At 51.3% G+C, this 68,334-nt stretch overlaps 2 protein-coding genes and 1 pseudogene across 2 annotated transcripts; all 3 read left to right on the top strand.

Moving 5' to 3' along the window:
• Positions 1–29,992: 29,992 nt before the first annotated feature.
• Positions 29,993–33,319, top strand: LOC141992493 (interferon-induced protein with tetratricopeptide repeats 5-like). The gene is made up of 2 exons (XM_074961714.1): positions 29,993–29,997; positions 31,223–33,319. Exons 1-2 carry the CDS (start codon positions 29,993–29,995, stop codon positions 32,628–32,630), a joined length of 1,413 nt encoding a protein of 470 aa, XP_074817815.1. The 3' UTR covers positions 32,631–33,319.
• Positions 33,320–41,431: 8,112 nt separating this feature from the next.
• On the top strand, positions 41,432–44,291 carry LOC141992439 (interferon-induced protein with tetratricopeptide repeats 2-like; annotated as a pseudogene).
• A 10,422-nt stretch (positions 44,292–54,713) lies between these two features.
• Positions 54,714–58,038, top strand: LOC141992392 (interferon-induced protein with tetratricopeptide repeats 5-like). The gene is made up of 2 exons (XM_074961448.1): positions 54,714–54,718; positions 55,942–58,038. Exons 1-2 carry the CDS (start codon positions 54,714–54,716, stop codon positions 57,347–57,349), a joined length of 1,413 nt encoding a protein of 470 aa, XP_074817549.1. The 3' UTR covers positions 57,350–58,038.
• The last annotated feature ends 10,296 nt before the right edge of the window (positions 58,039–68,334 follow it).

The following is a 68,334-nucleotide window of genomic DNA, read 5'->3' as shown; positions in this document are numbered from 1 at the left end:
GTTCCACCCTTGTGACAGCAAAGCATTGAGAACTACTCCTTGAGTAGGGTCTTTCAACCAGTTGTGCACCCACCTTATAAAGCCATTTCATCTGGATCACAGTTCCACACTTTGCTTATGAGAACATCATGTGGAACTGTCAAAAGCATTAATAAAATCAAGAGATAGCAAGTCTTTAGCTTCTCCCAATTCACTGGGCCAGTAACCCTGTTAAAGAAAGAAATTAGGTTGGCTTGGCATGGCTTGATCTTGACAAATCCATGGTTGCTTTTACTTATAACCCAATTATCCTTTAGACCAGCGGTTCTCAAACTGTGGGTCGGGACCCCAAAGTGGATTGCGACCCAATTTTAATGGGGTTGCCAGGACCAGCATTAGACTTGCTGGGACCCAGGGCTGAAGCTGAAGCCTGAGCTTCATCCCCACCTGGGGCAATGGGGCTCGGGCTGCAGCCCCCTCTCCCCCACCTAGGGCAGCAGGACTTGGCCTGCGGCCTCCTTTCCCCCCACCCAGGGTGGCAGGGCTCACGCTCGGGCTCCAACCCCCGCCCCAGGGGTCATGTAGGAACTTTATTATCAGAAGGCGCGTCACGGTGCAATGAAGTTTGAGAAATCTTGCTCTAGATGCCTATAAATTGACTGTTTCATAATTTGTTCCAGTCTCTTTCCCTGTACCGAAATTAGGCTACCGGTCTATAATTTCACAGATCTTCTTTGTTCCCCTTCTAAAAGACAGGTACTCTGACGTTGCACTCCAGATGATTTTATTAAAATATGCTAATGAGTGTGAACATAATGTAACTGGAATATGCTTCATGCAAAAGGTCTCTTGTAAGGTATCATTACAAAGTTTATAGTCTACTGAGTGTGTTCATCCTATTTGTATGAATGTCTCATTCTTGTATCTGAAACTATAAATATGAAATATAACTCGGAGGTCCTATTGTAATTATGCAAAGTGTGGGCCATTAATGGTGGTTTGGAATCTTGATGGCTCCCATTAACCAGGACAATTGGTTGTAAATGGCTCAGTTTACTTGCAAGCCTTCCTGTATACGTGGGTGCCAGTAAGTGGGTAATGAAGTCTTACAGTGACATGTGATCATGTCACCTGAACTGGAATCCATCTTTAACCTAGTGCTTTTCCATTTAGAAGGAGGGGTGGGAACCCAGAGAGAGACCAAGGATTCCTGCCTTGTGCCAAAGCTATTAAAGGGGCTGGAACAGAACAAAGGGTCTCAGTCATGTGACTCCCCTGCTTTTCATCTGAGATGCCTGCTGGAACTAGCAAGGTCTGTACCAGGGGAAAGGTTTGGGCCCAGACTAGAAAGGAGTCTAGTCTGTGAAAGAAGCTTATTTAAACATCTCTGAAGGTGAGATTTCATCTGAAATCAGTTTCTTAATGTATTAGGCTTAGACTTGCGTGTTTTTGTTTTATTTTGCTTGGTAACTTACTTGGTTCTGTCTGTTATTACTTGAAACCACTTAAATCCTACCTTTTGTACTTAATAAAATCACTTTTGTTTATTAATTAACCCAGAGTAAGTGATTAAAACCTGGGGAAGCAAACAGCTGTGCATATCTCTCTATCAGTGTTATAGAGGGTGGACAATTTAGGAGTTTACCCTGTATAAGCTTCATACAGAGTAAAACGGATTTGTTTGGGATTTGGATCCCATTGGGAGCTGTATGTCTGGGTGCTGGAGACAGGAGCACTTGCTGAGTGGTTTTCAGTTAAGTCTGCAGCTCTGGAGGCATGGTTCAGACCCTGGGTCTGTGTTGCAGCAGATTAGCCTATCTGGCTCAATAAGACAGGGTACTGAAGTCCTAAGCTGGCAGAGAAAATGGGCTCAGAGCTAGTCTCAGCACATCAGGTGACAATCTCAGCACAAGAGGGTGTCTGTGACCAAACCCGTCACAAGTACTATGTTTGCCCTTCTCCAGTCCTCTGGGACCTCACCCATTCTCCATGAGTTCTCAAAGATAATTGCTAATGGTTCCAAGATTGCTTTAGCTAGTTCCTTATGTATTTTAGGATGAATTTCATCGGGCTCTGCTTCTGGGAAACATACAAATTATCTAAACATTCTTTAACCTGTTCTTACCCTATTTTGGCTTGCATTCCTTCCTTCTGATTGATAATATTAATTATGTTAAGTATCTGGTCACAATTTACCTCTTTACTGAAGATTGAAGCAAAATAGGCATTAAACACATTCTCCTTCTTCATGCCGTCCGTTATTAGTTCTCATTCCTAGCTAAGCTGTACACTTGCCTTCATCTTTCCCTTGGCTCCTAATGTATATATAGAAACTCTTCTTATTGCCTTTTAGACTTTGTGCTAGGTGTCATCATTTTGTGCCTTTGTGTCTTTCTGATTTTCTTTGTACATGTTTATGCTATTCTTTTGTCCCCCTCCCTTGCAATTTGTCCATGTTTTCACTTTCTGTAGGATTCGTTTCTGATTTTCAGGTAATTGAAGAGCTCCTGATGGCCTCTCACTGGCCTCTTATTCTTCCTACCTTTCCTTTGCATCAGACTAATGTGCTGTTGTACCTTTAATATTGTTTTTGAGACACTGCCAGATTTGCTGATCTCCTTTTTCCCTTCGATTTTCTTCTGATGGGACCTTACTGACCAGTTCTCTGAGTTTGTTAAAGACAGCTTTTTTGAAGTCCATTGTGTTTATTCTGTTGCTGTAATTCCTACTCTTCCTTAGAATCATGAAATCTTTCATTGCATGGTCACTTTCACCCAATTATCTTCAAACTTCAGATTCACAGCCAAATCCTCCCTGTTGGTCAGAATTAAGTCTAATGTGGCTTTTCCCCTTCTTATTTCTCCACTTTTGGAAATAAGAAGTTATTCCCAATACATTCTAAGAATGTTTTAAAATGTTATGTTTTGCCATATTACTTTTCTAGTAAATATCTGGGAAGTTGAAGTCCCCCCATTAGTACCAGGTCTTGTCTTTTGGATATTTCCGTTATTTGTTCTAGAAATACCCCATCCTCCTCCTGATGTGGAGGAGACCCCTACCATGACATCACCTCTCTTTTTTCCCCTTTTTTTACTGTCCCATCGCCGTTCCCCGCTGCCAGCTCACGCAGTGTGCTGTGCCTTCCCCCTGCACCCCGCATCCCGTCTCCACTCCACTCTGACCAAGTTTTCTAGCCACTTTTTCCAGCTCAAGACTTGAGCCTCTGCTCCCCCTTGACCTCTGCGCTGTCCCCGACACTGCTGGTCGCTCCCTCAGCTTGGGGATCCCGTCCTCGCCTGGTTCTTTGTAGGAGAGCCCCCAGCTCCTTAGGGCAGGGACAAGAAGGAGGAGCAGTCACAGGCTGGGAAGGAGGCCCGAGAGGGGGAAGGAGCCGTTATGAACATAGGACTGGAAAGAGCCTCCGGGGTCACTGAGTCCAGCCCGTGCTATGGCCGGCAACCCCATCACACCACCCCCTTCGTAAACTTATCAAGCTCCATCTGAAACGTTGTCTCCATCTGTTTCCTTTCCCTCCCCTCTGCTAGGGAGGCGCTGGGGTCAGGAAGCTCCCCAAACAGCACGCACAGACTCATGCCCTGGATCCCCCGACCTGAGACTAGACTGGACCCAGAGTAAGAGAAGTGAGAGGCTCTGTATCCCATTCTCTAGTCTCCTCAGCCATCCAGCTCCCCCTGGCCTGGCAATGGATTGCAACTAGTTCTCTGACCCCCAAAGCCAGCTAGTCCCCCCATGAGCTGAGGCCAGGCCAGAGCCAGCACCCCTAGAGGTGAAAGGCCCCGTGTCCCATTCCCTGATTCTACTGCATTAGCCAGTCCTGCTAACTTGGGGTCAGACTGGTGCTGGTGCTGAGTCCCATTCCCTGATCCATCCAGCATCTCCATCACAAATGCCCTTTTATTTTGCTTAAGCAGGACCTTAAACCACCAGTGCCCCCCGGCGGGCCTTGCCTATTTGTTCTTTAGGGACTTGAAGACACTCCAGAGTGACTCTGCTCCATCGCGAGATAATTAGTTAATTCAGGCTTGTAAGGTAGAAGGTGAGGTTTATGTGCTAAGTGTTAATATCAGCGTCTCCAGGGCCCCTCCCCCTGAGCTGGCCTCTCCCCACTGACTGCCCCACGGCCATTCCCCGACTTCTCCCACTGCCTGAATAGGGCATTTCTGTGTTGGGTTTAGGTGTTTCTATGGTGCCTTGTCACCAAAGTCTCTTCTCCTCTGTCTCTGCAGAACAGACGCTGGAGGTGGACAGATCGCTCCCCGTATTGCTACAATGCTTGGGAAGCCAAGGAACCAAACAATGATAATGGTGGCGAGTACTGTGTCGAGCTGCTGAGCTTCAGGGGTAAGCAGTCGGTTCAAACACACATGCACCAACAAAGAAGCCAAGACACACACCCTGGCCACACACTCCAGCTCTCTCTGCGGAGATGGCCTCCTGTCCTGTCACCCCGCCTCTCTCCCTCAGCTCACACTGCCACTCTCTCTCCCCTCATCTCACCTGGTAACTCCTCCTGCAAGCATCCCACTTTGAGGCTCAGCTCCAGTCCAAGGCAGGCCATACAGTACATTTGGCGCCAGACGATCAGTTGAAGGGAAAGACCAGAGCAGAGCTATTGCCCACTAGTTGATACGTAGGGAGGACATGGGTTCTTCGATTGGTGCCTCTGTGGCTTTTGCCACCCTGATTCTGGGGTCAGCCAGGGGGCTATTTTGGCCCCAGGACAATTTAGAGCAGCCTCAGAGCTGCTCTGACAGTGGCAGTAGGAACCTGTACAGCCAGAGCACAGAGGCTTCAGCCACACCCCAGCCTGTCCCCTGTGCTGGGGAGGCCAGGACTGGGCAGGGCAGCTCCCTCTGCTGGGCTCCCCTACACAAGAGGAACCCCCAGCTGGCCATTAAGCCAGCTTCCTGCTGTCCGTGTTGCTGGAGTGGTGTAGGGGGGAAGAACGGGCTGAAGGCCTTGTCCCCGTGGCTGGCAATAGGACAGAGAGCTGGCTGAACAGGGAAAGCTCACTCGCTAATTCATGAGCGACTCTATCAAGGCTAATTCCCCACTCTGGCACTTTGAGTGCAGAAGGTGGGGGTCCGCAAGGACTCTAAAATTAATACTTGCCACTCCAGGCTTGTATTATTTCCAAGGTTACAACTTTGCTCTGCCCTTGGATTGGTAGAGGCTGCTACCACCCAAGTGCAGACCCCCTTTGAGAACCCAGGAAGGCGCACGTGGGAATTCCTTCCTGTGGGGTACCCTAAAGCCCTTTCGCACACCCCCTCCAGGGGATAGCTGAGAAAGAAAAAGAAGGAAATCAGCTGTTGCCACCAGCTAATTAAACAACATGTGCACAAACCTCTTAAGACACAGAAATCCTATTCTGTTCTTAAAAAGGTAAATTTTATTAAGAAAGAAAGAATCTGGAAACTCAGGCTATTGCTAGATTTGGAAAGAGTAACTACAAGGATTAAGCACCAAGAATAGCTTTCTTGAGGTCCCGCTTAAAGGTTACAAGCAAAACAAAAGCACTGGGGATAGCACAGAGGAGTCCACAAGGCATAAAGAAATCAAAGGGATAAACCTAATTGCATCTTCCTAGACAATTCCTGATTTGCATACATATCTGGGGTTCAAATGAGCAGTTTCTAGGTATGATACTGAGGATTTTTCATACCTGGCCCCAAGCTTCTTATAGCATCGCTCTGCTCTGTCCGCCTCTCTCCAGGAGAACAATAACAAACAGACAAAAGGGGAGTTTTTTCTCCATTTTAAAAAGTTCTAGCCTTCCCATTGGCTCTTTTGGCCAGCTGCCCACTCCCTTCCTTTTACCTATGCATCGCAGTGAGACTTTTTAACCCTTTACAGGTAAAGCAAGTAGAGAACAACTACTAAGAGAAATTTTATAGTTAACTGGCTGGCTGGGTGTCCATAAAAGGGAGCTACCCCCACCCTTTCGTTTATCACAGACTCATTCTTCAGGGCCCATGTTAGTCACACAGACTCACCCACCCATCCGATGCTCATGGGTCTGAGTGTTCAGCAGCGTTGGTACGAATGCTCCTTCCCCCACAAACTCACACTGGGCAGGATTTTTTTCCCCCATTGTCTCCTACTTTAAAGTGTCACTCATCCAATCATGGAGCAGGAATGATGCCATGTGACCTGCATGACCAATCACACACAGAGCTAAAAGTTGATGTGCAAACTTCTTCAAAACAGTTGTGGGAGCCGTTTCTGAATAACGCTCCTGGGGCTGTGTGGCTCTGCGAACAGGAATGAGGGTGAAATTCACAGCAATTCATCAACCTGAATCCTTAGTGCTGTCCCGTGGGGAGAGATGATACCTCTGGGCCACATACAAACCCAGAGGTGTAGGAGATGGAGGTTGGGCCGGCTCGTTCAGCACAGAGCGAGCCGGCTTCCCTCTTCCTGAGCTTGTCTCCCAGCTGGAAGCTGGCCAGGGCTCTGTGTTCTCCTTTCTGTCTTTTTGTTGGGGGCCGGGGGGTAATGGGAGGTAACAGCAGTTGCAGGTGGAGGAGCAGTGTGGCCTAGTGGACATGTACGGACTGTGACTCAGGAGACCTGGCTTCTATTCCCAGCCCTGCCACTGCTCTGCTGGGTGACCTTGGTCAACTCACTTCCCCACTCTGGGCCTTAGTTTCCCCTTCCACCTCTTGTCTATTTAGACTGTGCACTCTCGAGGGCAGGGATTATCTGCCTAGACACAGCACCTAGCACCAAGAGGCCCTGTCGTGCTCTCATCAGACACACTCCAACACAATAGAAGAGGGTCTTCCACTCTTACGCTGACACGCGTCCCTCAGGGAACGAAGGAGCCTGTCCCTGTCTGATGTTACGAATTACACCTGGTAGGACACGCACACAACTGCTGCGAATTACACCTCATAGGACACGCACACAAGTGCTACGAATTACACCTTGTAGGACACGCACACAAGTGCTACGAATTACACCTGATAGGTCACGCACAGTTCGAATCTAGGCTGAGGCACAAAAATAAAGTCCACAACTGCAGAGTTCCCAAAAGACACTAAGTTTATTACGCTCGAGCGTGGTGCCCCCCCTGCTAGCCAGGAGGGGACCCTGAATGCAGATTATACAAAGGTTATATACCTTTTAGCAAAGCATGTTGCCCTCGTGCATCGGAAACCTTAGCCAATAAACAAACCCTTGTCTTATCTACCACCTATCCCTGCTTGGTGCATTCCTCGTGCTATACCAGTATGTTAATTACACAGCATGGTCCTAAAGCCATGCATCAGTAACCTTTACTATCAGGATGGGAGGCCTCACATCAAGGCCAAGAGACAGGGAGTTAGAGACTGACAAAAACCAGATACTGGGAGTCAAGGCAGGCTGGAGACAAGGAGGAGGATTTTCACAGGGATTCAGTATCTAAGGATTACTCCTCCTGGTGTATGATGTGCAGGCATTTAGACAATGGTGGGCCCCAAACCAAAATGGAGTCACATGTGCTAACTTTTCCTTAACACTGAGGCACATGGGGCTTCACCTCCAGCCTCTTTGTCAGGGGCGGCACGATGCGCTGGCACCTGGGGAGGCTGATGCAAGCTTCAGAAGCTTCCCCAGTGCCCGGACCATGAACCCCCCACCCAAGGCCTGCCCACACTCGGCCTCCTCCCCAAGGCCCCACCCATGCCCCGTCCACACTCCATCCCAAGCCCCGCCCCAAGCCCCAGTCCCGCTCAGCCCCCTTCCTGCTCGGCCCCGCCTGCCCACCTCTCAGCGTCACCACTTGCTCCTTTCCTCTCCTCCTCCTTGGGTTGGAGGAGAAGAACGACACGGCGAGGAAGGGAAGGGATGGAGTGGGGACAGGAAAAGGTGGAGCAAGGGCAGGCCTCGGGGGAGAAGAGGAGGAGCGGCGGCAGAAAGGGGCAGAGCAAGGCTGGGCCCACAGGGGAAGAGCCGGAGAGGGGCCTCGGGGGGGAGTGCAGGTGGGGCCAAGGCCCAGACTCCTAAAGGCAGCGGGTTGACGGCTGGTTGCGGAGTCTTATCCTCCTCTGGCCTATTATACCGGCCGCCCATGCTCCTCCTCCTCGCAGCCTCCTGCACGGGAGCTGGGTTCTTCTCTCAGCAGTGTGCAATGAGGGGGGGTCACTGTAAGGGCAGGAATGGCCCCACTCACCCTTCCCCTGCCCTGGTGATTTCTGTTTTGCCTTCTAGGTTTTAAGAAATGGAACGATATTGCCTGTAATAAGCAAACCAATTACGTTTGCAAGTATGAACTCTACTGAGGGGAGTCGCCCGCCTGCGCCTGAAGGGGGAGCTCAGCACCTGGGATGCAAAAGAACTGGGCTCCTTGGGCACGATCAGGCAATGTCCCAGACTTTCCGATGCCTTTGCTGCATCGAGAGCCTGTCCTCTCCCTCCCTGAGACACCAGATCTCACTTCTCCAGCTGCCAACTCTCTTCCCCCAAGCGTCTCTGGTCTAGTTACGCTCCTGCCCCTTCCCTCTCTTCCCCTCAGTGGCTGCAGCCCACCACAAGAATAAACTTTCCTGAGCATGCAGTTCTGTGTGTGTGTCAAGGTTCCCTCCCCACTCTGAACTCTGGGGTACAGAAGTGGGGACCCACATGAAAGACCCCCTAAGCTTATATTCCACCAGTTTAGGTTAAAAACTTCCCCAAGGCACAAATTCCTTTCCTTGTCCTTGGACGGTATTGCTGCCACCACCAAGTGATTTAAACAAACATTCAAGGAGGGGCCACTTGGAGCCCTATCCCTCCCCTCAGCCGCTTTCCTGGGGAGGCTTAAGAATAATATACCAACCAATAGGTTAACAAGGTGAGCACAGACCAGACCCTTGGATTTTTAGGACACTGAAAACCAATCAAGTTCTTAAAAGAACTTTATTAGAAAGAAAAAAGTAAAAGAAGCACCTCTGTAAAATCAGGATGGAAGATCATTTTACAGGGTAATGAAAAGATTTAAAACACAGAGGAGTCCCCTCTCGGCTCAACTTCAAAGTTATAAAACAGGAATAAACCTCCCTCTTAGCATAGGGAAAATTCACAAGCTAAAACAAAAGATAATCTAATGCATTTCCTTGCTTTACTTATAATTTTTGTAATCTTAGATGCTTATTTCAGGGAGGGTTTTAGGAGATGTTTTTTCCTGCCTGGTCCCTCTCTCTGTCCCAGGGGGCACACACAAAGAGAGCACAAACAAAACCTCCTCCCCCGCGCCCCCCCCCCCCCAGATTTGAAAGTATCTTCTTTCCCCATTGGTCCTTCTGGTCAGGTGGGATTTTATATCACTGCATACATAAAGGTTGTTACCCTTCCCTTTATATTTATGACAGTGTGTCTACTCTGTCCCATTCCTGGCCCCCGCATGGATGCATCCATCCAGCACCCTCTGACTGTGTCCTGAGCAGCCCAGATTCCACTAGAGGAAAGGAAGGGGACCCCCAGAGGGAGGCAGCATGGGCCTGACCTTTTGGATAAGGAACAGGACTTGATCTCCCTCCAGATATCTGCAATACCCAGAGTTTCCTCTCTCTTCTCCATGTCCTCCTGGTCCCATCTCCACTCAGACACTGAGCTCCTCCAAGCAGGGACGTGTCTAGCTGTTCTGTAAACAACAGGCCCCGCCAGAGCTGGAAGCGTGACCCTGCACAGCTGCAGCTAAAGGACTCAGAGCCCGTGGCTGAGAGCTGTAGCAGACTCCTGGGATCAGGCACTGAGAGGGACACACAGCACACACTTCGCACTGGGTACACGGGTTCCATGCACATCTCTGGTGCTATAGAAATCAAACCCCATTAATAACAACAAAAGACTGAGCCAGGGCTCCTGGGTTCCATTCCTGGCTTGGCCACCATCGGTTTCCTGTGTGAACATGCCTGGGGAAAGCTCCTCCCCATCTCAGTCTGTGCAGGGGGGCTAATGACACCAACCTGCCGCTCAGGGAGGGGGAGAGAGTAACGCCAGGAGTGTCTGTGACGCACTTGGGGATCCTTCTATGGATGGTTCTCTGGGGAACGTTGTTAGAGTGGCCCCAGCTCTGCACCTCGAGGGGAGGGCGGGGTCACAACATCCAGCCTCTGGAGCTCACCAGTTGGAGGGGGCTCTAGCCAGCTGTGCCCTCGGGGGGTGGGGGAATGGGCCTCAGCTGAACACTGGCAATATCGAGCTGGAGCCAGTCTGGTCACCCGTGTATTACTATGCTTCCCCTGGGGATTAGCATTAAGACTCTGTGAAATGCTTGTAAATTGCTTCCTGCATTAATCTCACTTATCATCTCTGCATTGCATGTCATAAGGTAACGAAGTGTTTGCTCTGTAACCGCGAATCACGAGACAGGAGAGAGGCATTAATGAGTGTGAGATGGGAGAAGGGAAGAAGGGAAGACAGAGCGAATTAGCCCAAACATAAACACCTCCTGATATAACTCAAGGGCAGTGTTAAGATGCAGCCTGGTAAAGAAGATGTGGAACTGGAAATCAATGAACCAAAACTGATGTGTTTGAAATCAGGCCTAACGGTGGACAGGATAATGGGGGATGGGCTGTTCCATCCGCCACTTCCTTCTGGGGGCCTTAAAGAAGAGACTGGGGGGTAAAGGGCGGGGGGAGAATTACCTACTGGAGCAAGCATCTCATGGCTGCCACCCCCACCGTCTCCTGGGACCCCAGGCCTTCATTATCCTGATCCTGAGAGATGTTCAGGCCATCAAAGATAACAGTGATTTTCTTGTCTTCAAGCTTCAGTTTCAAAGTTTTCCTTTTCTTCGAGGTACACTCCGGGTGGTCTTATGCACGCCGTCTCCAAGACTCAACTCCCTCTCCGGGGATCCCCACTGTGCTCCTGCTGCTTGCTTTGCTGGGTCTTTCCTCCTCTGCTCCCCACTTGGCTCCCTCCTTGCTTGGCCCCTCACCCCGTCCAGTCCCCACTCCCTGCTCGGCACCCTCCTGCTCCTTGCATGGGCTTCCTCCTCACCTCCTCCCCCTTCTTGCTTTTGGCCTCACCCCCCCTCTCTCTGCTCAGCCTCCCCACTGCTTGCTCCATGTGGGGTTTCCTCATTGTCCCTCCCCCGCTTGCATCCCCAGTCCAGCTGCTGCTCCCCGGGTCCTCCTCTCCACTCCTCCCCCTCCCCACATGCTCGCTGCAGTGTCCCTCGCCCATCTCCCCGCTCAGCCTCCCCTCCCCCATGCTTTCTGCGTGGGTTTCCTCCTCTCCCCCCGCCCGAGCTTCAGCTCCCTGGGTTCCTCCTCTCCTCTCCCCAGCTCACGTTTGGCCCCCGCTGCCGCTCACTGCAGTCCCCCTCTCCCCACTCACTCAGCCCGCCTCTCCCCCGCCCCCCGCGCACTGCATGGGTTTCCGCCTCGCCTGCCCCCACCCCGCTTGTCCCCCCGACCACTGTGGGACTCCTCTTGCTGCCGTGCTGATGCTGGAGCAACTCAGCCAAGGAGCCTGGGGCTGCCGGGGGGGGGGGGGGGGGCACATTGCCGCTTTTAACAGAGGGCGGGAGGGTGGAAAGCCTGCCTCTCTCACCACCAGAAGTTGGTCCAATAAAAGACAATATTGCCTCACCCACCTTCACGGGCAGCGCCAGGGTATAATAGTCCGGGGGGGGGGCAGCACCTTGTCTCTCTAAGAGGCCACACATCATGTAGAACTCATCACACGTCCTTCCTGTGCGAGACAAGGAATCACACTGAAATCACAGCTGGCGGGTTCCTCTGTGCACTGTACTGCGCCGCACGTCCAACTATCCTCATGCACAGCCTCCTGCACTCATGCAAGAGTCCCTCCAAAGAGACTCGTTTGTTTTCCGGATAAGGGAAAAGGAAAGTACAATGTAAGGGAGGAAGCATGGCTTGGTGTTGAAAGCAGAGCTAGAAATGTGAGGATCTGGGGTTTTATTAATGGCCCCTCTATCGCAGACTTCCAGTGTGACATTGGACCCACCGTTTAGGGCTTGATCTCAAGGGGAGTCTTTCCATTCATTTAAAAAGGCAGCGGATAGGGGACTTAATTAGCCCGTGCCTCAGTTTCTCCATCCGTAAAACAGGGATAATAATACTTGCCTGCCTCACAGGAGTTTGTTTAAATTCATTGTTTTGGTTTGGTGCTTTGAGGTCATCCGATGGAAAGCGCTTAAAAGTGCAATTTTGCAAAGTGTTTTTTGCCATTCCAAAACCTTTATGCTTCATTCATGCAGTAGGCACTCCTCCTGGGTCACAGGAGGTTGGGACTTTATGGGACGACGCCTCCTCCCACTGTGTGATGCTGGAGCAACTTGCTAGAAGGGGGGGAGGGGCGAGCAGGGAGGGGAAGGGAAGAGAGGAGGGAGACAGTGGGGATGGGATGGGGTCTGGGCGGAGTAGGGGGCGGGGCCTGGGGCACAGCAGAGGTGGAGTGTGGGCGGGGCCATGGGCGCAAGAGGTGGGCCAGGGAGCTAGCCTCCCAAAGCGGAAACTTACTTGGGCCAAACAGATTCTACCTATTTTAATGAAATGCAAAGTCACCTGTATTGATTTCTATTTTCAGTTCAGCTTGTTGTATGTGTATTTAGATAGACAATACTGTACATAGAAATACTGAACTATTCCAGAACAAATCAGTGCTTAAAACTTGTATCAGAATAATAAAAAACAGGGGGGGAAACCCACTAAAGAACACATGCCTCTCTCCCTAATCACAAATAACGAGTTCACTTCCTGAGTTAGTGGGAAGTCTGACGTTGTTTCTCAGCATCCAGTTTGCTGAACTTTCAGACATGGGCGGCTGGAAAGCAGAGGCTGCTGGCCAGGCGCCCATCTCTGAAGGCAGCACCACCAACAGCAGGAGCCAAGGAGTAAGTGTGGCAACAGTCTTGCAATCCCCTTTTGGGTTAGGACCCCCAGTTTGAGAAATGCTGTGTTCGTGTATTGTGTTGAAGCAGTCCATGGGCCTTACGAAATGCTCTGGTGGGCTCTGTATAGCCCACGGGCCTTAGGTTGGGCACCTCTAACTTCAGGACTTCAATCTATTTTGCTTAAAGAGAAGGTTAAGGGGTGACTTGATCAAAGTCTATAAACCCTACAGTGGTTCAGAAATTGCATAATAGAGGGCTCTTCCGCCTAGTAGACAAACATATAACTCGTGGATAACACTAAGCTGGGGGGAGAGGTAGATATACTGGAGGGTAGGGATAGGGTCCAGAGTGACCTAGACAATTTGGAGGATTGGGCCAAAAGAAATCTGATGAGGTTCAACAAGAACAAGTGCAGAGTCCTGCACTTAGGACGGAAGAATCCCATGCACCACTAGAGGCTGGGGACCGACTGGCTAAGCAGCAGTTCTGCAGAAAAGGACCTGGGGATTACAGCTGATGAGAAGCTGGATATGAGTCAGCAGTGTGCCCTTGTTTTCAAGAAAGCTAACGGCATATTGGGCTGCATTAGTAGGAGCATTGCCAGCAGATCGAAGGAAGTAATTATTCCCCTCTATTCATCACTGCTGAGTCCACATCTGGAGTATTGCGTCCACTTTTGGGCCCCCCACTACAGAAAGGAGGTGGACAAATTGGAGAGAGTCCAGCAGAGGGCAACAAAAATTATTAGGGGGCTGGGGCACATGACTTACGAGGAGAGCTGAGGGAACTGGGCTTGTTTAGTCTGCGGAAGAGAAGAGTGAGGGGGGATTTGTTAGCAGCCTTCAACTGCTACCTGCAACCTGAAGGGGGGTTTCAAAGACGATGGAGCTCAGCTGTTCTCAGTGGTGGCAGATGACAGAACAAGGAGCAATGGTCTCAAGTTGCAGTGGGGGAGGTCTAGGTTGGATATTAGGAAACACTATTTCACGAGGAGGGTGGTGAAGCACTGGAATGGGTTCCCTAGAGAGGTGGTGAAATCTCTGTGCTTAGAGGTTTCTAAGGCCTGGCTTGACAAAGCCCTGGCTGGGATGATTTAGTTGGGGATTGGTCCTGCCTTGAACAGGGGGCTGGGCTAGATGACCTCCTGAGGTCTCCTCCGACCCTAATCTTCTATGATTCTATGATAACTAGATTCAATAGCTGGAAGTCAAGCTCCATGAATTCAGACTAGAATTAAGGTGTAAGCTGCAGGGTTTTTTAACAGGGAGGGCATTTAACCATTGGCACAATTTACCTTTTAGAAAAACATCCCATCTTGATTTTAAAATTGCCAGATCTGCTCCAGTTGGAGGAGAAGCTAGTTCAGGGAAGTCCTCTCGCCTGTGTTACACAGATCAAATGACCGCAGAGGTCCCTGCTGGCCTTATAAATAGGGCCCTACCAAATTCACAGCCATGAAAAATGCATCACGAACCATGAAATCTGGTCTCCCACTGTGAAATCTGGTCTTTTACCCTATACTATTTCACAGGGGAGACCAGCGTTTCTCAAACTGGGGGGCCTGACCCAAAAGCGGTTGCGGGGGGGCGGGGGGGGGTTGCAAGATTATTGTAGGAGGGCTGTGGTGTTGCCACCCTTACTTCTGCGCTGCCTTCAGAGATGGGCGGCTGGAGAGTGGTGGCTGCTGGATGAGGGCCCAACTCTGCAGGCAGCAGCCCAGAAGTAAGGGTAGAAATACTGCACCAGGCCGTCCTTCCTTCTGCGCTGCTGCTGGTGGTGGCCGCTCTGCCCCCAGAGCTGGGCTCCCGGCCCGCAGCTGCTGCTCTCTGGCTGCCCACCTCTGAAGGCAGCACCAGCACCAGAAGCAGTGCAGAAGGAAGGGTGGCAATACCCTGACCCCCGCACAATAACCTTGAACCCCTCCCCCACCCACCACCCACTTTTGGGTCAGGACCCCTACAGTTACACCACCATGAAATTTCAGATTTAAATAGCTGAAATCATGATGACATTTATGATTTTTTAAATCCTATGACCGTGAAATTGACCAAAATGCAAAGTGAACTTGGTAGGGCCCTACTTACAACCCACCAATGTCCGACTCCAACTCTTTCCCTGCAAACACCTACCCTGTTGAGCCATGCGGATCACCAGAATCAGCAAGATAAGGCAGATGGGCCCAAGGACGATGGCATAGAGCCGCCATGCAGATACCTTGGGAGGCACTGACAGGAAGGAAAGGGAGAACGTGAAGACATGAAAAAGCCTCTGTCCTGAGATTCTGGGGTTTATTATGGCAGCCCCAAGCTCCCAGAAGCCAAATCGCCCCAACAGGACTGGACAGCCCACTCAAAAATAGCTGCCACTGATTGGGGGCTCACTATCTCTGGCAACCAGTGGGAGGGCCGGCAGCAAGCATCTCCCATTGGCAGCAAGGGGGCTGACTCCCTGAGCAGGGAGAGGCTGAGGGTCTTATGCTCATCCCTGTCTGAATGTGTTGAGACCCCTGGCCCCCTATGGACACTAACCCACTCTGCCTGCGGACACACAGAGATCACAACTTGGCCCTTCCCTGGAAGCACTTCACACCAGCTCCTCCCAGCTGTGAGTTCATCACATCCTGGCCGGCCCACCCCTCCTTCCCCAGGTAATGAATATGAGTGCAGAGCACCCCCCCCCCACCCCCGCTACCCCTGGTTTGTCTCATCCCCCTGTTACAGCTGGTCTGTTTGGACTGCCGGCTCTTTGGGGCTGACACTGTTACAGGCTCTGCGCAGCACCGTGCACCATGGGGCCTGGTGTGATAACGGGGCCTACACCTTTACCCTCATTGTCAGCTCATCTGTGAAAAGTGAGTGTGAGCTCATAAGGTGTCACAATAACCTCTGACAACAACTCTCAGTGGAAACAGAAGCACAGAATTTCATGGTTAATTTTCAAGCAGGCAAAAAGTTATAGGCAAAGTTGTGGATATGGATGTAAGCAGTGTCAGGATGAGCTCCACCCTGACATCTGGTGGTGAGGTGTGGCAAGTTGTGGAAAAGAACTTCAGGGGCTGATCTCATTTGCATAGGCACACCCACCCCGCCTAGAATGAGGCCATAGCTGCCCAAATGGTCACTTTGGCTGCTGTGGGATCCCCAGTGTCTCTGTTATTGGGGCAGGAAGAATAAATTGTTATTACCCTGATTATGGGAACTGTGCTTGGAACTGTACTTGGCCTTTTGTTATGATGGAGGGACTCACCATCAACTAAGTAGCACTCGCTAGGCAAGGGTCATGGGTTCTAAAACTCTGTGAATGGAGAGAGGCTGGGGATAAGTATTAATACTTGGTGGTATGGGTCCCTTGGTGAGGGCCTTACATGCTAATTGTACTTTCTTCTCTCTCCACTGTGGACTATTAGAGCTAATTTTGGTTCTATTAGGAGTCTAGTTACAGGCTGCTGAGCTCACTTTGGGTTAATGGTGCACTGGCACTGAGGCTCCCCTACTACAAGCTGAATTCACCAAAGAGCTGAAATCACTGAGCGTTGTGTTAAGTAGTGGGGGAGCCTGAAGATATATTGTGGAGCAGTTTGCGGGACGGCTGGAGTGCCTTGTGGACAGGCTGGTGGAGCAGTTTGTGGGACGGCGGGAGCTGCTTGTGGGCCGCAGAGTGGAGCTGAGCAAAGCAGTTTGTGGAGCGAAGGCTTATGGAGCTGTGGGGCGGTCGGCTTCAGATCATGTAAGGTGCCCCTTACCTCTCTTCCCCTCCTCTCCCCACCCCATCTCCACCCAGGTTGGGAGGTAAAGCTCTGCAGATAAACTTTCGAACTCTGGGGCTGCCCTGACCAGGGACAGAGACTTTTGGGTCATTGGACTTTTGGGACTTTGGGTGATTTGGGGTTGCTGGACTCAAGAACCAAAGGGAAAGGGCATGCCCCAAATTTGCTTGGGGTGGGTTTTTGCTCATGGGTTGTGTTATGAATCCTCTTGGTGGTGTTTCCCCAACATAATGCCACATTGTTTCTCTCTGTTATTAAAAGGCTTTTTGCTACACTCAGACTATGTGCTTGCAAGAGGGGAAGTATTGCCTCTTGGAGGTACCCAGCGGGGGTAGTATATATTTGTCCCAGGTCACTGGGTGGGGGCTCGAGCCAGTTTGCATTGTGTTATTGGAACAGATCCCCTAGATATTGAACCCAGCCCTTGTTGCTGCCAACTCTGACGGGCAGAAGGGTTACATGGGGAAAACAGTGGATATGATATATCTTGACTGTAGCAAAGCTTTTGATACAGTCTCCCACAGTACTCTTGCCAGCAAGTTAAAGTATGGATTGGATTAATGGACTATAAGGTGAATAGAAAGCTGGCTAGATTGTCGGGCTCAACGGGTAGTGATCAATGGCTCTAAGTTGGCTCTAGATGTCTAGTTGGCAGCCGGTATCAAGTGGGTCAGTCCTGGGGCCTGTTTTCTTCAACATCTTCATTAATGATCTGGATGATTGGACGAATTGCACCCTCAGCAAGTTCGCACATGACACTTGGCTGGGGGGAGAGGTAGATATGCTGGAGGGTAGGGATAGGGTCCAGAGTGACCTAGACGAATTGGAGGATTGGGCCAAAAGAAATCTGATGAGGTTCAACAAGGAGAAGTACAGAGTTCTGCACTTAGGAAGGAAGAATCCCATGCACCGCTACAGGCTGGGGACCGACTGGCTAAGCAGCAGTTCTGCAGAAAAGGACCTGGGGATTACAGTGAACGAGAAGCTGGACATGAGTCAGCAGTGTGCCCTTGTTGCCAAGAAGGCCAACGGCATATTGGGCTGTATTAGTAGGAGCACTGCCAGATTGAGGGAAGTGATTATTCCCCTCTATTCGACACTGGTGAGGCCACATCTGGAGTATTGCGTCCAGTTTTGGTCCCCCTCACTACAGAAGGGATGTGGACAAAGTGGAGAGAGTCCAGTGGAGGGGAATGAAAATGATCAGGGGCCTGGGGCACATGACTTACGAGGAGAGGCTGAGGGCACTTGGCTTGTTGAGTCTGCAGAAGAAAAGAGTGAGGGGGGAATTGATAGCAGCCTTCAGCTGCCTGAGGCAGGGTTCCAAAGAGGATGGAGCTTGGCTGTTCTTAGTGGTGGCAAATGACAGAACAAGGAGCAATGGTCTCAAGTTGCAGTGGGGGAGGTCTAGGTTGGATATTAGGAAACACTATTTCACTAGGAGGGTGGTGAAACACTGGAATGGGTTACCTAGGGAGGTGGTGGAATCGCCTTCCTTAGAGGTTTGTAAGGCCTGGCTTGACAAAGCCCTGGCTGGGATGATTTAGTTGGCAGTACCGGATTTACCATGGCGCCAATGGCTCTGTAGCGCCCCGGGCCCAAGCTCAGAAGGGGGCCCATAACACTCACTCCGCCCCCCCCCCCCCCCACAGCACTGCACAAGAGGAGGCTCTGAGCCTCAGAGCAGCAGGGATCCAGCCTGGGAGCTGAGAACCCAAGGGGCCCTGGGAGCTGTAGTTCCTTGGCCAGCTCCCTGCCTAGAGAGCCGGCCCTGGAGCAGGAAAGGAACTACATTTCCCTGCTTTCCCTTGGCCGCTATCAACAGGAAAAGGAGTGGGGAAGCTGAGACCCCATGCGCTGCAGCTTGCTGTGAATGGGGAGCTGGCTGCTAGAAGGGGGTGGCACTGGGAATGGGGAACAAGTATGCCAAGGAGTAAAAGACTTTGGCCCCAATATCACCCTCAGAAGACTTCCCCAGGCTGGATTAGGGATGCTGGTGTGACCTCGCCTGGCAGCTCCCAAAGAAGGAACTGGGTGGGATGAATGGACAGTGCCCCTCTCTATCTGAAGCCTAGCAGGGTAGGTTTGTGGATCCCACCAGAAGTTAAAATGATAAGTAAGGGAGGAGAGGCTTTACTAGAGGACATGGGCAGCTTTAGATACAGTACCAGGCACGCAGGAGGATTTCCACGTCTGAGCCATGGAAGCAGAAATTGGCTTTTCCTTTCCAGATTTATCTAATGTTCAGAAAGGGAATCGAGCACCTGCCTTCCAGATTTGAACACTCTCAAAATTCAGGAGTGCTCATGCTCAGTTTAGGCTGCGGTTACTTCATTTCTCCCAAATCAAATATGCTTATCCACTGTAACTTGCTGTAGAAAAAGTAGGGTAAAATTGAGGAACAAATGCTGGGGCCTTCCCAGTGCTAACTAGGGCTGGAATTGCTATTTTCAACAGCCATTACCATTTGTTTTAGTTTTGTTTGTTTAAAAGGAAGACAGTACTATTGCACTGGCAAATTCCCCATGGAAACGAAGTGTGGAACAAAATAACAAAGGCATCTCAACTTGTCCTCATTTATGTAGGACAGTCTTATAATATGGATCCAGATATCCTCCAGTCACACAAGCTGAACATTGTTCCACTTTACCGCAGTTCTGTAACCATGCAGGGACCAGTCCTGTCTGTGTTCTGTGCACATCCAGAATTCCTACTGAATTCAGAAGGGCCTTGCTTTTGTGGCCACGCGGCCTGATATTTTCAGCCCTTGGAAGCGAAGCAGGTTTGCATTTAGTAATTGGGCAGGAGGCCTCTCAGAAAAAGTTAGGTATTGTAGGAGGTGTTGCTTATTCACTAGGTCATGTGAGATCTTCCTATTACCACAGTAAACCAGTGCAGCATAGAATCCACTTTGCTCCTAGAGTCTAGAATGGGGTCCTTTGCTTCTATACACAGCCCATTAGAGACAATGAAAAGACTCCCACTCACTTCAACAGGCTTTAGACAGAACTGGTTATACACGGGGTAACTCCGCTGTCTTCACAGGGTCCTGGTCCCACAGTGGAGGGGGGCCATGTGAGCTTGTTGCAGAGCTTCTGCCCAGGGATGGGAACCTCCTGGCACCCCAGCCTCCAAAATCATTCAGGATGCACTTTCTGCACGACTATGTGCTAGCTGAGGGGTGCGTGGGAATTGGTGGCCTCTGCTGCAGGTGATGGGCATCTCAGGTACTTGAAGACATGGTGAAGAAGAGGGAAGCACTTAACTGCAGAGTCTGCAGCTGCCTAGGGCCAGGCCCTGGTCTCCCGCATCAAACCAACCTTAGACCTGCACCTGCCTCTCCAACTACTGCCCCGTCTCTCTAACACCCTCCCAGCTCATGCAATGTGCCGTGCCCTCCCCCTGCACCCCACATCCCGTCTCCACTCCACTCTCAACAAGCTTTCTAGCCACTTTTTCCTGGCCAAGACTTGAGCCTCTGCTCCCCAGCGACCTATGCACTGCCCCTGACACTGCTGGTTGCTCCCTCAGCTTGGGGATCCCGTCCTCACCTGGTTCTTTGTAGGAGAGCCCCCAGCTCCTTAGGGCAGGGACACCAAGGGGGAGCAGTCACAGGCTAGGAAGGAGGCCCCAGAGGGGGATGGAGCCGTTATGAACATAGGACTAGAAAGAGCCTCCAGGGTTACCGAGTCCAGCCCGTGCTATGGCCGGCAACCCCGTCACGCCATCCCCTTCGTAAACTTACCAAGCTCCACCTGAAGCATTGTCTCCAGGCGTTTTCTTTCCCTCCCCACCGCTAGGGAGGCGCTGGGGTCCGGAGGCTCCCCGAACAGCATGCACAGACTCAGGCCCTGGATCCCCCGTCCCAGACTGGAGGCTGGGCTGGACTCAGAACAGGAGGAGTGAGAGACTGTGTCCCGTTCTCTAGTCTCCTCAGGCATCCAGCTCCCCACAACCTGGCAATGGATTGGAACTAGCTCTCTGACCCCCAAAGCCAGCTAGTCCCCCCATGAGCTGAGGCCAGGCCAGAGGCAGCACCCCTAGAGGTGAAAGGCCCCGTGTCCCCTTCTCTGATTCTACTGAGCTAGCCAGTCCTGCTAACTTGGGGTCAGACTGGTGCTGAGCCCACTAGAGGGGAAGAGGCCCCGTGTCCCTTCCCTGATCCATCCAGCATCTCCATCACAGACTCACTTTTATTTTGCTTAAAACCACCAGTGCCCCATGGCGGGCCTTGCCCATTAGGGACTAGAACACACTCCAGAGTGACTGCTTCATGGTGTGGAGATTTGTTAATTCAAGCGAAGAGCTTGGAAGGCAGAAGGTGAAGTTCATGTGCTGTGTTACTATTAGATCAGCGTCTCCAGGTCCTGTCCCCCTGAGCTGGTCTCTCCCCACCCACTGCCCCATGGCCCTTTGCCCCACTCAGGCAGTGGGAGAGAGTCGGGGCTTCTCTATTGGGTTTAGGTGTTTCTATGGTGCCTTATCACCGAGATCTCTTCTTTCGGGGACCCAAAGGCTTTTCTCCTCTGTCTCTGCAGTACAGACGCTGGAGGTGGACAGATCGCTCCCTGTATTACTTCAAAGCTTGGAACACTGGGGAACCAAACAACGACCATGGTGTCGAGTACTGTACTGAGCTGCTGAATTACAGGGGTAAGCAGACGGGTCAAACACACGCACCAACAAAGCAGCCAAGACAGGACCCTGGCCACACCCTCCAGCTCTCTCTGTGGGGATGGCCCCCTGTCCCGTCAGCCTGCCTGTCTCCCTCAGCTCACACTGCCACTCCCTCTCCTCTCAACTCACCTGGTAACTCCTCCCCCACGCATCCCAGTGTGAGGTTCAGCTCCAGTCAAAGGCAGGCCATACAGTACATTTGGCCCCAGACAATCAGTTAAACGGAAAGACCCAAGCAGAGCTATTGTCCACTAGATGATGTGCAGGCAGGGTATGGGTTCTTCAGTTGGTGCCTTTGGCACCCTGATTCTGGAGGCAGCCAAGGGGCTATTTTGGCCCCGGGGCAATTTAGAGCAGCCTCAGGACTGCTTTGACAGCGGCAGTAACAACCTGGACGGCCAGAGCACAGGAGCTTCCGCCACATCCCAGCCTGTCCCCTATGCTGGGGAGGCCAGGGTTGGACAAAGGCAGATGTCTCTCTTCTGGGTTCCCCTATGCAAGAGGAATCCGCAGCTGGCCATTTAAGCCAGCTTTCTGCTGTCCATGTTGCTGGAGTGGCGTGGGGGGTGGAGCGGGGCTGAAGGTCTCATCCCATTCACTGACAATAGGACAGAGAGCTGGGTGAACAGGGAAAGCTCACTCGCTAATTCATGAATGACTCATTCTTCATGGGGCTCTGCTAGTCACACAGACTCGCCCAGCCTCAGATGCTCACGAGTCTGAGTGTTCTATTCCCAGCCCTGCCACTGATCTCCTGGGTGACCTTGGGCAAGTCACTTCCCCACTATGGGCCTCAGTTTCCCCTGCCACCTCTTGTCTCCTTAGACTGTGCACTCTCTGGAGCAGGGATTGTCTGTTGGTATGTGCATGCATAGCACCTAGCACCAAGAGGCCCCATCGTGCTCTCATCAGACATATTCCAACACAATAGAAGAGGGTTGTGACGGGTTGGATCACAGAAAACCCCTTGGGGCTGCCAACTGATGTGCCAAGACTACTTCTGCCCCTGTTTTCCCTGGCAGCTTGGGACTTCAATGCCCTGCTTGGTTTGAGCCAGACATGCTTACCTGCTGCAAACAGAGCCCCAGGTCTGAACCATGTCCCCCAACAGCTGCAGGCTTAACTGAAAACAGCTTAAGAAGTGTTCCTGTCTCTAACACTCAGATGCCCAGCTCCCAGTGGGGTCCAAACCCCAAATAAATCTGTTTTACCCTGTATAAAGCTTATACAGGATAAACTCAGAGATTGTTCGCCCTCTATAACACTGTTAGAGAGAGATGCACAGCTGTTTCCCCCACTCCCCCTTCCCCAACCAGGTATTAATACATAATCTGGGTTAATTAATAAGTAAAAAGGTAGACTTCTTATGTGGATTGGAGTCTTCCAAGATCCATTGTCTATTAAGTGTTTCTTGATTGGGCACTTAACTTGCAAAGTCCTTTCTAAGGAAGCTGATCAAATGCCTTACTAAAGCTACTTAAAATCAAACAAGTACACAGCCAATATTCATAACTTTGAGTACAAAAATGATACATGCATACAGATATATTCAGTAGACCATAACCTTTGCAGAGATATGTTACATGGCCTATCTAGCATAAAATATATTCCAGTTATGTCCTATTTACTTTCATAAGCAGATTTCCATAAAGCATTATGGGGTGCAATGTCACAAGGGTCTTCCACTGTCACTCTGACACAGCGTCCCTCATGGAACGATGGAGCCTGTCCCTGTCTGAGGCACATGGGCCTTCATCTCCAGCCTCCTCATCCTTGCAGCCTCATGCACAGGAGCTGGGGTCTTCTCTCAGCAGTGTGCAATAAAAAGGGACATCACTGTAAGGGCAGGAATGGCCCCACTCGCCCTTCCATTGCCCCACTGATTGGTTTTGCCGTCTAGATTTTAAGACCTGGAATGATAAAGACTGTCATACGAAAAATGGCTACGTTTGCAAGTATCGACCCTAGCGAGGAGAGTCGCTCGCCTGCGCCTGAAGGGGGAGCTCAGTGCCTGGGATGCAAAAGAACTGGGCTCCTTGGGCATGATCATCAAGGTCCCAGACTTTCCGATGCCTTTGCTGCATCAAGGGACAGTCCTCGCCCTCCCTGAGAGACCAGATCTCACTTCCCCAGCTGCAAACTCTCTTCCCCGAAGTGTGTCTGTTCTAGTTACACTCCTGCCCCTTCCCCTCAGTGGCTGCAGCCCACAACAAGAATAAACTCTCCTGAGCATGCAGTTCTGTGTGTGTCTCCTCTGTCCCAATCCTGGCCCTGCATAGAGGCGTCCATCCAGCCCCCTCTGACTGTGTCCTGAACTGCCCAGATCTCAGTGGAGGAGAGGAAGGGGACCCTCAGAGGGAGGCAGGATGGGCCTGGCCTTTTGGATAAGGGACAGGACTTCGTCTCCCTCTAGATATCTGCAATAACCAGAGTTTCTTCTCTCTTCTGGCCCACCCATCTCCTCCTGGTCTTATCTCCACTCAGACACACAAAGCAGGGACGTTTCTAGCAGTTGTGTAAACATCAGGCCCCACCAGAGCTGGAAGCATTTGCCACAGTACTCAGCAGGCTGAGGTCCGTGAATACCACCCCTTGGACCTTTTTCCAGCTGGTCAGTGTTGGACAGTGACTGGGTTATGTTACTATTCCTGGGGGAATTCTGCACCACTGTGTGTGCAGAACTGGCTCGAGCCCCCCCACCGCAGTAATCTGGGAAAACTTAACACCGCCCCGGGCGCCTCCAAGAGACAATACGTCCCCACTCACAGGCACTGAGTCTGTGATTTACAAAAGAGAACTGCTATTAAAAGGGAAAGGGAACCCAGCATTAGTTTGGGAAAACATCACAACCACATTCAAACACATGTGATCATAAGCCAAGCCAACCCCACAGCACACTTTTGTTAGGTGGGTTCATTTTCGTATGTTTTGTGACTACAGGAATCCATGTTGGTTTCAAAATGGAATTTTATGCCCACGTGAGCTATAGGTCCATTTTCCCGCTCTTTTATTTCTCCTGGAGTTGTAAACAACTTCCAGTCAGAACTGGTTTTCCTAAGGGGTTTCCCAGAAGGGGCTTCCCGCCTTTTCTAAGGGGTTTCCCGGGCAAGTGTATAAAAAGCTGCCCCGAACATGGCCTCAGGGCTGTCCAACTGAGTGGCAGCCAGGGACGGTCATGGGTCTTACCTGCAGACATCTATCCATCCTAGGGATTTTCCTCCTACAGCTTCCTCACCTCTAAAGAGAAGAGAGGAGAGGAAACACCACTTACCTTTCTCATCGTCCATCGCTGTGCTCCTGAGCGTACCATTTCTTCTGTTTTCCTGGGGCCCCGAAGGAACATCAAGGGACTCCTTGGAGCTCCTCTCCAAAGCCTTGCCGTTAGCCAGAGGATTGAGGTCCCAAGCACCTGCTGTCGCTTTGATCTGCCAAGACGGATTTTATATCTGTTTTGTAGGGTTGAGTTTGGGGGTAATCACTGTATTGCGCAGTTTTGCTCTTTATTCCCCTTCTTATTTGTCCCACTCTTTGTTATAAACCCTTCGATACACTTTATTTGATTTTACCTTTACTGATTGACTCCTCATTATTTAGGGTGGGAGGGGTCCTCTTTGCAGGAGAAGGGATCCTACCAGATGACAGATGCTGGACAGGGAGGCCGAACCTAGGGAGACTGAAATCACACACACACACTCCTCCTTTGCCTTTCAGTCCTTTCCCCCTTTAACACAGGGCAGTGTCTTTTGCCTCAGTTTCCCAGCTGCTGGTGGGAAAGTCTGAGGAATGAATGTCCCATTAGCACATCGCTCCCTTCTCCCTCCACTGCACCCCACACACAGTTGGCCGTCTTTGGTCAGCAAAGACCCAGAGCTCAGAGGGGCCTTCATGTGGGTTCCCTCCCACCCCCACCCAGGACGTGCATTGAGCACAACGGACCCTGCTGCCACCCTTCCCTCTGCCACCATCGGTCACCCCGGCGCTGCTGCTGCTTCTCTGCCGCCACCCGCCGCTCTCTGCGATGCCACGTTCTCAGGTCCCACCACTGAACCCAGCGCTCGGTGAGTAGCGGGAAACCTCACTGCTCGGGCGCTCTCTTTCCCTGCACCACCGTCCCGCACCAGGTCGATGGCTCGGCCGCTAGAGCTCATCACCAACTCTTGCTGGTGGCCGCTCTGACAATTTTTCCTAAAAGACTTAATTAACTTTAGGAAAAACAAACAAATATGCACATGGACACGTCCACGCCATTGTAATTTATCTAAATGTAGGATTTGTATTTTGCAGACTCAAGAATAAAAACAATGTACAGGTGTCTCTATTGTTTACTAGACCCAAATGCAATAGAAACACAAATAAGCTGCTTTGAACGTTCTTATCTTTTTTGTTGTTTCTTTGGCTTTTTTGGTAAAAGGTGGATGTCTGTACGACAATTTGACCCGGACGTTGCTCCTAGTCTTGTGCTCTGCGCAGGAGCGACTCACCGTGCCAGGGAGCTGCCAAACCCTGTAGTTACAGCAACTGTAAACAGCGAGTGCGGCCCTTCAGCAAAGCCCACCCTGGGGAAGGTGGGTTGGGAACTCCCCTGTGGCTGTGGAGTCCCAGGCTCCCCGTGCCCCGGCCAGGCAGGAGTGGGAGAGCTGCCCAGGGGAATGCCCTGGGGACCCAATGCCTCAGCTGCCTGCACTGACAAGAGCTGGCTCCAGCACCACGGGTCTCCAGAGACGCTGCCTACACCCTGCTTCACGAGAGCGCTTCACTGGAGGGTGGTGGCCTGCATCAGGACAGGCTCAGCCCACTTCTGCTGCCCTTTACTCATACAACAAGGTAACAACCTGTCATTCCCCTGCATTCAATAGTAAACTGATTTGTAACCCACCAGCAGCCAACACTGCTCCCTTTGGCACGGCAGCTCTGTCTGCTGGATATCGAGGCAGAGAAGGTGAGTTCATAGAATCGTAGAACTGGAAGGGACCTCGAGAGGTCATCTAGCCCAGTCCCCTGCACTCAAGGCAGGGCTAGGTATGATCTAGAGTCTAGACCATCCCTGGCAGGCGTTTAACCGGCTCTTAAAAATCCCCAATGATGGAGAGTCCACAACCTCCCTAGCCAATTTATTCCAGTGCTTAACCACCCTGACAGCTAGGAAGTTTATGTCCAACCTAAACCTCCCTGGCTGCAATTTAAGCCCACTGCTTCTTCTCCTGTCCTCAGAGGTTAAGAAAAACAATTTTTCTCCCGCCTCCTTGTAACAACCTTTTATGTACTCATGTAAATACAGAAGTCGTTTTCCCCCAGCCCATCACTAGATGTTAAAGGAGATCTCAGTCATTCCCTGCTCACATAGCCACTGGGAGCTGACAACAGGAAGGGATTCAGAGGGTTAACAGCCCATGGGGAACGCGGCTCCCTCCCACCAGCTGGGCACCCCAGTCACTCAACCCTGCACAGAGACCAGGCATGAGGGGCAGTCGCAGCCCTGCTTCTATGCCACCCAACCCCTGCAACCCTCTGCAGGGCCCCACAGAGCCAGGATCAGCCCCAGCACAGCAGTGGGTGGCTGTGTGTGTGGGTGTGGGGGAGGGCGGGAATATGTTCACAGGGGCATGCATGTGAGTCGTGCAAGTGTTCGCAGGAGGAGGGTGTGGGGAGGGGGATGTTCAGGGGGGAAGGGTGGGTGACGTCTCTCCTGCTGTCCCCGCTCCCCGTCCTGGGCACCTGCCAGCTCTTTGCACAGAGATCAGGAAGCTGAAACCCAGAGAAATGAAACCTAAAGGGAGCGTGAGGAATCAGAAAGAGCTGGGCCGGGAAACACAGCAGGCTATGGTGAGGCCCCACCCCCGGCCAGCCTGCCTCACTCTGGGGAGAATGCATTCGGCTGGCAAGGCCTCAGGCTGCTCTGAGAGCCTCGGATGACCGGGGCTGGGGAGCACACGGGACATGATGGGATTTGTGCCTTTAAGGAGCCCTTTATGCATCTCCAGCAAGGGGCTCTCAGCTGGGAGCTGGTCAGGGCCCGTTAACCCTCGCAAGCCCAGGCCTCAGGCACCGACACCCCCCAACAAAAAGCAACCGCGGCTTTGCATCCCCTTTAAATAAATTGCTCTAGATGTGGCCCTAGGGTGCTGGCTGTTCCCCCCTCACCCCTCAATGATGGGACAGTCCCCCCTACCGATCGAGGGCAGAGAACCAGGCAAACGATTCCCTGAGTTTGTTGAAATCGGCTTTTTAAGTGTATTGTCTTTATGCTGCTGCTCCCCCTGCTTCCTTCCCCTAGGATCACAAACTCTTTATCGCTGTGTAGTCACTTTCACCCAAGTTGCCTTCCACCTTCAGGTTCACAGCCAGCTCCTCCCTATTAGTGAGAAGGAAATGGCAACTAGCCACCGGCCTTCCCCCTTTTACATCCTCCACCTTCTGAAACAAAACAAAATGTATATTTAAAAAACCCTAGGGAAAGACGCTTCTCCCTCTGGGAGAGGAGAAACCAAACATGTGACAGGTGTGAGTCACAGTACTTAATGCACAGCTGGAAAGCGCTCAGACACTGCAATGAGGAGCAGAGAGTAAGAACCCATGTAGGACTGAACAGAAGTCACCCCCACACTGTCCCCACAGCGCAGTGAACCAGGCAGGGGCCCACGGAGATAGAACGCGATCGTGTCATTGAAGAGCGCACCAGCATGCGGCACTACAAAGGGAAGAGATGAGGCTACACAGGGAACCTGGGTAACGATGCAGCCTCTGGCGAGACACAGCTGAGAGTATCAGTTCAGGACAAATTGCTTAGAGCAGGGCAGTTACAGCCCACGGTTGGGTTTCCTTTACTATTAAGGCACACCAAACCAGCCAAACAGATCACTTCGGTCTCACCCCACTGGCTAACCATAAGTCACACAAGCAATTCCCTTAGACACTCCACTTCCCCAGTATCACCACCAGGGCCACTCGTTATGGGGACGACTGGTTATGAAAACCAATACCCCAGTAAAAGAAAAACGGTTCTCCCAAACCTAAAGGACCAAGCCCCACACCCAGGTCAATATACAAGTCAGATCTCACCCACAAATCACACTGTTGCCAATCCTTTAGAATCTAAAAGTTTACTCATTGAAAGAAAGAAAGAAATATAGATGAGAGCTAAAATTGGTTAAATGGAATCAATGATATACAGTGATGGCAAAGTTCTTGGTTCAGGCATGTCACAGTGATGGAATAAATGGCAGGTTCAAATCAAGTCTCTGGAGAACGTCCCCAGCTGGGATGGGTCATTCAGTCCTTTGTTCAGAGCTTCAGTGTCGCAAAGTCTCTCCAAAGGTAAGAAACAGGATTGAAGATAAAATGGAGGGATTTCCAGGGCCTTTTATATCCTCTGCCGTGTGGAAGGACACCCCTTTGTTCTTACTGTGGAAAATCACAGCAGCAAGATGGCGTTTGGAGTCACATGGGCAAGCCACATGTCCCTGCATGACTCAATTCTTTTACAGGGAGAGCAGCCATTGCTCACATGCTACCTTGAACATTCCCAGGAAGACTTCTCATGTGAATTGGAGTCTCCCAAGGTCCACTGTCCGTTAAGTGTTTCTTGACTGGGCACTTACCGAGAATAGTCCCTTCTCAAGAAGCTGACCAAATGCTTCCCTGAGGCTACTTAGAATCAAGCACATTGAGATACAAGTACATAGCCAATGTTCATCACTTCAGCCACAACAACGATACACCCAGACAGACAGCATAATCCTACCCAGCCAATCCTAACCTCTCCATAGACACCTCACACGACAACCTCTGTACCATATTTGCTGCAAATATATAACAGTGGTTGCAACAATGATCTATACGGTCACAACCTGACTATTATTTCCTCACTTTAGAGGGTTTAATTTCTATGTGGGGGAGGCATTTTCAAAAGTGCCGAAGTGACTGAGGAGCATGGCTCACGCTGGCAGCCAATGGGGCCTGGGTGTCTAAACCGGGGGCAGGGGGGCCTTTGGAAAATCGCACCCTGCGCGGATAAAGCTGGGGGAGGGTTCGGGGAGAGGAGGAGACCTGGGGGAGCAGGTACAAAGCTCTCACCTTTGGCTAATTGCCCTGCCTCCGTCATCGCCCTCTGCTCCTCGCTGCTCTGTGCCCAGGCAGGGCCCTGGAAGTGCATGAGGGCGATACGAACACCCCTCGGTGGTGGGGAAGGGCTGGCCGGGGCCGGGACACGGGCAACCGGTTCGGGGCAGGGGGCTGTGGAGCTGGTTGGGGGCGTAGCGGGGAGCGCGCCGCGGCGTGGTGATGGTGAGTGACCCCGTCTGTGTGCTGGGAAGCCCAGGCCAGGATTGTACGTGTGCAAGCGCGTGTGTGCGCACACACACACACACACACACACCCCATAACTAGCCCCATGTCACCCATGGAGCTGCAGGTGGCGACTCGGGCTGAGCGGACGCTGAAGATGACAAGGGGAAGTGAAAGTTAAGTTTCAGTTTCCTTTTCTCCTGCTCACTCTCGCTTCCTGGGGAAAGGCAGCTCCCCAGCCAAACCAGCGAGATCCCCAGCGAGCAACCCGCCCTGCGTATGAAGGGCAGCATCGCCCGGGCGGCCACAGTCCGTCCTGCCCGGGCAGAACTCGGGTCTCTCCCTGAACCGGGCACTTCCACACCGTGGGAAGAAACCCGGGGCAGTGAAAGGAGCCGTCACCTCCCCTGCCTGGGACTCAGCGGATCGCAATGAGGTAGGAGCATTGGGGTCGCTGGGCGGGGGGGACATTTCCAGCGAGGGCTAAAGTCAGACAGCTTGCCACCCCCCTCTGCGCATTTCTGGGCTGTAAATCTCCGGCTTTTAAATCTCTGGGGCGCGGTCACTCTGGGGTGATTCTGCGTCCTGTTGACTCTCCAGGCTGGTGCCTCTCAGGGCTAGTGCAGGTCACTGTTGACACCTCCCCTGCGAGCTCCCCTCGCTGTACCTTCACGGAGAACTCCCCCTCTGGCCAGCTGTCACTCCGGCTTCGCTCCGCATCAACGGAGGAGCCGGTAAGAGAGTGCCCCCCCCAGCCCTGTGCCCCCTCTCCGTTGTGTTTCAGAGGAGCAGCCCTGTTAGTCTGTATTCTCAAAGAGAAAAGGAGGACTTGTGGCACCTTAGAGATGAACCAATTTGTTTGAGCATAAGCTTTCCTGAGCTACAGCTCACTTCATCGGATGCATTCTCTAGCCCACGAAAGCTTATGCTCAAATAAATTGGTTCGTCTCTAAGGTGCCACAAGTCCTCCTTCTCTCTGTTGTAGTTTCTAACATCCACGTGGCTGTTACCAGACTATTCACTGGCCTTGTAACTCCTGCTCCCCTCCGCGCCCCTCTGCAAAACCTGGCTGCGGGTGCGTGTGGGGCGGGGGGGAGAGATTAACTCTGATCCCTGGGGAGCTGGAGCCAAGGGGCAGCTGGGGGGCGGGACGGGACCAGCCCAGGAGATGCAGAGAGAAAAGGCAGCAGCAGCAGGAGCCCGGAGCTACAGCGCGGGGGAGGCTGCTGGGAGGGGAACCAGCTGCACGTAGCCCCACTGCCCCCCCAGCACCACCCTGAGCGCAGGGCACCGGCACCAGACCAGAGCGCAGGGACAGCTGGGGGGTGGGGGGGGCTGTGTCTCTAGCAAGGCGGGGGGGGTGGTCCTGTGAGTCTAACAAGGCGGGGGGGGGGGAAGGTTGTTCTATTGTTCAGTGTGGTGCTTGTTCCAGGGTGACCATATTTCAGGTTCCCAAAAAGAGGACACTGCCGAGTGGGGAGGGGGAGGGAATGTGGGGGTGGGGGTACAATTGGTGGGTGCTGAAGGGGATACCTGCAGCAGGGGTACTCACTGGAGGTGGGGGGCAGTGTCGCTCCCTGTCATGGTGGTGGGGATGATTGCAGCATGTAGTGGAAATTCATTCAGCCCAGATGGAGTCTCATTTTCCCCTCTCTTTGCAGCACCCTGCGTCTGAAGGAGAAGCTGCAGGCCCTCCAGTGCCACTTCACCTGGAACTTTGAAATCAGAGACCAGGTAGATGCAGTTCACCTCCTCCAAACTCTGGCTCTCAGGATTGCCCACATTCACTACCAGAACCAGCCCACGCTCCTTGCCATGCAGGCTTATCTCTGCCACCTGCAAGGGCAATATGAAGACGCTCTGCAAAGCCTTAGAGAAGCCGAAGAGATTCTGCAAAGAGATCACCCAGATAACTTCCCCCGGCAGGTCCTGGTCATTTATGGAAACTACGCCTGGATCTATTATCACTTGGCCCACTATGATTTGGTTGAGCTTTACCTGGACAAGGTTAGAGAGATCTGCCGCTCCCTGAAGAGCCGCTCTCCACATGCAGCTCAGATCCCTGAGATACATGCACAGAAAGGCTGGTCTCTCCTGGCAGCAGGCTTCCGCAATGGCACTGAAGCCACAAAGTGTTTCCAAATTGCATTAAGAGAAGACGAAGCAAATGGGGAATTTCTTGCTGGGTTGGCAATTGCGGTCTTTGCATCGTGGACTCACTCACACAAGCCTGTACTTCGGGAAGCAGCCAAAAAGAAGTTGGTTGCCATTCTCCATGAACAGCAGCAAAACTATGAAGCTAAGGTGTATTTAGCCAAGATCCTTAAGAAGTGTGATAGACAGCAAGCCAAAGCCCTCTTAGAAGATGTTGTTCAGAATAGCCTGGACCCTGAGGTCCTGAGACATGCAGCCAAGTTCTTTCAACCAGAATTCATAGAAAAAGCAATCTCTGTTCTAGAGCAAGCAATCTCTCTGAACCCCAATTATCATCTCCTTCACTATGACCTTGGCGTCTGCTACAAGAAACAACTGGAGCAGGCCAAGTCAGGCAGAAGAGAAGAAATATTGGCAGCAGCTATTGAGGCCTTCAAAAAGGCTGTGCAGAAAGATCCAGCCTCTGTGTTTTCAAGGCTGGCTTTAGCTGAAATGTATGGAGAAAACACACCTCACTACCAAGAAGAGATTTATCTCAATCTCCTGAGTGAAATGCCCAGCCTCAGCAAGAAGTGTCAGCAGGCAGTCTACCTTCACTGGGGGGATTTCCTCTTCTACAAGCAGAAGTCAGTGTGGGAGGCAGCTAAGATGTACAAAGCAGGTTTTGCCATTCCAGACAACTACCTGGAGAGGCAACAACTGAAAAGCAGGTTGGAAGAGGTGGCAGGAGAATTCCAGCAGAGCTTCCAAACCACAGAGGCTGAGGCCATACATTACTTCATTCAAGAGAATGAAAGTCCGTGGTACATGGGGAGATCCACTGGTGGCAACAACAGAGCAGGAGACTGGAGAAGGAGAGAAAATGCGGGATCCTTTCCCTTCCCTTCCGTGGACACACCACGACCTCTTTCTTAAGTGAGTCACTTTCCCCACCTGTGTAACAGTGATATTCGTGATGCAAATGATTCTGGGTTCCCTGAATTGTTCAGACCACAGCACATCTTGCTGCTGTTTCTTATAATTATTATTAGCTACCTTTCTTCTGATAGCACCTAGAAGCCCAGACATGGACCAGGACCCCATTGCGTCTGGCCCCAAAGAGTCTACCGTCTGCAACGAGAGACAACAGGAGGGAACCGGCAGACAGACGGAGGAGCACAAAGAGACAATACTGGTCAGCAAAATGACAGTGGTCTCAGCCCACCAGCCGTTGTCAAGTGTTTTGTAAGTATCACCGCAGAGGACAGTTTAGCTTCTGACACTGAGCAGCTGTTTCTACTCAGAGGGGACAGTGCGACCATCCTTGTCTCTAAGCAAACCTACCTTCCAGCTCTGCTGCCTTCTAACGTCCACGCAGCAAATAAGAATGGAGTTTCTTCTAACAGCGTTGAGTTTTTGTATTTGCATGGCTGAGTGCCTGTAGTGTGTCTATATCATGAGTCCCATCTTTGCTTTCAGCACCTCTCACTGACAATGACTCACATTGACATGGCACCTTCATCCCCAGCTTGTCACTGATCTGCTATGGTTTTATTTCATTTACAATAAAAGTAACTGAGAAAACAGAAATCAGTCAATTACACCATCTTGGAACATTCCTTTCCGTGCCCTTAGATTGCATCAGGGTGAGCAGCACACACAGGACCCCACGGGCGCTTCGAACTCACAGTAAACCACCGTGACAGTCACTAATAGAGCTGGAGCCAAGGCTGGAGTTTCAGAAGCTCGCTTGGTGGAAATGAGTGTCCAGATTTACCAAAGAGCTCAGCACACAGCAGCTCCCATTGTTCTCAGCTGGGGTCCAAGACCCCTGCAGTATTCTCAGGGGGGTGGGGGGTGGGCGGTGGAATCCTCTATTGTTCTCAATGGGGTAGGGTGAGGAAGATTCTCCATGGTTTTCAGTAGACACTGCTAGCCCTTTGGAAAAGCAGCCATAGACGCTTAGACAGCTAAGGGGGTACCTTTGAGGTCTGCTGGGCACTCAAGGGATTACCATAAAGGACCCTAAACTCTCAGGTGGGTGAGGTGGACAAAGGGGTGGGGCAGGGGTAAAGGCTCCTTACCTGGCACGTTCAAAAGCCCTCCCAGGGGTCCTGTGTGCTCCAACCCCTCAGGCACAGCGACCCCATCAGGTGCAGGTGAACACGCTCACCCCAGCGCTGCCAGCTGGCCAGGCGCGTCCAAACACCACGGGCCCCTTTGCGCTGCGATGAAGGGATAAGCAGACAGCCAGGGCAGGCTGGGTGTGAGTGAGTGAGAGGGGGGTTGGAACTGGCAGGTTTGCCCTGTCGGGGGATGCTGGAGGGGACGGGGCGTAGATCCACGGGGAGCTTGGGGAAGGGGCAAAACACAGGAAAGCTCTTATCTGGTTGGGGGCTGCTTTGCACGCAGAGCAGGTGCCCTGCTTCCAGCCGCAATCCCTTTCCACAGCAAACCTGGGCAGTCAGCAGGTACCTGCCCCAGGGCTGTCCGGGGTTGGGGGCCCCTCCCAGCAGCTGTTTGTGGATGGATGTATCACCACTCAGAGCTGGAAAGGAGCCGCGTAGACCCAGCTACGGGGGTTCAGGCAGTTTTATGGGGACCAGAGCGACCATTCTGTGGGCACAGTGGAGAGCTGAGATGGCGTGACAGGGTTGGTGCTACTCACCCCTGGGCAGCACCGTCTTCTGGCTCATCTGGGGAATTAGCTCGGATGCCCCTTCCTGTGCTTACTCAGCCCGTCGAGCCCCTTGGTCACGCCCTGGCCTCTCACGCGCTGGGAGCAGCCGCGCTTCCCTCTCCCTGAGCCCCCCCGATCACCTCATGTTAACGTTCTGCCCCGGCCGGGTGTCATCGCAGGCTGCTCCAGACGGCCCCCACCACCCCCAGGGGCTCTCCCTCATGTGTCACCCCAGCACTGACTGGTGGGGGAACCCGGCCCGCCCTCTGCCCCGGATGCCAGTCCAAGGACCTCAACCCAGCAGCTGTGGGGTATTCCTCTCCCAGCCCTTCCTGCTCCTCCCCTGTGTAAACACCCCCAAACCCAGGGTGCTCCGGCTCCAGCGCCCCCCCACCCCACCCCACCCCACTCCCGGGCTGCTCGGGCTCCAGCGCCTGCCCCCGCTCCAGCATCCTCTCCACCACCACCCCCGCTCCAGCTCCCCAGCTCCAGCCCCCTGGCTGCTGCAGCTCTGCCTCCTGCCCAGCTCTGGTGGCTGCTCTCCCCTTAGCTCAGCCCTGCCCTGGCTCAGGGAGCTCCAGCGCACACGGAGGACAGGCCCCCAGGCTCCTGACTCCCTCATTGGCCTGCCCGCCCTGTCAATCAGCCTGACCTAGAGTATTGACCCCTGCCCATTGGCCCCAGGGACTGCCAGTCTCAGGATTCTAATTTCTCCGTGGCCCTTCCCCGCTATTGGCAGAGGGCAGCCAAACAACCCCACTCAGTGTCAGTGCGGGGCCAGCAGCCCCCTTACACCGGGACGGCTTCCTGCTCTCCCCCAGCTGACACACAAGCTGATCCCCTCCATCTCTCTCCCATCCCATCCCTATCCTTTCACCTGCACCACCAGCCTCTTTCCTGTCCCCCGCCCCGCCTCCTACCCCCCCATTCCCTACAAACCTTAAATCTGCCTCCTGCCCCCGAGAGCTTCTCCACCCTCCCTTTACAGGGCTCTGCTGTTCCTGAGACGTAACCATGTCCTGGCTAGCCCCCAACGCACCCCTCATGGAGCGCCACACATTTTGCCTCTGAGTGTTAGGATGACCACCCGTTCTTTATTTTATAGGACTGTCCCTTATTTCATTGATTCGGCCCTTATGATGACCATCCATAACTTAATTCTCCTGCGGTTTTTTTCCCCCTTTCTTCCATCCAACAAAGGTGGTCACTCTGCTGCACCGGGCTTGGGTCTCACTGAACACAGTCGGAGATGGCTGCCCTCTTCATTACAGGCAACTTCCCTGCCACGTGCAGACAGCCTGTAGGGAAATGGCAGCCATCTTGCTGCCTTCAGCCCCATTGAGAGTAATGGGAGATAGCAGCCAAAATGGCTGCGGAAAACTTCACCCATTGGCAGTGTGGCTGGTGAGGGCAGGGCCTAGAGGGCAATGCGGCCCTGAGCGACCCTCTGTGTCAGGGATGGAGGCTGTGCCAGTCACAGGGGTGGCTCTGCAGGGCTATGGAGAACTGTGTCCATCGGATCTCCAAGCCCCCTCGTGCCGTGAGAGCCCGGAGGCGGCTCCGCAGGGCCATGGGGAAGCATATTTATTGTCACACTTGCTGGAGTGGCTCATGAGTGAGAATACCAGCCTCAAGGCAGACTTTTAAGAACCACAGCACAAACCCCAAACTGGCTGGGAGTTCTATACTTCGATTTCACCAACCAAGTGACAAGTTTGAACCCCTCAGGCTCTAGGCAGCTTTACCGTGGGGCCACAGACAGTCCCCTGGGGCATTCCAATCTCTCTCGCAACCCAGGCAAGCTTGCTCTGTGGCACATGGTTGCTTTACACCAAAGATCACAAAATATTCAGGTTAGTCTCACTCACAAAGGACCATTCACTTACACTCAGCTCAATTTGCACCTTAGATCTCACACCAAAGACAACACTTGTAGACATTTCTCTAGTAAACTAGGATTTATTAACCAGGAAAAAGAAATAAGAGCATTATTTACAAAGTTAAAACAAGTAACCATACACACAAAAACGTGTTGCAGTCTTAGGATTCACATGGTGCCAGAGCTGATGAAATATGCCAGCTCGATGTGTCCATTAGGGCTAACCCAGGTTAGTCCTGCGGATCTCTTGCTTGTGTTTAGGAATCTTTGCCCCTGAGAATCTAAACAGGATAAAAGGACCATAATTCCTTCTGCTCCGAGATTTTTATCCCCATCTCCCTAGAGTCTGGACAAGTGCTTCTACATGCTTGATTTAGTTCTAAATGGGAGCACAGGATCCAGCCCAAGAGGTGAATCTAGCTGAACCGCCTTGTGATAGCATCCATAAAATAATTAAATTGAACATATCTGGGGGGAGGGGACCACCAAAGAAGTCCAACACAGGAGCATTTAATTTCAGAAAGGGGAACTACACAAAAATGAGGAAGCTAGTTAAACAGAAATGAAATGTCCAGTCCTAAAACCTATGTATGTAACCTATCATTTAAACCAGCTTCTGTACCAGATGTCTGGAGGATAGCTAATGTGACACCAATTTCTAAAAAAGCTCCAGAGGTGATCCTGGCAATTACAGTCCAGTAAGCCTCACTTCACTACCAGGCAAAGTGATTGAAACTATAATGAGGAACAGAATTATCAGACACAGATGAACACAATTTCATAGAATCATAGGACTGGAAGGGACCTCGAGAAGTCTTCTAGTTCAGTGCCCTGCACTCAAGGCAGGACTAAGTATTATCTAGACCATCACTGACAGGGGATTGTCTAACCTACTTTTTGACAGAGATTCCACAACCTCCCTGTGATGGGATGGGATTCACCACTGTGGCGCCTCCTGCTGGCTGTGATGGGAATTAGCTCTACTCACCAGGGCCCCCTCCTCTGGTGGTGCCTTGTTGCCATCACTTTTGTTCCAGGACCCACGCCACTCCCAGAACTGTAGAGTCCTCTTCAGTGACACTGCCCCCTGGCTGTGCCACCCTCTGTGTTCTCCCCCTTCCAGGGGACCCACGGTCTCTGTTCAGCCACTCCTCCAGTGGCAACTTCAGTCCATTGTCCCAGGGCCACTTCCCATGTAGCTGCAGCACCCTTTTCTGCCCATACCTCAGGTCCTCAGCCTGCAGGTTGTAGCAACCAGCCCAGAGCTCTCTCTAGCTCCCCCAGCCCCTGCTTGCAGCACTCCTCTATCCCAGGTGCTAGCACTCCTTCTTCCTGCTCAGAGCCTGGTCTTCTCCCCACAAACTCCATTCAGCTACTGAACTCTGCTATGCCGTGCAGCCCTTCTTATATGCGCCTGCCAGGTCATGATTGTCTGCTTCTCTCAGCCCCTTTCTAATTGGCTGCCTACAGCTCACTCTCCGTAGGGCTGCTTTTAACCCCATTTCTGCCAGTGGCAGGCAGCCACGCCATCACACTCCCTAGGCACTTTATTCCAGTGCATAACCACCCTGACAGTCAGGAAGTTTTTCCTAATGTCCAACCTAAAACACCCTTGCTGCAATTTAAGTCCATTGATTCTTACCCTATCCTCAGAGGTTAACAAGAATAATTTTTCTCCCTCCTCCTTGTAACAATCTTTATAACCGTTTTCAAGTGCATAAATGTCCCCTCCCAGTCTTCTCTTCTCCAGACTAAACCCAGCTTTTTCAATCTTTCCTCATAAGTCATCTTTTATAGACCTTGAATCATTTTTGTTGCTCTCCTCTGGACTTTCTCCAATTTGTCCACATCTTTCCTGAAATGTGGCGCCCAGAGCTGGACGCAATGCTCCAGCTGAAGCTGTATCAGCGTGGAGTAGAGCAGAAAAATTACTTCTTGTGTCTTGCTTACGACGCTCCTGCTAATACATCCTATTTGTTGCGGAAGAGTCAACATGGGTTTTGTCAAGGGAAATCATGCCTCACCAACCTATTACAATTCTTGGAGGAGGTCAACAAATATATGGACAAGGCTGATCCAGGGGAAGTAGTGTACTTGCACTTTCAGAAAGCCTTTGACAAGGTCCCTCACCACAGGCTCATAAGCAAAGGAAGCTGTTATGAGATAAGAAGGAAGGTCCTCTCATGGATCAGTAACCAATTAAAAGACAGGAAACAAAGGGCAGGAATAAATGGTCAGTTTTTAGAATGGAGAGAGGTGAGTAGTGGTGTTCCCCAAGGGTCAGTACTGGGACAGGACTGTTCAACGTTTTCATAAATAATCTGGAAAAGGGGGTAAACAGTGATGTGGCAAAATTTGCGGATGATATAAAATTACTCAAGATAGTTAAGTCCAAAGCAGACTGAGAAGAGTTAAAAGGATCTCACAAAACAGGGTGACTGCGCAACAAAATGGCAGATGAAATTCTATGTTGATAAATGCAAAGAAATGCACATTGGAAAACATAATCCCAACTACACATACAAAATGCTGGGTTCTAAATTAACTGTTACCACTCAAGAAAGACTTTGGAGTCATTGTGGATACCTCTCTGAAAGTATCTGCTCACTGTGCGATGGCAGTCAAAAAAGGCTGACAGAATGTTAAAAACCATTAGGAAAGGGATAGATCAAATAGAAAATATGATAATACCCCTATATAAATTCATGGCACACCCATATCTTAAATACTGCATGCAGATCTGGTTGCCCCAGCTCAAAAAAGATATACTGCAATAGAGAAGGTAGAGAGAAGGGCAACAAAAATGATTAGGGGTATGAAACAGCTTCCATCTGAGGAGAGATTAAAAAAACTGGGAGTTTTCAGCTTGGAAAAGAGATGGCTAAGGGGGGAATATGATAAAGGTCTATAAAATCTTGACTGGTGTGGAGAAAGTGAATAAGGAAGTGTTATTTAGTCCTTTACATAACACAATAACTAGGGATCACCCAATGAAATTAATAGGCAGCAGGTTTAAAACAAACAAAAGGAAGTATTTCTTTATATAACGTACAGTCAACCTGTGGAACTGGTTGCCAGGGGATGTTGTGAGGCCAAAACAATAGTAGGGTTCAAAAAAGAACTAGGTAAGTTCATGGAGGACAGGTCCATCAAGGGCTATTGACAGGATGGGCAGGGATGCAACACCAAGCTCTAAGTGTAACTTGCCTCCGATTGCCAGAAGCTGGGAATGGGCAGCAGGGGATGGATCACTTGATGATTCCCTGTTCTGTCCATTCCCTCTGGGGCACCTGGCATTGGCCACTGTCAGAAGACAGGACACTGGGCTAGATGGACCTTTGGTCTGACCCAATAGGGCCACTCTTATGTAACCTCTTCATGAGGTCCCAGGAGGTTGGGATGGATGTCATGGTTGACAGTATGAAAAGCAGCACAGAGGTCAGGAAGGATGGAGAATGAGAGTTAGGTGAGAGGAGATCATTTAACTCCCAAGGGGTGGCAGGTTCTGTCCCGTGCTGGGTTGTAGAGCAATGGCTGCTGTGCAATTTTACATTTTAACTGAAAAACATAGTGTCATCAGTTTTTGTTCTGAGTTCAAGAAAAGGAAGGAATCAGAAAGTCTCATAGAAATAACTCTCAGGTGTGTTTATGCCTTCAATTCTTAGGGTTTCAGCTGTATCCAGGCCAATTCCAGAACAAAGAACAGGCATTGCATCCACAGAGTCCATAAGAACGGCCACAGTGGGTCAGACCAAAGGTCAATCTAGCCCATTGTCCTGTCTTCCAACAGTGGCCAACGGCAGGTGCCCCAGAGGGAATGAACAGAACAGGGAATCCTCAGGTGATCCATCCCCTGTCACCCATTCCCAGCTTCTGGCAAACAGAGGCAGGGACACCATCCCTGCCCATCCTGGCTAATAGTCATTGATGGACCTGTCCTCCATGAATGTCTCTAGTTCTTTATTGGCCTTCACAACAAAGAGTTCCACAGGTTGACTGTGCATCGTGGGAAGAAATACTTCCATTTCTTTCTTTGAAACCTGCTGCCTATTCATTTCATTTGGTGACCGATAGTTCTTGGGTTATGAGGAGTAAATAACACTTCCTTATTTACTTTCTCCACACCAGTCATGACTGTATAGACCTCAATCATATCCCCCCTTAGTCGTCTCTTTTCCAAGATGAGCAGTCCCAGTCTTATTAATCTCTCCTAACATGGAAGCCGTTCCATACCCCTAATCATTTTTGTTGCCCTTTTCTAAACCTTTTCCCATTCCAATATATCTGTTTTGAGATGGGGCAACCACATCTGCATGCAGGATGCACAGCAGGGGGAGGGGTGTAACAGGCCTCCATTGTCTCAATTAAATGTCCGGAGACAAAGTATTTACATTCTGCTGACCCTCAGCATCTCCCCATTACATTTCTCTCCTGCCTGCTGACTAGAGTGGGCCCCGTTCCCATTGATACTAAGGTTATGGCTACAGTGCAGTCGCAGGTGTGTCTAGCTCAGGTAGGCATCCCCATGCGAGCTTTAATCTAGCTAGTGGGATTAAACCGAGCAGTGAAGCCGCAGTGGCGCAGACCCGGATGTGGCCTAGAAACACAAGTACGTACCTGGGGGGCCAGATGGGCTTGCAGGTCCTGCACCGCCAAGTGTCACTGCTGTCTTTAGCTGTGATATCTAGGTTACAGCTAGTGCGGGTAGGGCAGCCCATGCTACGGTCCCACCTCTCACTGCAGGGTAGACACACCCTGCGGCCATTTCACAGCACCCTGGCCGTGCAAAGGGGCCTTTCCATTTACACTCGCTTTACGCTGCCAGCGTGCTGGGAACTAGCCTTTGTGTAAATGAGAGTCAGGCCCTTCCTGTCTCCTTGGATAAATGGCCCCCAGTGAAGTCAGTGCGAGACTCTCTCTCCACACACACATATACGTATCCCAGGACATAAATGACCCCAGTGGGCAGCCAGATGATTTCCAGTGTTTGAGGGGGTTTAAGCGCTCCCTGAAGATTCAGTTTTCTAGATATCAGCTCCTTAAAAGTTACATTTCTATTAAGGTTAACCCCCATACCTTACATTATTGGTCCAGACTGCATTTGCAACCTTAGCTCCACATTCACCAAGTTCTTACATGGGAAATCCCTTTGTTTTGTGGGCTCTGTTTTGTGACATCATGATGTACATTTTGGCTTGGAATAACACGCATCAAATATTCCAGTTAATAGCTAGCTTCGGCCCTAAAGGTGAACTGCACAACAAAATAATCACTTCTAAATACTCTCACTTAGCAGCTCTGGTGCTGGAGGAGCATTCAAACAGGTAAACACATTTTGAACAAACGTTGTACATTGTTATTTCCCCCTGTCATAAATAGAAAGGGAAGGGTAAACCCCTTTAAAATCCCTCCTGGCCAGAGGAAAACTCCTCTCACCTGTAAAGGGTTAAGAAGCTAAAGGTAACCTCGCTGGCACCTGACCAAAATGACCAATGAGGAGACAAGATACTTTCAAAAGCTGGGAGGAGGGAGAGAAGCAAAGGGTCTCTGTCTGTCTATATGCTGCTTTTGCCAGGGATAGACCAGGAATGGAGTCTTAGAACTTTTAATAAGTAATCTAGCTAGGTATGTGTTAGATTATGATTTCTTTAAATGGCTGAGAAAAGAATTGTGCTGAATAGAATAACTATTTCTGTCTGTGTATCTTTTTTGTAACTTAAGGTTTTGCCTAGAGGGATTCTCTATCTTTTGAATCTAATTACCCTGTAAAGTATCTACCATCCTGATTTTACAGAGGGGATTTCTTTACTTCTATTTACTCCTATTTCTATTAAAAGTCTTCTTGTAAGAAAACTGAATGCTTTTTCATTGTTCTCAGATCCAAGGGTTTGGGTCTGTGGTCACCTAATTTCCAACATTTCCCAGGAAAGGGGGGGGTGCAAGTGTTGGGAGGATTGTTCATTGTTCTTAAGATCCAATGGTCTGGGTCTGTAGTCACCTAGGCAAATTGTTGAGGCTTTTTACTAAACCTTGTCCAGGAAGTGGGGTGCAAGGTTTTGGGAAGTATTTTGGGGGGAAAGACGTTTCCAAACAGCTCTTCCCCAGTAACCAGTATTTGTTTGGTGGTGGTAGCGGCCAATCCAAGGCAAATGGTGGAATATTTTGGACCTTGGGGAAGTTTTTGACCTAAGCTGGTAAAGATAAGCTTAGGAGGTTTTCATGCAGGTCCCCACATCTGTACCCTAGCGTTCAGAGGGGGGGAGGAACCTTGACACCCCCTGAGAAATTCTCCTGACGTTACCAAGCGGGGAGCTTTCTGTGACATAACAAATACCACAGGCTGCATCTATTGCAATGAGTCATGGGGTTTGGCAGTGTTGCTTTCTAGGACACAGGAAGTACTAAGAGGATTTCACAAAGATTAGATTCAACCCATTCATACTGGTCCCATGCATGGGAGAGTGAGGACGTCAGACACTGAAATCCAGGCTTAGTTCTTTGTTGCCACTTAGCAATTTGCTTTTAACCGGAAAGAAGCCCTGTCACTCTGTAATCACTGCCCCAGGATTGTAGCATATAGTGGAAATTCATTCAGCCCAAATGGAGTCTCATTTTTCCCTCTCTTTGCAGCACCCTGCGTCTGAAGGAGAAGCTGCAGGCCCTCCAGTGCCACTTCACCTGGAACTCTGAAATCAGAGACCAGGTAGATGCAGTTCACCTCCTCCAAACTCTGGCTCTCAGGATTGCCCACACTCACTACCAGAACCAGCCCACGCTCCTTGCCATGCAGGCTTATCTCTGCCACCTGCAGGGGCAATATGAAGATGCTCTGCAAAGCCTTAGAGAAGCCGAAAAGATTCTGCAAAGAGATCACCCAGATAACTTCCCCCGGCAGGTCCTGGTCATTTACGGAAACTACGCCTGGACCTATTATCACTTGGCCCACTATGATTTGGTTGAACTTTACCTGGACAAGGTTAGAAAGATCTGCAGCTTCCTGAAGAGCCGCTCTCCACATGCAGCTCAGATCCCTGAGATACATGCACAGAAAGGCTGGTCTCTCCTGGCAGCAGGCTTCCGCAATGGCAAAGAAGCCACAGAGTGTTTCCAAATGGCATTAGGAGAAGACGAAGCGAATGGGGAATTTCTTGCTGGGTTGGCAATCGCAGCCTTTGCATCATGGGATCACTCATACAATTCTACGTCTTGGAATGAAGCCAGAGAGAAGTTGGAAGACATTATCCCTGAACAGCCGCAAAACTATGAAGCTAAGGTGTATTTAGCCGAGATCCTTAAGGAATCGGATAGACAGCAAGGAGAAGCCCTCTTAGAAGATGTTGTTCAGAATAGCCTGGACCCTGAGGTCCTGAGACGTGCAGCCAAGTTCTTTGAACGGGAATTCGTAGAAAAAAAAATTTCTATTCTAGAGCGAGCAATCTCTCTGAACCCCAATTACCATCTCCTTCACTATGACCTTGGCGTCTGCTACAAGATGCAGTTGTGGGGGGCCAAATCCAGCAGAAGAGAAGAAATATTGGCAGCAGCTATTGAGGCCTTCAAAAAGGCTGTGCAGAAAGATCCAGCCTCTGTGTTTTCAAGGCTGGCTTTAGCTGAAATGTATGGAGAAAACACACCTCACTACCGAGAAGAGATTTATCTCAATCTCCTGAGTGCAATGCCCAGCCTCAGCAAGAAGTGTCAGCAGGCAGTCTGCCTTCACTGGGGAAATTTCCTCTTCTACAAGAAGAACAGTGTGCAGAAGGCAGCTGAGATGTACAAAGCAGGTTTCGCCATTCCAGACAACTACCCGGAGAGGCAACAACTGAAAAGGAAGTTGGAAAAGGTGGCAGAAATATTCCAGCAGAACTCCCAGACCACTGAGGCTGAGGCCATACGTGACTTTATTCACGAGACTGAAAGTCATTCTCTTGAATAAAGGAGGAAGTCCACTCGTGGCAACAACAGAGCAGGAGACTGGAGATGTGGAGAAAATGGGGGATCCTTTCCCTTCCCTGGACACACCAAGACCTCCTTCTGAAGTGAGTCACTTTCCCCACCTGTGTAACAATGACATTCGTGTTGCAAATGATTCAGACTATGGCACATGCTACTGCTGCTGCTGCTAATTATTATTAGCTACCTGTCTTGTGGTCACGCCTAGGAGCCCAGACATGGACCAGGACCCCATTGTGTCTGGCCCCAAAGAGTCTACAGTCTGCAACAAGGGACAACAGGAGCGAACCAGCAGACGGACAGGGGAGCACAGGGAGACAATACTGGTCAGCAAAATGGACAGTGGCCTCAGCCCACCAGCTACCCAGCCATTGTCAAGTGTCTTGTAAGTATCACCGCAGAGGACAGTTTAGCTTCTGATACTGAGCAGCTGTTTCTACTCAGAGGGGACGGTGCGACCATCCTTGTCTCTACGCAAACCTATCCTCCAGCTCTGCGGCCTTCCAACCTCCACGCAGCAAATAGGTGTAGAGTTTCTTCTAACAGCGTTGAGTTTTTGCATTTGCATAGATGAGTGCCTGTAATGGGAATAATTATATAGACACATCTTTGCTTTCCGCACCTCACCCTGACCATGACTCACATTTACATGGCACCAGTTTCCCCAGCTTGTCAAGGATCTGATTTATTGTAAATGAAGTAAAAACATAAGTTACAGAGAAAACAGAAATAAATCAGTCTCTTTGTGTTGAAACATTGCTTCTCCTGCCTCTAGATTGCATCGGGGTGAGCAGCACACATAAGACCCTACAGGCGTGTCGAGCTCACAGTAAAACACCAGGACAGTCACTAACAGAACACGAACTGTCCCACATTGAGGTGTCATTACAGGAGGGTTTGGAACAAATTGATAAACTAAACCATTATAAGTCACCAGGACCAGATGGCATCACCCAAGAGTTCTGAAGGAACTCAAATGCGACATTGCAGAACTACTAACTGTCGTCTGTAACCGATCATTTAAATCGGCTTCTTTACCAGATGACTGGACGACAGCGAATGTGAGGCCATTTTTTTTAAAGGCTCCAGAAGTGATTCTGGCAATTACAGGCCGGTAAACTTGACTTCAGTACCAGGCAAACTGGTTGAAACTAACTATAGGAAAGAACAGAATTATCAGACACATTGATGAACATGATTTGCTGGGAAAGTGTCAACATGTATTTAGATTTTCAGAAAGCCTTTGGCAAGGTCCCTCACCAAAGGCTCTTAAGCAAAGTAACCTGTCATGGGATAAGAGGGAAGGTCCTCTCACAAAGAGATCTCACAAAACTGGGTGACTGGGCAACAAAATGGCAGATGAAATTCAATGTTGATAAATGAAAAGTAATGCACATTGGAAAACATAATCCCAACTATACATAGAAAATGATGGGGTCTAAATTAGCTGTTACCATTCAAGAAAGATCTTGGAGTCATTGTGGAGAGTTCTCTGAAAACATCCACTCAGTGTGCAGTGACAGTCAAAAAAAGCAAACAGAATGTTGGGAATCGTTAGGAGAAGGATAGATAAGAAGACACAAAATACTTTATTGCCTCTCTTTAAATCCATGGTACGCCCACACCTTGAATACTGCATGCAGATGTGGTTCCCCCATCTCAAAAAAGATCGATTGGAATTGGAAAAGTTTCAGAAAAGGGCAACAAAAATGACTAGGGGTATGGAACGGCTTCCATATGGGGAGGGATTAATAAGACTGGGACTTTTCAGCTTGGAAAAGAGATGACTAAGAGGGGAAATGATAGAGGTCTATAAAATCATGACTAGTGTGGAGAAAGTAAATAAGGAAGTGTTATTTACTCCGTCTCATAACCCAAGAGCTAGGGGTCGCCAAATGAAATGAATAGGCAGCAGGTTTAAAACAAACAAAAGGAAATATTTCTTCACCCAATGCACAGTCAACCTGTGGATCTCTTTGTTGTCAACGCCAAGACTATAACAGGGTTCAAAAAAGAACTAGAGAAGTTCCTGGAGGATAGGACCATCAGTGGCTATTAGCCAGGATGGGCAGGGATGGTGTCCCTAGCCTCTGTTTGCCAGAAACTGGGAATGGGCGACAGGGGATGGATCACTTGATGATGACCTGTTCTGCTCATTCCCTCTGAAGCACTTGGTGGTGGCCGCTGTCAGAAGACAGGGGACTGGGCTAGATGGACCATTGGTCTGACTCAGTATGGCCGTTCTTATGTACTTAAGAGCCAAGGCTGACGTTTCAGAAGTGCCAGAGCGGTGTCAGTGAGAAGTAAATGAGAATCAGGCCTTGTGACACTTTACTACGTTTTCAGTCTGTTGCTAAGGGCTTGTCTACACACAAACACGGAGCTGCTTTCTCTCCATTGGTACAGCCCTCCAGGGTGGCTGCCACTGTTAGGCCAGTTCTCCCCGCCGTGGTTGAGGTCACCTGTGCTGGACGCTTACCAGGCTGCTGGGACTGGCTCCCAGAACTGGATGGGTGTATTTCTGATATCCCTCAGCAGAGGTGCCGACTTCCTGAGTTCCCCGGGGGGTGGGCTCAACCCCTTCCCCGCCCCAGGCCCCACGCCCATTCCAGCCCTTCTCCAAGCCCCCACGCCTACCCCACCTCTTCCTGCCTCCGCTCCTCCCCCTCACCCCAGCACCTCCTGCATGTGGCTGAACAGCTGATCGCGGCGTGCAGGAGGGGCTGATTGGCAGCACCTGCTAGTGGGGGGGGGGGAGGAGCTGATCCACAGGGCTGCCAGGGGCTGCTGAGCACCCACGGAGTCGGTGCCGATCTCCCTGGATTCTGGACAGGCCTTAGCACTGCCTGCTTCTTTGACCTCTAGGCTCACTCCCTGGTCCTAGACTCTGGATCTGGCACCCCTTCTTGAAAGTGGGGCCCCATGGCTCATGGGCGCGTGAGACAGGCTGCACCAGGCCTTTGTGGCCCCTACTGGAGGCCCCGTGGTCCTATCACATCCTGCCCCAGGAAAAGAGCAGCAAAGGGCTGCCGAGAGCGGCCCCATGGAAGCAGCCAATCAGAGCCCAGCAGGCTCAGGTGACAGGAGCTGCGGGTGCTAACAGGGCAGTGTCTGGCTGGGACCACAGGGGCACTCACACTCCTCTCTGGCCAAAGCAACTCTGGGGACAACCCGAGTTTCGTTCTAGCCGCATTTGCTGAAGCTGGGAAGAGAGAAGCTCTGAGAATTTTAACCCTGAGCTATGAGGGGGGCAGGGAAGTAGCAGCAACGAATTGCAGTGAGTGGCGCACGGCTGCTGTGCAGAGTGTCCCTGGGTCAGAACCTGGGCTAGTCTTTGGGCCCAGGTTCCCCCACCAGCAAAGTGGTATCCCCAAGAAGGGGACAAATTTCATTTGGAGGCCCAAGCGAAAGGCTGAAATTAAAGGGCTCAGAGCCAGGGCTGAAGACGCTGGTGAGGGCAGATAGTTTTGCTGGACACAGTGTCCCTCATGGAACAATGGAGCCTGTCCCTGTCTGAGGCACATGGGCCTTCATCTCCAGCCTCCTCATCCTCGCAGCCTTATGCACAGGAGCTGGGGTCTTCTCTCAGCAGTGTGCAATGAGGAGGAACATCACTGTAAGGGCAGGAATGGCGCCACTCGCCCTTCCATTGCCCCACTGATTGGTTTTGCCGTCTAGATTTTAAGAACTGGAATGATAAAGACTGTCATATGAAAAACGGCTACGTTGGCAAGTATCGACCCTAGCGAGGAGAGTCGCTCGCCTGCGCCTAAAGGGGGAGCTCAGTGCCTGGGATGCAAAAGAACTGGGCTCCTTGGGCATGATCAGACAAGGTCCCAGACTTTCCGATGCCTTTGCTGCATCAAGAGACAGTCCCCGCCCTCCCTGAGAGACCAGATCTCACTTCCCCAGCTGCAAACTCTCTTCCCCGAAGTGTGTCTGTTCTAGTTACACTCCTGCCCCTTCCCCTCAGTGGCTGCAGCCCACAACAAGAATAAACTCTCCTGAGCATGCAGTTCTGTGTGTGTCTCCTCTGTCCCAATCCTGGCCCTGCATAGAGGCGTCCATCCAGCCCCCTCTGACTGTGTCCTGAACTGCCCAGATCTCAGTGGAGGAGAGGAAGGGGACCCTCAGAGGGAGGCAGGATGGGCCTGGCCTTTTGGATAAGGGACAGGACTTCGTCTCCCTCTAGATATCTGCAATAACCAGAGTTTCTTCTCTCTTCTGGCCCACCCATCTCCTCCTGGTCTTATCTCCACTCAGACACACAAAGCAGGGACGTTTCTAGCAGTTGTGTAAACATCAGGCCCCACCAGAGCTGGAAGCATTTGCCACAGTACTCAGCAGGCTGAGGTCCGTGAATACCACCCCTTGGACCTTTTTCCAGCTGGTCAGTGTTGGACAGTGACTGGGTTATGTTACTATTCCTGGGGGAATTCTGCACCACTGTGTGTGCAGAACTGGCTCGAGCCCCCCCACCGCAGTAATCTGGGAAAACTTAACACCGCCCCAGGCGCCTCCAAGAGACAATACGTCCCCACTCACAGGCACTGAGTCTGTGATTTACAAAAGAGAACTGCTATTAAAAGGGAAAGGGAACCCAGCATTAGTTTGGGAAAACATCACAACCACATTCAAACACATGTGATCATAAGCCAAGCCAACCCCACAGCACACTTTTGTTAGGTGGGTTCATTTTCGTATGTTTTGTGACTACAGGAATCCATGTTGGTTTCAAAATGGAATTTTATGCCCACGTGAGCTATAGGTCCATTTTCCCGCTCTTTTATTTCTCCTGGAGTTGTAAACAACTTCCAGTCAGAACTGGTTTTCCTAAGGGGTTTCCCAGAAGGGGCTTCCCGCCTTTTCTAAGGGGTTTCCCGGGCAAGTGTATAAAAAGCTGCCCCGAACATGGCCTCAGGGCTGTCCAACTGAGTGGCAGCCAGGGACGGTCACGGGTCACGGGTCATGGGTCTTACCTGCAGACATCTATCCATCCTAGGGATTTTCCTCCTACAGCTTCCTCACCTCTAAAGAGAAGAGAGGAGAGGAAACACCACTTACCTTTCTCATCGTCCATCGCTGTGCTCCTGAGCGTACCATTTCTTCTGTTTTCCTGGGGCCCCGAAGGAACATCAAGGGACTCCTTGGAGCTCCTCTCCAAAGCCTTGCCGTTAGCCAGAGGATTGAGGTCCCAAGCACCTGCTGTCGCTTTGATCTGCCAAGACGGATTTTATATCTGTTTTGTAGGGTTGAGTTTGGGGGTAATCACTGTATTGCGCAGTTTTGCTCTTTATTCCCCTTCTTATTTGTCCCACTCTTTGTTATAAACCCTTCAATACACTTTATTTGATTTTACCTTTACTGATTGACTCCTCATTATTTAGGGTGGGAGGGGTCCTCTTTGCAGGAGAAGGGATCCTACCAGATGACAGATGCTGGACAGGGAGGCCGAACCTAGGGAGACTGAAATCACACACACACACTCCTCCTTTGCCTTTCAGTCCTTTCCCCCTTTAACACAGGGCAGTGTCTTTTGCCTCAGTTTCCCAGCTGCTGGTGGGAAAGTCTGAGGAATGAATGTCCCATTAGCACATCGCTCCCCTCTCCCTCCACTGCACCCCACTCACAGTTGGCCATCCTTGGTCAGCAAAGACCCAGAGCTCAGAGGGGCCTTCATGTGGGTTCCCTCCCACCCCCACCCAGGACGTGCATTGAGCACAACGGACCCTGCTGCCACCCTTCCCTCTGCCACCATCAGTCACCCCGGCGCTGCTGCTGCTTCTCTGCCACCACCCGCCGCTCTCTGCGATGCCACGTTCTCAGGTCCCACCACTGAACCCAGCGCTCGGTGAGTAGCGGGAAACCTCACTGCTCGGGCGCTCTCTTTCCCTGCACCACCATCCCGCACCAGGTCGATGGCTCGGCCGCTAGAGCTCATCACCAACTCTTGCTGGTTGCCGCTCTGACAATTTTTCCTAAAAGACTTAATTAACTTTAGGAAAAACAAACAAATATGCACATGGACACATCCACGCCATTGTAATTTATCTAAATGTAGGATTTGTATTTTGCAGACTCAAGAATAAAAACAATGTACAGGTGTCTCTATTGTTTACTAGACCCAAATGCAATAGAAACACAAATAAGCTGCTTTGAACGTTCTTATCTTTTTTGTTGTTTCTTTGGCTTTTTTGGTAAAAGGTGGATGTCTGTACGACAATTTGACCCGGACGTTGCTCCTAGTCTTGTGCTCTGGGCAGGAGCAACTCACCGTGCCAGGGAGCTGCCAAACCCTGTAGTTACAGCAACTGTAAACAGCGAGTGCGGCCCTTCAGCAAAGCCCACCCTGGGGAAGGTGGGTTGGGAACTCCCCTGTGGCTGTGGAGTCCCAGGCTCCCCGTGCCCCGGCCAGGCAGGAGTGGAAGAGCTGCCCAGGGGAATGCCCTGGGGACCCAATGCCTCAGCTGCCTGCACTGACAAGAGCTGGCTCCAGCACCACGGGTCTCCAGAGACGCTGCCTACACCCTGCTTCACGAGAGCACTTCACTGGAGGGTGGTGGCCTGCATCAGGACAGGCTCAGCCCACTTCTGCTGCCCTTTACTCATACAACAAGGTAACAACCTGTCATTCCCCTGCATTCAATAGTAAAGTGATTTGTAACCCACCAGCAGCCAACACTGCTCCCTTTGGCACGGCAGCTCTGTCTGCTGGATATCGAGGCAGAGAAGGTGAGTTCATAGAATCGTAGGACTGGAAGGGACCTCGAGAGGTCATCTAGCCCAGTCCCCTGCACTCAAGGCAGGGCTAGGTATGATCTAGAGTCTAGACCATCCCTGGCAGGCGTTTAACCGGCTCTTAAAAATCCCCAATGATGGAGAGTCCACAACCTCCCTAGCCAATTTATTCCAGTGCTTAACCACCCTGACAGCTAGGAAGTTTATGTCCAACCTAAACCTCCCTGGCTGCAATTTAAGCCCACTGCTTCTTCTCCTGTCCTCAGAGGTTAAGAAAAACAATTTTTCTCCCGCCTCCTTGTAACAACCTTTTATGTACTCATGTAAATACAGAAGTCGTTTTCCCCTAGCCCATCACTAGATGTTAGAGGAGATCTCAGTCATTCCCTGCTCACATAGCCACTGGGAGCTGACAACAGGAAGGGATTCAGAGGGTTAACAGCCCATGGGGAACGCGGCTCCCTCCCACCAGCTGGGCACCCCAGTCACTCAACCCTGCACAGAGACCAGGCATGAGGGGCAGTCGCAGCCCTGCTTCTATGCCACCCAACCCCTGCAACCCTCTGCAGGGCCCCACAGAGCCAGGATCAGCCCCAGCACAGCAGTGGGTGGCTGTGTGTGTGGGTGTGGGGGAGGGCGGGAATATGTTCACAGGGGCATGCATGTGAATCGTGCAAGTGTTCGCAGGAGGAGGGTGTGGGGAGGGGGATGTTCAGGGGGGAAGGGTGGGTGACGTCGCTCCTGCTGTCCCCGCTCCCCGTCCTGGGCACCTGCCAGCTCTTTGCACAGAGATCAGGAAGCTGAAACCCAGAGAAATGAAACCTAAAGGGAGCGTGAGGAATCAGAAAGAGCTGGGCCGGGAAACACAGCAGGCTATGGTGAGGCCCCACCCCCGGCCAGCCTGCCTCACTCTGGGGAGAATGCATTCGGCTGGCAAGGCCTCAGGCTGCTCTGAGAGCCTCGGATGACCGGGGCTGGGGAGCACACGGGACATGATGGGATTTGTGCCTTTAAGGAGCCCTTTATGCATCTCCAGCAAGGGGCTCTCAGCTGGGAGCTGGTCAGGGCCCGTTAACCCTCGCAAGCCCAGGCCTCAGGCACCGACACCCCCCAACAAAAAGCAACCGCGGCTTTGCATCCCCTTTAAATAAATTGCTCTAGATGTGGCCCTAGGGTGCTGGCTGTTCCCCCCTCACCCCTCAATGATGGGACAGTCCCCCCTACCGATCGAGGGCAGAGAACCAGGCAAACGATTCCCTGAGTTTGTTGAAATCGGCTTTTTAAGTGTATTGTCTTTATGCTGCTGCTCCCCCTGCTTCCTTCCCCTAGGATCACAAACTCTTTATCGCTGTGTAGTCACTTTCACCCAAGTTGCCTTCCACCTTCAGGTTCACAGCCAGCTCCTCCCTATTAGTGAGAAGGAAATGGCAACTAGCCACCGGCCTTCCCCCCTTTACATCCTCCACCTTCTGAAACAAAACAAAATGTATATTTAAAAAACCCTACGGAAAGACGCTTCTCCCTCTGGGAGAGGAGAAACCAAACATGTGACAGGTGTGAGTCACAGTACTTAATGCACAGCTGGAAAGCGCTCAGACACTGCAATGAGGAGCAGAGAGTAAGAACCCATGTAGGACTGAACAGAAGTCACCCCCACACTGTCCCCACAGCGCAGTGAACCAGGCAGGGGCCCACGGAGATTGAACGCGATCGTGTCATTGAAGAGCGCACCAGCATGCGGCACTACAAAGGGAAGAGATGAGGCTGCACAGGGAACCTGGGTAACGATGCAGCCTCTGGCGAGACACAGCTGAGAGTATCAGTTCAGGACAAATTGCTTAGAGCAGGGCAGTTACAGCCCACGGTTGGGTTTCCTTTACTATTAAGGCACACCAAACCAGCCAAACAGATCACTTCGGTCTCACCCCACTGGCTAACCATAAGTCACACAAGCAATTCCCTTAGACACTCCACTTCCCCAGTATCACCACCAGGGCCACTCGTTATGGGGACGACTGGTTATGAAAACCAATACCCCAGTAAAAGAAAAACGGTTCTCCCAAACCTAAAGGACCAAGCCCCACACCCAGGTCAATATACAAGTCAGATCTCACCCACAAATCACACTGTTGCCAATCCTTTAGAATCTAAAAGTTTACTCATTGAAAGAAAGAAAGAAATATAGATGAGAGCTAAAATTGGTTAAATGGAATCAATGATATACAGTGATGGCAAAGTTCTTGGTTCAGGCATGTCACAGTGATGGAATAAATGGCAGGTTCAAATCAAGTCTCTGGAGAACGTCCCCAGCTGGGATGGGTCATTCAGTCCTTTGTTCAGAGCTTCAGTGTCGCAAAGTCTCTCCAAAGGTAAGAAACAGGATTGAAGATAAAATGGAGGGATTTCCAGGGCCTTTTATATCCTCTGCCGTGTGGAAGGACACCCCTTTGTTCTTACTGTGGAAAATCACAGCAGCAAGATGGCGTTTGGAGTCACATGGGCAAGTCACATGTCCCTGCATGACTCAATTCTTTTACAGGGAGAGCAGCCATTGCTCACATGCTACCTTGAACATTCCCAGGAAGACTTCTCATGTGAATTGGAGTCTCCCAAGGTCCACTGTCCGTTAAGTGTTTCTTGACTGGGCACTTACCGAGAATAGTCCCTTCTCAAGAAGCTGACCAAATGCTTCCCTGAGGCTACTTAGAATCAAGCACATTGAGATACAAGTACATAGCCAATGTTCATCACTTCAGCCACAACAACGATACACCCAGACAGACAGCATAATCCTACCCAGCCAATCCTAACCTCTCCATAGACACCTCACACGACAACCTCTGTACCATATTTGCTGCAAATATATAACAGTGGTTGCAACAATGATCTATACGGTCACAACCTGACTATTATTTCCTCACTTTAGAGGGTTTAATTTCTATGTGGGGGAGGCATTTTCAAAAGTGCCGAAGTGACTGAGGAGCATGGCTCACGCTGGCAGCCAATGGGGCCTGGGTGTCTAAACCGGGGGCAGGGGGGCCTTTGGAAAATCGCACCCTGCGCGGATAAAGCTGGGGGAGGGTTCGGGGAGAGGAGGAGACCTGGGGGAGCAGGTACAAAGCTCTCACCTTTGGCTAATTGCCCTGCCTCCGTCATCGCCCTCTGCTCCTCGCTGCTCTGTGCCCAGGCAGGGCCCTGGAAGTGCATGAGGGCGATACGAACACCCCTCGGTGGTGGGGAAGGGCTGGCCGGGGCCGGGACACGGGCAACCGGTTCGGGGCAGGGGGCTGTGGAGCTGGTTGGGGGCGTAGCGGGGAGCGCGCCGCGGCGTGGTGATGGTGAGTGACCCCGTCTGTGTGCTGGGAAGCCCAGGCCAGGATTGTACGTGTGCAAGCGCGTGTGTGCGCACACACACACACACACACACACACCATAACTAGCCCCATGTCACCCATGGAGCTGCAGGTGGCGACTCGGGCTGAGCGGACGCTGAAGATGACAAGGGGAAGTGAAAGTTAAGTTTCAGTTTCCTTTTCTCCTGCTCACTCTCGCTTCCTGGGGAAAGGCAGCTCCCCAGCCAAACCAGCGAGATCCCCAGCGAGCAACCCGCCCTGCGTATGAAGGGCAGCATCGCCCGGGCGGCCACAGTCCGTCCTGCCCGGGCAGAACTCGGGTCTCTCCCAGAACCGGGCACTTCCACACCGTGGGAAGAAACCCGGGGCAGTGAAAGGAGCCGTCACCTCCCCTGCCTGGGACTCAGCGGATCGCAATGAGGTAGGAGCATTGGGGTCGCTGGGCGGGGGGGACATTTCCAGCGAGGGCTAAAGTCAGACAGCTTGCCACCCCCCTCTGCGCATTTCTGGGCTGTAAATCTCCGGCTTTTAAATCTCTGGGGCGCGGTCACTCTGGGGTGATTCTGCGTCCTGTTGACTCTCCAGGCTGGTGCCTCTCAGGGCTAGTGCAGGTCACTGTTGACACCTCCCCTGCGAGCTCCCCTCGCTGTACCTTCACGGAGAACTCCCCCTCTGGCCAGCTGTCACTCCGGCTTCGCTCCGCATCAACGGAGGAGCCGGTAAGAGAGTGCCCCCCCCAGCCCTGTGCCCCCTCTCCGTTGTGTTTCAGAGGAGCAGCCCTGTTAGTCTGTATTCTCAAAGAGAAAAGGAGGACTTGTGGCACCTTAGAGATGAACCAATTTGTTTGAGCATAAGCTTTCCTGAGCTACAGCTCACTTCATCGGATGCATTCTCTAGCCCACGAAAGCTTATGCTCAAATAAATTGGTTCGTCTCTAAGGTGCCACAAGTCCTCCTTCTCTCTGTTGTAGTTTCTAACATCCACGTGGCTGTTACCAGACTATTCACTGGCCTTGTAACTCCTGCTCCCCTCCGCGCCCCTCTGCAAAACCTGGCTGCGGGTGCGTGTGGGGCGGGGGGGAGAGATTAACTCTGATCCCTGGGGAGCTGGAGCCAAGGGGCAGCTGGGGGGCGGGACGGGACCAGCCCAGGAGATGCAGAGAGAAATGCAGCAGCAGCAGGAGCCCGGAGCTACAGCGCGGGGGAGGCTGCTGGGAGGGGAACCAGCTGCACGTAGCCCCACTGCCCCCCCAGCACCACCCTGAGCGCAGGGCACCGGCACCAGACCAGAGCGCAGGGACAGCTGGGGGGTGGGGGGGGCTGTGTCTCTAGCAAGGCGGGGGGGGTGGTCCTGTGAGTCTAACAAGGCGGGGGGGGGGAAGGTTGTTCTATTGTTCAGTGTGGTGCTTGTTCCAGGGTGACCATATTTCAGGTTCCCAAAAAGAGGACACTGCCGAGTGGGGAGGGGGAGGGAATGTGGGGGTGGGGGTACAATTGGTGGGTGCTGAAGGGGATACCTGCAGCAGGGGTACTCACTGGAGGTGGGGGGCAGTGTCGCTCCCTGTCATGGTGGTGGGGATGATTGCAGCATGTAGTGGAAATTCATTCAGCCCAGATGGAGTCTCATTTTCCCCTCTCTTTGCAGCACCCTGCGTCTGAAGGAGAAGCTGCAGGCCCTCCAGTGCCACTTCACCTGGAACTTTGAAATCAGAGACCAGGTAGATGCAGTTCACCTCCTCCAAACTCTGGCTCTCAGGATTGCCCACATTCACTACCAGAACCAGCCCACGCTCCTTGCCATGCAGGCTTATCTCTGCCACCTGCAAGGGCAATATGAAGACGCTCTGCAAAGCCTTAGAGAAGCCGAAGAGATTCTGCAAAGAGATCACCCAGATAACTTCCCCCGGCAGGTCCTGGTCATTTATGGAAACTACGCCTGGATCTATTATCACTTGGCCCACTATGATTTGGTTGAGCTTTACCTGGACAAGGTTAGAGAGATCTGCCGCTCCCTGAAGAGCCGCTCTCCACATGCAGCTCAGATCCCTGAGATACATGCACAGAAAGGCTGGTCTCTCCTGGCAGCAGGCTTCCGCAATGGCACTGAAGCCACAAAGTGTTTCCAAATTGCATTAAGAGAAGACGAAGCAAATGGGGAATTTCTTGCTGGGTTGGCAATTGCGGTCTTTGCATCGTGGACTCACTCACACAAGCCTGTACTTCGGGAAGCAGCCAAAAAGAAGTTGGTTGCCATTCTCCATGAACAGCAGCAAAACTATGAAGCTAAGGTGTATTTAGCCAAGATCCTTAAGAAGTGTGATAGACAGCAAGCCAAAGCCCTCTTAGAAGATGTTGTTCAGAATAGCCTGGACCCTGAGGTCCTGAGACATGCAGCCAAGTTCTTTCAACCAGAATTCATAGAAAAAGCAATCTCTGTTCTAGAGCAAGCAATCTCTCTGAACCCCAATTATCATCTCCTTCACTATGACCTTGGCGTCTGCTACAAGAAACAACTGGAGCAGGCCAAGTCAGGCAGAAGAGAAGAAATATTGGCAGCAGCTATTGAGGCCTTCAAAAAGGCTGTGCAGAAAGATCCAGCCTCTGTGTTTTCAAGGCTGGCTTTAGCTGAAATGTATGGAGAAAACACACCTCACTACCAAGAAGAGATTTATCTCAATCTCCTGAGTGAAATGCCCAGCCTCAGCAAGAAGTGTCAGCAGGCAGTCTACCTTCACTGGGGGGATTTCCTCTTCTACAAGCAGAAGTCAGTGTGGGAGGCAGCTAAGATGTACAAAGCAGGTTTTGCCATTCCAGACAACTACCTGGAGAGGCAACAACTGAAAAGCAGGTTGGAAGAGGTGGCAGGAGAATTCCAGCAGAGCTTCCAAACCACAGAGGCTGAGGCCATACATTACTTCATTCAAGAGAATGAAAGTCCGTGGTACATGGGGAGATCCACTGGTGGCAACAACAGAGCAGGAGACTGGAGAAGGAGAGAAAATGCGGGATCCTTTCCCTTCCCTTCCGTGGACACACCACGACCTCTTTCTTAAGTGAGTCACTTTCCCCACCTGTGTAACAGTGATATTCGTGATGCAAATGATTCTGGGTTCCCTGAATTGTTCAGACCACAGCACATCTTGCTGCTGTTTCTTATAATTATTATTAGCTACCTTTCTTCTGATAGCACCTAGAAGCCCAGACATGGACCAGGACCCCATTGCGTCTGGCCCCAAAGAGTCTACCGTCTGCAACGAGAGACAACAGGAGGGAACCGGCAGACAGACGGAGGAGCACAAAGAGACAATACTGGTCAGCAAAATGACAGTGGTCTCAGCCCACCAGCCGTTGTCAAGTGTTTTGTAAGTATCACCGCAGAGGACAGTTTAGCTTCTGACACTGAGCAGCTGTTTCTACTCAGAGGGGACAGTGCGACCATCCTTGTCTCTAAGCAAACCTACCTTCCAGCTCTGCTGCCTTCTAACGTCCACGCAGCAAATAAGAATGGAGTTTCTTCTAACAGCGTTGAGTTTTTGTATTTGCATGGCTGAGTGCCTGTAGTGTGTCTATATCATGAGTCCCATCTTTGCTTTCAGCACCTCTCACTGACAATGACTCACATTGACATGGCACCTTCATCCCCAGCTTGTCACTGATCTGCTATGGTTTTATTTCATTTACAATAAAAGTAACTGAGAAAACAGAAATCAGTCAATTACACCATCTTGGAACATTCCTTTCCGTGCCCTTAGATTGCATCAGGGTGAGCAGGACACACAGGACCCCACGGGCGCTTCGAACTCACAGTAAACCACCGTGACAGTCACTAATAGAGCTGGAGCCAAGGCTGGAGTTTCAGAAGCTCGCTTGGTGGAAATGAGTGTCCAGATTTACCAAAGAGCTCAGCACACAGCAGCTCCCATTGTTCTCAGCTGGGGTCCAAGACCCCTGCAGTATTCTCAGGGGGGTGGGGGGTGGGCGGTGGAATCCTCTATTGTTCTCAATGGGGTAGGGTGAGGAAGATTCTCCATGGTTTTCAGTAGACACTGCTAGCCCTTTGGAAAAGCAGCCATAGACGCTTAGACAGCTAAGGGGGTACCTTTGAGGTCTGCTGGGCACTCAAGGGATTACCATAAAGGACCCTAAACTCTCAGGTGGGTGAGGTGGACAAAGGGGTGGGGCAGGGGTAAAGGCTCCTTACCTGGCACGTTCAAAAGCCCTCCCAGGGGTCCTGTGTGCTCCAACCCCTCAGGCACAGCGACCCCATCAGGTGCAGGTGAACACGCTCACCCCAGCGCTGCCAGCTGGCCAGGCGCGTCCAAACGCCATGGGCCCCTTTGCGCTGCGATGAAGGGATAAGCAGACAGCCAGGGCAGGCTGGGTGTGAGTGAGTGAGAGGGGGGTTGGAACTGGCAGGTTTGCCCTGTCGGGGGATGCTGGAGGGGACGGGGCGTAGATCCACGGGGAGCTTGGGGAAGGGGCAAAACACAGGAAAGCTCTTATCTGGTTGGGGGCTGCTTTGCACGCAGAGCAGGTGCCCTGCTTCCAGCCGCAATCCCTTTCCACAGCAAACCTGGGCAGTCAGCAGGTACCTGCCCCAGGGCTGTTCGGGGTTGGGGGCCCCTCCCAGCAGCTGTTTGTGGATGGATGTATCACCACTCAGAGCTGGAAAGGAGCCGCGTAGACCCAGCTACGGGGGTTCAGGCAGTTTTATGGGGACCAGAGCGACCATTCTGTGGGCACAGTGGAGAGCTGAGATGGCGTGACAGGGTTGGTGCTACTCACCCCTGGGCAGCACCGTCTTCTGGCTCATCTGGGGAATTAGCTCGGATGCCCCTTCCCGTGCTTACTCAGCCCGTCGAGCCCCTTGGTCACGCCCTGGCCTCTCACGCGCTGGGAGCAGCCGCGCTTCCCTCTCCCTGAGCCCCCCCGATCACCTCACGTTAACGTTCTGCCCCGGCCGGGTGTCATCGCAGGCTGCTCCAGACGGCCCCCACCGCCCCCAGGGGCTCTCCCTCATGTGTCACCCCAGCACTGACTGGTGGGGGAACCCGGCCCGCCCTCTGCCCCGGATGCCAGTCCAAGGACCTCAACCCAGCAGCTGTGGGGTATTCCTCTCCCAGCCCTTCCTGCTCCTCCCCTGTGTAAACACCCCCAAACCCAGGGTGCTCCGGCTCCAGCGCCCCCCCACCCCACCCCACCCCACTCCCGGGCTGCTCGGGCTCCAGCGCCTGCCCCCGCTCCAGCATCCTCTCCACCACCACCCCCGCTCCAGCTCCCCAGCTCCGGCCCCCTGGCTGCTGCAGCTCTGCCTCCTGCCCAGCTCTGGCGGCTGCTCTCCCCTTAGCTCAGCCCTGCCCTGGCTCAGGGAGCTCCAGCGCACACGGAGGACAGGCCCCCAGGCTCCTGACTCCCTCATTGGCCTGCCCGCCCTGTCAATCAGCCTGACCTAGAGTATTGACCCCTGCCCATTGGCCCCAGGGACTGCCAGTCTCAGGATTCTAATTTCTCCGTGGCCCTTCCCCGCTATTGGCAGAGGGCAGCCAAACAACCCCACTCAGTGTCAGTGCGGGGCCAGCAGCCCCCTTACACCGGGACGGCTTCCTGCTCTCCCCCAGCTGACACACAAGCTGATCCCCTCCATCTCTCTCCCATCCCATCCCTATCCTTTCACCTGCACCACCAGCCTCTTTCCTGTCCCCCGCCCCGCCTCCTACCCCCCCATTCCCTACAAACCTTAAATCTGCCTCCTGCCCCCGAGAGCTTCTCCACCCTCCCTTTACAGGGCTCTGCTGTTCCTGAGACGTAACCATGTCCTGGCTAGCCCCCAACGCACCCCTCATGGAGCGCCAGACATTTTGCCTCTGAGTGTTAGGATGACCACCCGTTCTTTATTTTATAGGACTGTCCCTGATGTAAGCAGTGTCAGGATGAGCTCCACCCTGACATCTGGTGGTGAGGTGTGGCAAGTTGTGGAAAAAAAACTTCAGGGGCTGATCTCATTTGCATAGGCACACCCACCCCGCCTAGACTGAGGCCATAGCTGCCAAATGGTCACTTTGGCTGCTGTGGGATCCCCAGTGTCTCTGTTATTGGGGCAGGAAGAATAAATTGTTATTACCCTGATTATGGGAACTGTGCTTGGAACTGTACTTGGCCTTTTGCTATGATGGAGGGACTCATCATCAACTAAGTAGCACTCGCTAGGCAAGGGTCATGGGTTCCAAAACTGTGTGAAGGGAGAGAGACTTGAGATAGGTATTAGTACCTGGGGGTGTGGGCCCCTTTGTGAGGGTCTGAAGCACCAATTGCACCTCTGTCTTTCTCCACTGTGGAATGTCAGAGCTAATTTTGGGTCTATTAAGAGTCTTGCTACAGGTACTGTGCTGCATTCACTTTGGCCTTAAGGTGCACCAGCACTAAGGCCCCCACTACTATGAGCTGAAATCACTAAGCACTGTGTCAAGTAGTGGGGAGCCGGAAGATCTAGAGTGCAGCTGTGTGTTTGTGAGACGGCGAGCTGAGCAGAACTGTTCGTGAGACGGCGAGCTGTGTGGCGTGGAGCCGGTCGTGGTGGAGCGGAGCCGTCTGTGAGACAGCGGTGTGTTCGTGAGACAGCGAGCTGTACAGAGCGGAGCCATTTGTGAGACAGCGAGCTGAGCAGAGCTGTTCTTGAGACAGCGAGCGGTGCAGAGCAGAGCCGGTCGTGGTGGAGTGGAGCCGTTCGTGAGACAGCGGTGTGTTCGTGAGACGGCGAGCTGAGCAGAGCTGTTCGTGAGACGGCGAGTGGTGCAGAGCGGAGCTGGTCGTGGTGGAGCAGAGCCGTTCGTGAGACAGCGTAGCAGAGCAGAGCCCTGTGGGGCAGTCAGCTTCAGGACACGTAAGGTGCCCCTTGCCCCTTTTCCCCACACACAGGCACATTTTAGCCAGACTGGGGAGTAACACTATGCAGATGAACTTTTGAACTCTGGGGCTGGACTTTTTGGACTTTGGGTGATTTGTGGATTGCTGGACTCAAGAGACGTTTGCGTGCTGGGACTCAAGAACCCGAGGGAAAGGGGCATGCCCCAATTTGCTTGGGGTGGTTTTTTTGCTCATGGGTTGTGTTATGAATCCTGTTGGTGGTGTTTCCCCAACATAATGCCACATTGTTTCTCTCTGTTATTAAAAGGCTTTTTGCTACACTCAGACTATGTGCTTGCGAGAGGGGAAGTATTGCCTCTTGGAGGCGCCCAGCGGGGGTGGTATATATTTGTCCCAGGTCACTGGGTGGGGGCTCGAGCCGGTTTGCATTGTGTTATTGGAATGGATCCCCTAGATATTGAACCCGGCCCTTGTTGCTGCCAACTCTGATGGGCAGAAGGGTTACACTTATTTCATTGCTTTGGCCCTTATGATGACCATCCATAACTTAATTCTCCTGTGGTTTTTTCCCCCCTTTCTTCCATCCAACAAAGGTGGTCGCTCTGCTGCACCGGGCTTGGGTCTCACTGAACACAGTCGGAGATGGCTGCCCTCTTCATTACAGGCAACTTCTCTGCCACGTGCAGACAGCTTGTAGGGAAATGGCAGCCATCTTGCTGCCTTCAGCCCCATTGAGAGTAATGGGAGATAGCAGCCAAAATGGTTGCGGAAAACTTCACCCATTGGCAGTGTGGCTGGAGAGGGCAGGGCCTAGAGGGCAATGCGGCCCTCAGCGACCCTCTGTGTCAGGGATGGAGGCTGTGCCAGCCACAGGGGTGGCTCCGCAGGGCCATGGGGAAGCGTATTTATTGTCACACTGGCTGGAGTGGCTCATGAGTGAGAATACCAGCCTCAGGGCAGACTTTTAAGAACCACAGCACAAACCCCAAACTGGCTGGGAGTTCTATACTTCGATTTCACCAACCAAGTGACAAGTTTGAACCCCTCAGGTTCTAGGCAGCTTTACCGTGGGGCCACAGACAGTCCCCTGGGGCATTCCAATCTCTCTCGCAACCCAGGCAAGCTTGCTCTGTGGCACATGGTTGCTTTACACCAAAGATCACAAAATATTCAGGTTAGTCTCACTCACAAAGGACCATTCACTTACACCCAGCTCAATTTGCACCTTAGATCTCACACCAAAGACAACACTTGTAGACATTTCTCTAGTAAACTAGGATTTATTAACCAGGAAAAAGAAATAAGAGCATTATTTACAAAGTTAAAACAAGTAACCATACACACAAAAACGTGCTGCAGTCTTAGGATTCACATGGTGCCAGAGCTGATGAAATATGCCAGCTCGATGTGTCCATTAGGGCTAACCCAGGTTAGTCCTGCGGATCTCTTGCTTGTGTTCAGGAATCTTTGCCCCTGAGAATCTAAACAGGATAAAAGGACCATAATTCCTTCTGCTCCGAGATTTTTATCCCCATCTCCCTAGAGTCTGGACAAGTGCTTCTACATGCTTGATTTAGTTCTAAACGGGAGCACAGGATCCAGCCCAAGAGGTGAATCTAGCTGAACCGCTTTGTGATAGCATCCATAAAATAATTAAATTGAACATATCTGGGGGGAGGGGACCACCAAAGAAGTCCCACACAGGAGCATTTAATTTCAGAAAGGGGAACTACACAAAAATGAGGAAGCTAGTTAAACAGAAATGAAATGTCCAGTCCTAAAACCTATGTATGTAACCTATCATTTAAACCAGCTTCTGTACCAGATGTCTGGAGGATAGCTAATGTGACACCAATTTCTAAAAAAGCTCCAGAGGTGATCCTGGCAATTACAGTCCAGTAAGCCTCACTTCACTACCAGGCAAAGTGATTGAAACTATAATGAGGAACAGAATTATCAGACACAGATGAACACAATTTCATAGAATCATAGGACTGGAAGGGACCTCGAGAAGTCTTCTAGTTCAGTGCCCTGCACTGAAGGCAGGACTAAGTATTATCTAGACCATCACTGACAGGGGATTGTCTAACCTACTTTTTGACAGAGATTCCACAACCTCCCTGTGATGGGATGGGATTCGCCACTGTGGCGCCTCCTGCTGGCTGTGATAGGAATTAGCTCTACTCACCAGGGCCCCCTCCTCTGGTGGTGCCTTGTTGCCATCACTTTTGTTCCAGGACCCACTGTGACGAAGTGGGACTCTTCTTAATGTTTCCTCTGAATAGTGTGGGGGTGCCTCAGTTTCCCCTATACAGTTCTTGAGTATCTGGGTGGTGGAGTAAGGGTGTATGATCACTGCAGAGCCCTAGAGGGCAGGTGTGTGCAGGGGTCTGGACACAGAGAATGGCCGACACCCTGTTTCCTGGTAACTGATGGCCTGGGCCCTTCCCCCCTGCAAGGTGAGAGCTAAAGGGTTGGAGAACAAAGGAATCAGGTGACCTCCTGGCCCGGGAAAGGGACAAAGCCCAGAGGAGGTGCGGCTGGAGGGAGTTTCAGTTTGGGGCTGGCTGGAGACATGGAGTGAAGTACAGACATGGTTGTCTGGCTCACTGCCCCCCAAAATGGACCCAGCTGAGGGGTCCTGTTCTCTGCACCTACAAGCTCTGTTTTAGACCATGTTCCTGTCGTCTAATAAACCTTCTGTTTTTACTGGCTGGCTGAGAGTCACGTCCGACTGCGAAGTTGGGGGGCAGGACCCTCTGGCTTCCCCAGGACCCCGCCTGGGCAGGCTCGCTGGGGGAAGCGCACGGAGGGGAGAGGATGCTGAATGCTCCGAGGTCAGACCCAGGAAGGTGGAAGCTGTGTGTCCTGAAAAAAGGCGACTGCCCCAGAGTCCTGCCTGGCTTTGTAGGGAGCAGTTCCAGAGCATCGCCCGGGGACTCCGTGACACCCACGCCGCTCCCAGAACTGTAGAGTCCTCTTCAGTGACACTGCCCCCTGGCTCTGCCACCCTCTGTGTTCTCCCCCTTCCGGGGGACCCACGGTCTCTGTTCAGCCACTCCTCCAGTGGCAACTTCAGTCCATTGTCCCAGGGCCACTTCCCATGTAGCTGCAGCACCCTTTTCTGCCCATACCTCAGGTCCTCAGCCTGCAGGTTGTAGCAACCAGCCCAGAGCTCTCTCTAGCTCCCCCAGCCCCTGCTTGCAGCACTGCTCTATCCCAGGTGCTGGCACTCCTTCTTCCTGCTCAGAGCCTGGTCTTCTCCCCACAAACTCCATTCAGCTACTGAACTCTGCTATGCCGTGCAGCCCTTCTTATATGCGCCTGCCAGGTCATGATTGCCTGCTTCTCTCAGCCCCTTTCTAATTGGCTGCCTGCAGCTCACTCTCCGTAGGGCTGCTTTTAACCCCATTTCTGCCAGTGGCAGGCAGCCACGCCATCACGCTCCCTAGGCACTTTATTCCAGTGCATGACCACCCTGACAGTCAGGAAGTTTTTCCTAATGTCCAACCTAAAACACCCTTGCTGCAATTTAAGTCCATTGATTCTTACCCTATCCTCAGAGGTTAACAAGAATAATTTTTCTCCCTCCTCCTTGTAACAATCTTTATAACCGTTTTCAAGTGCATAAATGTCCCCTCCCAGTCTTCTCTTCTCCAGACTAAACCCAGCTTTTTCAATCTTTCCTCATAAGTCATCTTTTATAGACCTTGAATCATTTTTGTTGCTCTCCTCTGGACTTTCTCCAATTTGTCCACATCTTTCCTGAAATGTGGCGCCCAGAGCTGGACGCAATGCTCCAGCTGAAGCTGTATCAGCGTGGAGTAGAGCAGAAAAATTACTTCTTGTGTCTTGCTTACGACGCTCCTGCTAATACATCCTATTTGTTGCGGAAGAGTCAACATGGGTTTTGTCAAGGGAAATCATGCCTCACCAACCTATTACAATTCTTGGAGGAGGTCAACAAATATATGGACAAGGCTGATCCAGGGGAAGTAGTGTACTTGCACTTTCAGAAAGCCTTTGACAAGGTCCCTCACCACAGGCTCATAAGCAAAGGAAGCTGTCATGAGATAAGAAGGAAGGTCCTCTCATGGATCAGTAACCAATGAAAAGACAGGAAACAAAGGGCAGGAATAAATGGTCAGTTTTTAGAATGGAGAGAGGTGAGTAGTGGTGTTCCCCAAGGGTCAGTACTGGGACCAGGACTGTTCAACGTTTTCATAAATAATCTGGAAAAGGGGGTAAACAGTGATGTGGCAAAATTTGTGGATGATACAAAATTACTCAAGATAGTTAAGTCCAAAGCAGACTGAGAAGAGTTAAAAGGATCTCACAAAACAGGGTGACTGCGCAACAAAATGGCAGATGAAATTCTATGTTGATAAATGCAAAGAAATGCACATTGGAAAACATAATCCCAACTACACATACAAAATGCTGGGTTCTAAATTAACTGTTACCACTCAAGAAAGACTTTGGAGTCATTGTGGATACCTCTCTGAAAGTATCTGCTCACTGTGCGATGGCAGTCAAAAAAAGCTGACAGAATGTTAGGAACCATTAGGAAAGGGATAGATCAAATAGAAAATATGATAATACCCCTATATAAATTCATTGCACACCCATATCTTAAATACTGCATGCAGATCTGGTTGCCCCAGCTCAAAAAAGATATACTGCAATAGAGAAGGTAGAGAGAAGGGCAACAAAAATGATTAGGGGTATGAAACAGCTTCCATCTGAGGAGAGATTAAAAAAACTGGGAGTTTTCAGCTTGGAAAAGAGATGGCTAAGGGGGGAATATGATAAAGGTCTATAAAATCTTGACTGGTGTGGAGAAAGTGAATAAGGAAGTGTTATTTAGTCCTTTACATAACACAATAACTAGGGATCACCCAATGAAATTAATAGGCAGCAGGTTTAAAACAAACAAAAGGAAGTATTTCTTTATATAACGTACAGTCAACCTGTGGAATTGGTTGCCAGGGGATGTTGTGAGGCCAAAACAATAGTAGGGTTCAAAAAAGAACTAGGTAAGTTCATGGAGGACAGGTCCATCAAGGGCTATTGACAGGATGGGCAGGGATGCAACACCAAGCTCTAAGTGTAACTTGCCTCCGATTGCCAGAAGCTGGGAATGGGCGACAGGGGATGGATCACTTGATGATTCTCTGTTCTGTCCATTCCCTCTGGGGCACCTGGCATTGGCCACTGTCAGAAGACAGGACACTGGGCTAGATGGACCTTTGGTCTGACCCAATAGGGCCATTCTTATGTAACCTCTTCATGAGGTCCCAGGAGGTTGGGATGGATGTCATGGTTGACAGTATGAAAAGCAGCACAGAGGTCAGGAAGGATGGAGAATGAGAGTTAGGTGAGAGGAGATCACTTAACTCCCAAGGGGTGGCAGGTTCTGTCCCGTGCTGGGTTGTAGAGCAATGGCTGCTGTGCAATTTTACATTTTAACTGAAAAACATAGTGTCATCAGTTTTTGTTCTGAGTTCAAGAAAAGGAAGGAATCAGAAAGTCTCATAGAAATAACTCTCAGGTGTGTTTATGCCTTCAATTCTTAGGGTTTCAGCTGTATCCAGGCCAATGCCAGAACAAAGAACAGACATTGCATCCACAGAGTCCATAAGAACGGCCACAGTGGGTCAGACCAAAGGTCAATCTAGCCCATTGTCCTGTCTTCCAACAGTGGCCAACGGCAGGTGCCCCAGAGGGAATGAACAGAACAGGGAATCCTCAGGTGATCCATCCCCTGTCACCCATTCCCAGCTTCTGGCAAACAGAGGCAGGGACACCATCCCTGCCCATCCTGGCTAATAGTCATTGATGGACCTGTCCTCCATGAACGTCTCTAGTTCTTTTTTGGCCTTCACAACAAAGAGTTCCACAGATTGACTGTGCATCGTGGGAAGAAATACTTCCATTTCTTTCTTTGAAACCTGCTGCCTATTCATTTCATTTGGTGACCGATAGTTCTTGGGTTATGAGGAGTAAATCACACTTCCTTATTTACTTTCTCCACACCAGTCATGACTGTATAGACCTCAATCATATCCCCCCTTAGTCGTCTCTTTTCCAAGATGAGCAATCCCAGTCTTATTAATCTCTCCTAACATGGAAGCCGTTCCATACCCCTAATCATTTTTGTTGCCCTTTTCTAAACCTTTTCCCATTCCAATATATCTGTTTTGAGATGGGGCAACCACATCTGCATGCAGGATGCACAGCAGGGGGAGGGGTGTAACAGACCTCGATCATCTCAATTAAATGTCCGGAGACAGAATATTTACATTCTGCCGACCCTCAGCATCTCCCCATTACATTTCTCTCCTGCCTGCTGACTAGAGTGGGCCCCGTTCCCATTGATACTAAGGTTATGGCTACAGTGCAGTCGCAGGTGTGTCTAGCTCAGGTAGGCATCCCCATGCGAGCTTTAATCTAGCTAGTGGGACTAAACCGAGCAGTGAAGCCGCAGTGGCGCAGACCCGGATGTGGCCTAGAAACACAAGTACGTACCTGGGGGCCAGATGGGCTTGCAGGTCCTGCACCGCCAAGTGTCACTGCTGTCTTTAGCTGTGATATCTAGGTTACAGCTAGTGCGGGTAGGGTAGCCCATGCTACGGTCCCACCTCTCACTGCAGGGTAGACACACCCTGCGGCCATTTCACAGCACCCTGGCCGTGCAAAGGGGCCTTTCCATTTACACTCGCTTTACGCTGCCAGCGTGCTGGGAACTAGCCTTTGTGTAAATGAGAGTCAGGCCCTTCCTGTCTCCTTGGATAAATGGCCCCCAGTGAAGTCAGTGCGAGACTCTCTCTCCACACACACATATACGTATCCCAGGACATAAATGACCCCAGTGGACAGCCAGATGATTTCCAATGTTTGAGGGGGTTTAAGCGCTCCCTGAAGATTCAGTTTTCTAGATATCAGCTCCTTAAAAGTTACATTTCTATTAAGGTTAACCCCCATACCTTACATTATTGGTCCAGACTGCATTTGCAACCTTAGCTCCACATTCACCAAGTTCTTACATGGGAAATCCCTTTGTTTTGTGGGCTCTGTTTTGTGACATCATGATGTACATTTTGGCTTGGAATAACACGCATCAAATATTCCAGTTAATAGCTAGCTTCGGCCCTTAAGGTGAACTGCACAACAA

Source organism: Natator depressus, chromosome 1 (genome assembly GCF_965152275.1).
Source record: "Natator depressus isolate rNatDep1 chromosome 1, rNatDep2.hap1, whole genome shotgun sequence".
Lineage (NCBI taxonomy): Eukaryota > Metazoa > Chordata > Testudines > Cheloniidae > Natator > Natator depressus.
The sequence above is the reverse complement of the archived record's forward strand: the minus strand, read 5'-3'. Positions and strand labels throughout refer to the sequence as shown.